Source organism: Rhipicephalus microplus, chromosome 5, assembly GCF_043290135.1.
Source record: "Rhipicephalus microplus isolate Deutch F79 chromosome 5, USDA_Rmic, whole genome shotgun sequence".
NCBI lineage: Eukaryota > Metazoa > Arthropoda > Arachnida > Ixodida > Ixodidae > Rhipicephalus > Rhipicephalus microplus.
The window spans coordinates 55445152-55516980 of NC_134704.1; the positions used below are offsets into that span (position 1 = coordinate 55445152).

General features: G+C 47.4%; 2 protein-coding genes and 2 long non-coding RNA genes across 4 annotated transcripts in view; 2 read left to right on the forward strand and 2 right to left on the reverse strand.

Moving 5' to 3' along the window:
• Positions 1-1265: 1265 nt before the first annotated feature.
• Positions 1266-34590, reverse strand: Ifrd1 (Interferon-related developmental regulator 1). The gene is made up of 12 exons (XM_037425461.2): positions 34410-34590; positions 28547-28675; positions 24626-24716; positions 24473-24553; positions 21586-21787; positions 20850-20903; positions 17997-18157; positions 6723-6831; positions 4563-4694; positions 3972-4100; positions 3040-3129; positions 1266-1752 (listed from the first exon to the last, which is right to left on the reverse strand). Exons 1-12 carry the CDS (start codon positions 34438-34440, stop codon positions 1669-1671), a joined length of 1293 nt encoding a protein of 430 aa, XP_037281358.1. The 5' UTR covers positions 34441-34590; the 3' UTR covers positions 1266-1668.
• Positions 34591-36011: 1421 nt separating this feature from the next.
• LOC119174521 (uncharacterized) lies at positions 36012-37421 on the forward strand. The gene has a single exon (XM_037425460.2). It carries the CDS (start codon positions 36224-36226, stop codon positions 37217-37219), a length of 996 nt encoding a protein of 331 aa, XP_037281357.1. The 5' UTR covers positions 36012-36223; the 3' UTR covers positions 37220-37421.
• Positions 37422-61802: 24381 nt separating this feature from the next.
• Positions 61803-61997, reverse strand: LOC142817791 (uncharacterized). Its single transcript, XR_012895360.1, has 2 exons — positions 61939-61997; positions 61803-61892 (listed from the first exon to the last, which is right to left on the reverse strand). It is a non-coding gene; the product is annotated as an uncharacterized LOC142817791 (long non-coding RNA).
• A 2991-nt stretch (positions 61998-64988) lies between these two features.
• Positions 64989-71829, forward strand: part of LOC142817792 (uncharacterized) — a 6928-nt gene continuing 87 nt past the window's right edge. The window contains exons 1-2 of the long non-coding RNA XR_012895361.1: positions 64989-69358; positions 70641-71829. The exon at positions 70641-71829 is cut by the window's right edge and continues 87 nt beyond it. This is a non-coding gene — a long non-coding RNA (uncharacterized LOC142817792). The remainder of the gene's footprint in view (positions 69359-70640) is intronic.

Sequence of the window (71829 nt, forward strand, 5' to 3'; positions counted from 1 at the left end):
AAATGGTTTTTACTTTTTTTTTTCATGATTGGAAACATGCAAGTGCCTTGCATAGAACTGCATTATTTTTTTTTATTTCAAAATAGACGGCTTTTCTGAAGACTAGATGCGTACCAACAAATAATAAAAAGATATCTACACACCATAGCATAAGAACGCGTCCACTCGCTAAAAGACCCGAAGGTCAATTTACAAGCCAGAGCACACGCGACATTGCCCATTTGCGCAATCCAATGCCTATCGATTGTGAGTCACATGGTCACCTCCTTGAGCTCATGAAAGCAGCTTTGAATTTTCTGGCCCGGCGATATGTGTTGGAAGAGTTGCGCTACGCAAGTCACGCTGTCAACCTGTACCATCAGTACCGTATAAATGAACAGCCACATACTTTTTAAAGCGAAGATTTGCCACCGGCATGGAACATTATTTTAAAAGTGCCTTACTACTGTGCATAACCCAAAACAAAATCATTCTGGGTTGCTGAGCAACAAATAAATCGTTTGAACAGTAAAAAAATATGAACGAACAAAAAGGCCACTGTTTATCAAGCGGGCTATACAATGCAGGGTCTCTGGTTTGTACCCGTAACTACGAAACTTTTTCAGGGCATTGGACTTGGAAAAAAAAATCATCGAAGTTCAGTACATTGGATGGCCAGAACAATGTTAGAATTGCAAACAGCTCTGCATGCATCTCCACAAAGCCAACACTGGGCAACAAGTTGACAGTTTAGTGACGTGTCTTGTCTCATCTTCAATTACTCCGGCTGTTAACCGGAACCATTTTTCAAATTTTCGCATTCCAAAAAAAAAACATTGCTGCTCCCACGCAAGCACGAAGAACTGCACCTAACAAGCAAGCTAGCACATCTATTTTGCTGTACAGGCAACAAACTTTTTTTTTTATTCTTCACCAAAGCGCACACGACGTGCACCTATTTGTGGCAGTGCCCAGTCGAGTTTACAACTCCACGTCACCGAAAACAAGTATCACAGATCCACTGACCGCATTCCCGCCAGGCCAGTTTTGCTGCACCGGCCAATGCTCGAGGTTACTTTCTGGAAAAACCACGACAGCACATTCAACAGCCAGTCTTCAACCGCCGCATCTACTGCTAAAAAGCACTTGCACTGCATTGTAACCGAGCAAATCGATACAAAATTGGGGACTCTAGACTCAATGCACATACTTTAACTGCATCAGCGGTTTGTATATACTAGTTGAATACATGCAAAAGAAAGCGTTATAAATACGTCGAGTGACAGTTAAATACTCGGACCAGAACTAGTATTTGACCTTGACTCGCTTACACGCTACAGCCTCGTATTTTTTTTTTTCTTTTTCTTCTAACAGCGTGTGTGGTGGCTTTCAACGCTGGCTCTCTCGATTTGCGACGCCGAGCCCGTTTCCCAGGAATGCAAGAAAGCATGCAAGCACCGATGGTGGTTCGAAGAGGGTCGCAGGATGGGGAAGCGACGACTGCTACGACCGGATGTCCTGCGACGGTCTGGCAAGCCTGATTGCGCCGTAAAAAGGACCATGCGCCCGAGACCGATTTTCAAAGTGCCCTCGATAAGTGGGTGTTAGCATCTCCCAGAAAAAGAGAAAAATTTTGAGACGCTGCCAGGAAGGAAGACGAGGTCGCCCTCTTGAAATCCGTAGCTGCCGTCAGGCGTACACGTCGGCCCTCTTGTCACGCAGCCTGTTACGGGTCTTCGTGCGGGCCCGACAGCTGGCAAGGTTCACCATGTGCTGCAGAGAAAACGATACACAGGAGGAATTCACAACGTTGGACGTGTAGATTTACAGTCGTGCGTGACACGAAATGGAGCGCCGGGATGAGGTTTATAAAGAAACGATTGCTCAAGATGTGAGGATACAAATTTGGTGCATTGATGTGTCCCCTACATTAAAACATTTAGTGTGATGAAGACATGCATACTTGCAAACTGAGTTTAGAGACTGATTTTCCTGGAGGTCACTTGAGTGTTCACTTTTACGTCGTTCACGACTGTACAATGATCACCGAATGAAGCATGTTGACTTAGGGCTAGGTAATGCACATGTTTACGATTCCATCATCTCGAGTTTGTGTCATAACGGTCACAACAGTGGACCATACATCAGAGCCAAAATTTACTATGAGTTAGTCGGAATGATAATGTCAGCGAAACAATATTCGTTATTTCAATCCAGAACGAAACCAAAATGTATTTCCTGCTGGCTATCGGTTAGAACAAGCAAGGTCATGCAATGAGCAGGGATACCTAAGTAAAGGTGTGTTAAATTTGCAAAAGATGAAGACAGTGGCGAATGGCTTCCCTGTCATTTCTACCACAAAGGCAATCATGAAGAGGGCATTCTCGGTGCCAAAGTTTGTTTAGTAAGACCAGTGGTCTCGCATATCGCTGGGTGGTGTACATTTTCTGAGATTACGTTTGTTCCCTTGAAGCAAAGCATTCATTGTGCTCGGAAAATTTGTAATTAATCGTACAAGAACAACTATGTTTTTATTGCAACCTTAGTTTCAAATTCTCACATGCAAATAAAACCGTAACTGAACGAGTGACAAGAAAACCTTGTCTCAAGCAACTGTTGCACTCTGTTTTGGTGTCGTGCTTCATTTTACGAGGAGAACTACACACGAAACTCGCCCACAATAATAGGACCTGCAAAAGATCTAACACAGCGCCATTTCAAGTCGTCAACTGCAGTAAGCGCTTCCAGCACAATATTCCTGCCTTTTAAGACTAAGTGGCAGATTCAAAACACACTATATATTGAGCTAACTGGCAAAACAGTGCACTCAATTTTTCTTACCTGCATCGAATGAAAAAAAAAAAATCTTCACTGATAGAGAAAGGAATCACAATTAGCAGACGTTACTAGTGAGCCTCCAAATGTTGCCGCCCACAGTATACATGTCAATTCTCTCGGTACAAGTATTTTTGCAGTCGCCAGCAAGCACCAATAAGAGAGAAACATTACGGCGCTTCACGATCACTACATGGTGACAATGCATTCAACAAGAGCACTTACCCTCTCAAATTTTGTTATTTTTGAAATGATGTGGTCTTCAGCCGCAATTACAGGACCTAATTCGAAAATGTCCCTCAAGAGCTCGTTCGCCTAGAAGAAAAAAAAAAGAAAAGAGGAGGGCTTAGCAGATATAAAAGCAACCGTACGGACATGTCTTAATGGCGACACAACACAAGTCTCAATTATACATTTCCTTTAAATTGGCATACCGGCTACGCTACTGGAGTTAATAGAAAGATCCCTATACAATAAACGGCAAATTCGGTAACTTCGCACTTCACTGCATGAATATCACAGCATAGGCAAGGTTGCAGGGGAAAAACAGGCATACACACAAAAAAGCACGAACGCACACTTTCAGATGTTGTACGGCCGTGCAAACATTCCACCATGGAAGACAATAAAATTACTTATCTAAGGCAAGTTTCCGTCTCACAGATAACAATTCATTTCCCATGTCTTTTGTTGTGCTACCCCATTCAGCTATCACAAATGGTGCTCCTGGTGCCAGCATGACGCAGAATTCTAGATATTAAAGTTTGAAATGCATGATTTTTGAGAAAGGACATACAATCAAGTCAGATGAATAAAATCCTTGTACACCACAGAGGTACTTTAGGCACCCCCCCTCCCTAGACTGAGAAGAGCATTTGTATTGTACAAGGCACGTAGTTGGAACTTCACTACGTAAAGTAGCTCAAAGAAAGAACTCTCCAGCAACTTTTCACCGTCAGAAGACTTCCAATAGAAGATTCAGAGACAGAAGAGCTTAATTTTCTTGCAATATCAACTTTGTGCCAGACGAAGCATCATATGTATCTGATGTCATATAACGAGCCCAGATACTTTAAATTTGCAAGAGCGTTACAGCTATGTTTGCACAAACAAAAACAAAAGCTACACCGAAGACAGCAAGTACCAAGTCCACTCACAGCTAGGTGGAGGTTCATGCCTGATCCCAGCAGTTGGCAGAAGGCATCGTACTGCAGCTTACGGCTCCAGGTGTCCAGCTCGAGAACTTCGCGGCCAAATTTCACGCTGATGTCTGGTGAGGAGCCTTCCTGAATTAGTGAGAGACAAAAGATGCAACTCACCGAAGTGGCCTGTAAAACTACGCACATATCAAACACTCACATTATTACACATGCTTGCTAGAGGACACATTCATACATCGTACACTATAGTGTGTGATACTATAGCATTCTTTCTAGGAATTGAGAGACCATTGAATTTTTAAGAAAGGAAATGCAAGCGAGCCAGATGATGACTGCTGTTGTGTGACCAACACATACCCGATAGATTGAATCTATATTAACAAGAATAATCTTCAGATCTGCACTATCTTCCTCTTTACAGTGATGTACAACTTCTACCTCAGCAAACCCTGACTGAAACTAACTGAAACAGTCTTAACACTTTTTTAAAACAAATCTGTTAAGTGCACCAATCTCTTCTGTTCCAAAGCTCCTGAAAGGCTTCAGAACTGAAGTAAAATGTAGCCAGAGACAGTGCCAGAGACTCACACGGACTGCCCGGTAGACATCGCGGAAAGTGGAGCGTTGTTGACGACGCTCCTTTTTCGCTCTGAACTTTTGGCTGTCGGTGGCAAGCTGCCGTAGTTGGTTGCAAAGGTCGTCTGATGGTTCCTCAAAATTCTAGTAATAAAAATTGAGGAAAAGAAGAAACAAAACAGTACAATATTATGACAAGGCAAATCTTAACAAGATGAAAGAAAGCGGGCCGTAAACATACCAAGTGCGTCGCGAGAAATGCAACTGCACAGTCATGTTTAGAACATGATAAAGTGAGCATGAATGCTACTTTCCACAAATTCAGCACAGTGATCAGTGAAGCAAGAACAGTAAAACCTCATTAATTCAAACAATTTCTGAAGTCCCGTATATTGCAATGTAAGCTTGAGTGGATAATTTGAAGCGGCGGCCGGCACCAGTCTGGTTAATTCGAAAACTTTGGGTGCCATGTGCCAGTTCCACATCCCGATTTCGCCGCGAAGCCGCAGGAACGACGACCGCTAATAGCCACAACGCAATGCAACGTATCGATACTAATGTGGCAGCTGAAGCACCCCAGTCTCGCTACTGCCAATGCAAAAAAAAAAAAAGAAAAAAAAAAGAAACGGTCTTGTGATCAACCAAAACATGCGCCTGCGCAATATGAGCTATGCTTCACTGCAACACAGTGGTGACACGTGGGCAGGTTATCGCGTGTTTTTCGCAGCGGGCCATGGTTTACACATTCTTTCTGGGATTGTAAAGAAATTAATAAAGGACAGTTTAGCGGAAATCACGATGTATGCAAACCTTCGATTGCCGGTTGCACCAGCAATTTGCACCTTTGCACTGCTGGCGGACTTCTTGCCAGCAACACCTACTTCAAAAACCAAGTTTGAAAGTTTCAAAGATAATTTTTTTCCAGCCAAAACACATCGTGAGCTTCCTCGTACAGGCCATTATTAAATTCATAATTATAATAGACAGAATGTGCGAATGGTCGCATCATGACGTGCTGGCGCAGCGAGGAGCAGGTGACATGCTGCTCGCGTGTCACTACTGTGTTGCAGTTAACATGTCTTGTTTTCTGCAGGCGCACATTTCAGTCACGACGGCGTTTTTTTAGATGCGGAGCATCTTATACTCGCGCCTTGTAGTGCGCCGTCCGCGCCGTCCGCACCGCTTGTCGAACATTCGACAGCTGACGCGCGCGCATGCGCCGTCGCCCACTCTTCCACCATCTGTGCATCCCTTCCTCCTCTACACACCGCGCGCGCTTCACTCCTCCACCATCTGTGCACCCTTCCTCCTCTACACACCGCGTTCGACATCTACAATTCTCCCGATTCTCCAGTGGACGCGCATGTGGCGTCGCGCTTCGAGAACATTCAACAGCTGACAGTGCATGCGCCGTCGTGCTGTATATATACTCAAGGTCGGCGCTCGCTCGCTCAGTTGCCGCTCGTCGGTTGGTTTGTACGGCGCGTCGACGTCCAAGGTCGCGGTGAAATGAATTCCAACGAATCCACAAACACAATGATCGACGTCCCTTCGACCAGCGCCGCTCTTTCGCATACGTGTGTACGTGTTCACTCATTTAACACCCCCTCCTACAACCACGTTAACCAATTTAGCCATCGACCCAAGTAAGTCGCAATTTAACACCCCATTTCACAACCACGTTAACCAATTTAGCCATCGACCCAAGTAAGTCGCACTTTAACACCCCGTTAACCAATTATATGGTCCGCATCCTCCTCAGTGTTCCCCCGAAGGAAGCTGCGGGCAATTTTTTTTTCTTTTTTTTTTTTTCGATGGCAGCAGCGAGGCCCACCGTTCTTCTATGTTCGCGGCAAAATAAAGACCAGGTATTGCTAAAGAACATTAGCTTTGGAGCCGCAAGCTAGCTGGCACAGTAAACGACGAGCACCGATTACTTTGAACAGTATACTAAGTTCCTTGCATCCCACTTTTTGTATGTTCTGTTAATTCGAAAACCCGCTTAATTTGAAGCTTTCTCGCGGCCCCAGTGACTTCGAATTAACGTGGTTTTACTGTAATTTATCTTAGCTCAAACAACTAACCAACGGAGGCAGAGTTCCACTCCTTTCCTGAAGAAAGAGTTATGAAACATTTCATGTAAAAAGAAGACCGCGGTGCAGAGAAACGTACGTCATCATAATCCCTGGCCACTTCATAGATGATGGCAATGACTTCGCCGGCCGCGATTCGCAAGTCCAGATCCGAGCTCTCCAACAGTTCCTGAAGGCGGCCCATGTTGCTGCACGAAAAAGTTCACATGCGAGTCCACTCGACGCCTCCACGGCAAATAAGGGGAGGGTGAAAGAAAGAATCGATTGAGGAAATGCACGAAATAAGTCAAGTGCAATAATAGAACGAGCGCAGCTAGAACATTTTTTTAGCAGCGATGCTTGAAGCAAAGCCGGTGAAGCTTGGCATGTTTGCCTGACCTACTGCTTTTCCTTCTATTTGTCACATTGTGCAATGCTCCCTTTGTATCCCTCCTCTAAGCCGAGAGTAGGACTGTCATCCAAATATTTAGCAGTGCGACACAGTTACGGTATGTTGAACCAATGGCTCTTCTAGTTCATCAATACAAGCCAGATGCACTCAATTCAGCCGTTCACCACGCTCTCCTTTAGCACTTTCCTGCTCTCGCCCATTGCCTAGCCTTCGTGAGAGCTTTGCATTCATGGGGAAGAGATCACACCATGCAGTGTCTCACGATGGAAATCATACAAAGTAATTTTTTTGTTCAGTTGCGCACAGATCTGTGGGGCGGCGTCCTAAATTCCTTGTGTTTACTATGTTGGCGATCACGCTGGCTCTGTAAAAGATATGGTGTTTCGAGATAGCGTGTCTCCGTTCATGGCGCGATGCGACAACCAAAGGGGAAGTGTCACTGAAACGCGACTACATGTGCTGCACCGCGATGATACGGCAGCGTTGCTTCAAGCCACGATAAAGAAGAACTAAGGAACAAATCTGACAGATGTAAGATATTGGAGTGGGAAACACACCTATCCCATGTCCCGCGGAAAGTGCCCGAAAGCACATGCGACGCGAGCAGTACGGGCCCTCATATAGTGCCGCATAACGACCACTCCCTGAACTAAGGCACACAGACGGCTTTCGTTGATAAGCGAGCATTTGAAATGGCATTGAAAGATATTAAGGAGGGGTTGGTTGAACAAGTGAAATCCAAGCTTGAAATTGACCCACTCGCAATTCTTCAACATACCATAACTTTTCTTTTAATAGGTTTAGAACATGCATTTTTGTTGCAGAGCACACAGTCATGATTCCTGATTATTGCTATACTCTGATTTACTCCGTAGCTCGCTCAGTTCAGAAAAAAAAAAAGAAATCTTGCTAGCAAAGAGCCTCATGAAATATTTTGTATTTTAAAAACAACGCATCACACTTGAAAGACAATTGCACATTTAGGTAAGCGCATAAATGCACATAAACTCACCACATTTCATCAAAATCAATCAAGAAATAAAAAAGTATTTCTTTAAGAGCAGTGTCTCCCCTTGACTTCACCATACAATTCATTTCACAGAACTGCCCCATGAGTGCCCAGATGTATGAAAATCTTAGGGCAGAAGTGTTTCCAGTGACATAGTAAGATTGCAACTAAGGGCAAAGCGCAAAGCAATCATAAAACTTGCATGGACAAAGAAAGACAATATTCGGCTGATTGGTAATAACCATCATCTACAATCAATAGACACAGGCAGCTATCGACAGATACGATAATCATGTGTGACTTACAGATGATGCAATTGTTACTTGAATCAATAGAATAGGCAAATTATTGTTAATCGTAAGACGTGATCTGGCTGAGTGTGATGACGCGGTACAATGCCAAATGCACGCAATCTTTCTTTCGGGGGTGGAACAGGGTGCATGGCTTTGGGAGCAGTTGTCGGAGCAAACAAAAGTGCTTTTTGTAGCAGGCTTGGAGCACCCAGAAGGGCCTTTTTGAGCAAGTTTAGAGCAGTGAGAACATTCAGAGGAAATTTAGTCCAGTTCAAAGCACTTGTGAAGTGACATTTGTTTAATGCTGCATTTTTCCAACACTCAGTGAAATTTCAACTGTACAATAACCTCATTGTTGCAATAGAAATTATATAGACACTCCCAATGTGACGTGTTTCTGCTGTTGCCATCATGTCTCGATAAATTTCAAATTGTTAACATACCCACGCACATCCTATGTTCTATCTACAGTGAAAGTGCGCAAGCGAGCCAACGAATGCAGTTGAAGCAGAGATCAAATGATCCGGCCCATCGAGTTTGAAGGATGCATGCGATAACATGCGATACCCAGGCCCGGGAGGTCTGTAGTCGAAGCAGAGAGGCAGCGCTCCGCCTGTCTTGAAATAGCACCTAAAGAAAACAACGAAGGTGTGTGTGTGTGTGTGGCGCACACTTTAGCTCTGCAGCCATCAGCGGGCGACCAGTATATACTTTAACGCGCTGCACTCTCATCAGGAAGAGACTGTGCGAGAAGTGTTGCTCTTTGTGAAGTGGCCGTGTTCTCGTAAACCAGTGCTTTGTACTGTTATATGAGATTGAATCTAAAAGGATTAAGTGCCAGCCTCAATTTGTATAACATTGCAATTTGCTATCGCATTCATTGCTTCACCCTTGCTGTGCAACTGCGACTTTCTTTAATTATGTGCAGATGCCCATGGTGTTTTCGCGGGGCGAAGCTCCTTAAGGTGTGGGTCTGTCCATCCTCCGTCGTTGTTGTACATAGCTACCAGGATGCAAGATGGGAGATGGCGGTACTTGGAGTGTTCACTAGATGGACGCATGGATGGGACGCATGAACCGATGGACAGACAGACTAGCAGGCTAATGGACGGACGCGCGCAGCAGGTATGTGCCACAGGGGATGCGAGATGATAGTACTTGGAGTGTTGACTAGATGGATGCATGGACGAATGGACACACAGACTAGAAGACGAACGGACAGATGGACGGACGCACGGACGGCCGTGCGGACGGACAGAAGCATGCACAGGCTGACGAACGCTTTGTCCCACTCATCATCATTCACTACGTGGATATGCTGTGATTTTTTTTTTATCTGAACGCACGGGAGTCAAGTGTCAATTTGATGAGCAGTCATGTTCACCTGTCTTTGCTAGGCTGTTCCAGAAACTGGACCCTTCTTTTTAGCACAGTTACTGCCATCTTCTATTTTTTTTTCCTGAATGCTGCCATCAAGCTATTAAAAAAAAAAGTTACACCAGAATTGCTAAGCAATGAATGCGATAGCAACAAACGGTAAGGCTGGCAGCCACTATTTGAGATCCAATATAGCGTAACTTTACAAAATGCCGGTGTGAGAGAGTACAGCCATGGCAGGAAGGGATGCTCTTCTAGCAGTCTCTTCGCATTGAGAGCACTGCACATAGAAGAGTTCACAAGCTATTCGCGCTGATGCCTGCAATGATCGCGTGTGCATAGTGTTGTAGCGGAATAGCAGGGAGGCAGACTTTTTCTAGTGAGACGACGACAGAGAAAAAACACGTCCTTTCAGTTTGAACGCATCACGAAGACTGGTTTATTCGTTCGCTATGTACCGCTGTCGTAGAGAGGGGAAGAAAAAAAGGAAAAGCAAACAGAGAAGTACAAGTATTGTCAAAGAGTTTCCTCCGCACCCCGCACGTGCGACGGTCTTCAAGGACAGATGGACAAAACGCTTTCCGCGTGTTCGAGAAGGGTCATTGTGGCCCTCACCCCCCCTTTCCCTTCACGGCTGGGCTTGTAGGTAAAACAGATGTCAAGGACGCCCTTCGCTCCTTTCGCATTGCCCGTCACGCGAACCACCCGAAAACGAGTCCCTCCGAGTTGCCCCTCCTCCCCCTCTTCGCCGCGGAGTCTTTCAATTAACGCTCCCCCGAAGCGGGGGCTGCTTCCCAGTATGCGACAAATACAACAACCTCCCCCGGATGAGCGAACTCTTGAGCTCATTGTCGGTCGACTTCTAGCGGATAAAGCAGCTGTATTGGTCGTTTCACCACCGTTCCCCCGCTTAGTTTCAAACTGCAGGCCCGCACCCTGCCGTCCCTGCCCTTGAACGTTTCCTTGATTCTGGCGATCTTCCACATGTGTCGTTTGAGATGATCTTCCTTTAAAAGAACTAAATCGTCTATCTTTAGGTCACTCGATGTCGTTGGCCGGGACAGATGCGCCGATCGAAGCTCCAATAAGTACTCTCTCCGCCACCGTCTCCAGAATCCTTCAGCCATGGCAGACCGGTACTTCCAGCGTCGTGAGATATGCGCGTCACCGCCCGGAATTTCGGCTGGCAGGTGGTGTGGAGGAAGGGTTGTCAGCTTTCTTCCGACGAGGAAGTGCGCCGGCGACAGTGGTTCTGGCTCTTGAGCATCATCGTAGGTGAAAGTCAATGGGCGTGAGTTTATTACGGCCTCGACTTCGTACAAGACAGTTGTGAGTTCTTCAAAGCTTAAACTGCTCCGACCTAACACCTTGCGCAACGCTACCTTCACCGATCGCACCAACCGTTCCCAGAATCCGCCCCACCAAGCTGCCCTTTCAACAATAAACTTCCACCTGATCTGGTTTCCGGCGAAGTATGACTGCATTTCCTCTGATTTTAGTAGCGTGAACATTGCATTCAGATCTTTTGCTGCTCTCTTGAAGGTTAGCGCGTTGTCCGAATAAATAGTCGAGCAGATTCCCCTGCGAGCCACGAAGCGCTTGAAAGCCAGGAGAAAGGCTGTAGTCGACATGTCGCTAACGAGCTCAAGATGGACGGCACGTGTCACAGCGCAGGTTAAAATTGCGATGTAACATTTTCGGGCACCGCGCGACTCTTGACAAATCAAAGGTCCTGCGAAATCGATGCCGACAGTGTCGAACGGATTTCCTTCTGTTACTCTGTCAGCTGGAAGTGGTGCCACTGGTTCCGTGGCTTGAGGGCAACTTTGTTTGCGACAGATGAGGCACTGCTTGATAACCTTTTTTACGGCCTGGCGCCCTCGGATGATCCAATACGACTCTCGCAATGACGCCAAGGTGTCGCGCACCCCTGAGTGTAGCATTCTCACGTGCTCTTTCCTTATGAGCAGTAGCGTGAAGGGATGAGTGCTAGGTAGAATGATGGGATGTTTAGTCTCTTCGTGGTTGTCGGTGAATTGCAAGCGTCCACCAACTCGCATGAGACCTTCCCCGTCAAGGTACGGACTGAGTGGCAGAACAGGAGAGCCTTTGTGCAGTGGTCTTTGGGCTTTCAAGTTGGAAATGTCGTCACTGAATGCTTCTCCTTGAGTTGTTGTCAACCAGTACCTCTCAGCATCGATCACCTCTTCAGCTCGTAGCGGACCACCTTTCCTTCCTTTCCCGCGGCGGCAATTGTTGACAAAGCGGCGGACCCACGCAGTTAAGCGCACGACTCTGCTGCATGAGCTGAACTCCTCTACTTTCAGCACTGCCTCGAACGGCGATGATATTACGGGCATCACCGTCACTTTTCGCTCTTCCAGGTGACATTCTACTGCCCCTGGGCTCTGCTCACCGGTCGTTGGCCAATGCGTCTTATCCTTGTGAAGCCAGTGTGGTCCTCTCCACCACAATTCGCTTTCTAACAAGGCTGATGGGAGGATACCGCGAGTGATTAGGTCAGCGGGGTTGTCTAGTCCTGGGCAGTGCCTCCAATCCTCGGGATCAGTCAGCGCCTGAACCTCTGATACTCGGTTTGCCACGAAGGGCTTCCATCTGGCAGCGTTTCCTTTAATCCAGTGCATAGCCACTGTGGAATCGGTCCAAAGGATGGCAGCAGCATTCTGGAGGTTCAAGGCCTTGGCAACGTAGTGGCACAGTCGAGCACCAATGAGGGCCCCCATCAGCTCTAGTCGGGGTAACGAGAGGCGCTTCAAAGGGGCAACTCTTGATTTGGCCATAATTAGGCTTATATTGATTATTCCTTGAGCAGACTTGCATGCAACGTATCCGACAGCACCGTAGGCCTTTGGGCTGGCATCGCAGAAAATGTGCAACACCTTCTCTGTCTTTTCATCTCGGAAATCCCTTGCGATGATCCTCGGAATGGACACCGCCTTGATGCATTGAAGCTCTTCACACCAGCACTTCCACTCCGCTTGCATCAATTCTGGCAAGGGGTCGTCCCAACCCGCTCCCAACTCCCACAACCTTTGGAACATTGTCTTTACGTACAGTGTTGTAGGAGCGATAAACCCAAAGGGGTCGAAAATTCTGGCTGAGACTTGCAATACGAATCTCTTGCTGTCGGCTCTGGTGGTGAGGAATTCAAGAAGTGAGGTCAGATTGTACTCGAAGTTATCTGTATGAGCATTCCAACCTACTCCCAATACCTTGGTGGCTGCAGGAAGTTCGGCATTTGCATTCCTCTTCGCCACGTTCCCATCCTCTATGAAGTTGACTAAATCGTGGTCGTTAGACATCCACTTGTGGAGCCGCATTCCTGCTTGAGATAATATATCGCTTGATTCCTGGCATAGCACTTTACCCTGTTCGAGGGTGTCGACCCCTGTCACAAGGTCGTCAACATAGAGATGGCTGCGCAGGATGTTCGCAGTCTCAGCATACTGCTCTGGGAGTCCTTCAAGATGGTGTCGTAATGTTGCGGCTAATAGGAATGGGCTGGATGTAACACCGAACGGAACGCGCGTCATCCGGTAGGCCGCCACCGCTGGAAGTTCTTCACCTTTCTTCGGAGTGGCAGCATACCAGAGAAACCGCACAGCGTTCCGGTCACCCTCTGACAGAGATATTTGAAGGAATGCCTTTTCAATATCCGCGACGATGCCGATGTTGTAAGTGCGGAAGTTGATCAACAAATCAATGAGCTCTGGATTAAGTTTTGGACCACTTTCCAAAACATCATTCAGTGAGAGGCGATCTTTGGCACTTGATGATGCGTCGAACACCACCCTCACTTTTGTTGTCAGGCTTTCTTGTCGAACAACTGCTTGATGTGGCATGTAATACACCGGACCTTCCGAAGCGCTGCAATGCTTGTTGGCTGGCTCTGCATAGCCCTTTTCGATGTATTCTCGGATGCAGGCGTCATATTCCACGATCAAGGAATCTCCCTTCAAAAGGCGCGTCGTGTTGGCTCTAAGACGCTTCGCGGCGCACTCGTAGTTGTCGTCGAGCTCATCAACCATAGGCTTCCAGGGGAAAGACACTGTGTACCGCCCATGCTCAAATTTGACGGTTTCCTTGTAGTGCTGTTGGATTGCGTCTTGGTGGCGAGCTGGTTCGTGTTCCTTGATACCAATGTGTTCGAGCTCCCAGAATGACCTCAACTGTGCTGATATTTCTTTGTTAGTTTGTTCGCTCACTGCTACTCGCATTACGCCAGCAACAGATGGACAGACTCCTGGTGACCTTTTTGCGCCTACCTGGCCCTGGACTGTCCACCCAAATGCAGTTTCTACTGCCATCAGCTTGGAGGTTAGGCGCTTAGTGGATCCCGTGACAATTTCCCAATAATGATCAGCGCCGATCAGAAGATCAATGTTTTCACTTCCGTCACCCTGCGCGACGTCCGCGACTGGCAAGCCAAATTTCGAAAGTTCCAGAAGAACTGACTTTAAAGGCGCAGCCATTATATCTGCGCAGATGCAGGGAACCTCGAGGGCCTCCACTCGCGCCCTTTTCCCGTCGTACTGGCTTTGCAGCCACAGCTCGACCAGACGCGCTTTAGTGCGGGTTATAGCGGACTTGTCGCCGAAGGCATAGATTTTAAGTTCCTCTTCCCCAAGCACGTTCAACTGCAGTCTTTCAGACAACTTGCGATGGATGAACGTCCTTTGACTGCCACCATCTAGGAGAAGCCTGACAAGCGTACTTTTGTGCGGTCCCACTGTCCAAGCTCGTGCTGTTTGCAGAAGAAACTGATGCCCCTCCATGCACATAAATTTCTCCTCTGAGCCTAGAGAAGACTTTAGCACTGTGGCTTGTCCTGTCGCTGGTGGAGAGGATGCATTCTGTTCACCACTGCCACGGTATTCTCTGAAATCAGGATCACACATAGCCGTGAGGTGTTTTCCGCTACAGTTGGCACACCTGAGCCATTTGGCCTTACGGCACTCTCTTGACGTGTGCCCCTTTACTGTGCAGCGGAAACATCTATTCTCCCGCTTCAGCATTTCTCTTTTATCAGCTGCCGACATCTCTGCATCGCAGTCACCGCTTTCGTGGCACCCTGACGAACAAAACAGACACCCTTTTCTCTCCTTGGTCATGGTATGCAGTGCAGCGGCTGAAGACATTCTCGCCGCTTTAAAGGTGCTGTTACGGTTTTCGACAGACGATTCTACACACATGCCCCTTGGTGTTTCGGCCCGCTGTATAATCTCCCGTGCCTCTACCTCGACTCTCAAAAAATGCGCAAATGCCTCCAGTTCACTGCCTCCTGTAGTAGCGCCCTTTCGTCGACAGTATTCGAGATGAAGGTCCGCAGGCACCGCCTTCTTTACTACTGTCAGGAGCAGAGCTCCGTACGTGCTGACACCGACGCCAAGAGAAGTGAGGCTCCGTACACCTCTCTCTACTTCGTCAACGAGGCTCCGAAGTTGGCTGAGGTTCCGCGAGTCACGCACTGACTTGATATTGAGCAGTCTGGACATGTGATCCTCGATTATGGCTTCTTTACGACCGAACCTTTCCTTTAACAGCGAGAGAGCAACTTCGTAGTTTCCGTCGGACAAATCAAGACCCGCAACGGCAGCCGCTGCTTTTCCTGTTAAGTAACTGTTCAGGTACTTGAACTTGTCCACGTTTGACAGGTGGTGGTTAGCGTTTATTGTCGTGTCGAACTGACTCCAAAAGCCTTGCCACTGTCGAAGCTCGCCGTTGAACTTTGCTATCTCTAGTTTTGGCAGCTTTACTGTGGGGGTTACTTGCGGGATGTTACGGCTAGATTCTCTTTGATCTGAGGGACTTGAGGTGCGATCTAGCGAAGCGCTCACTGATGCGGCGTTAGTGCAGCTAAGCTCACGTAGCATGAGCTGTACTTTAGTCCTTGCTACGTTGATCTTTTCTTTGTAGTTCTCGGAGCATGCAATTTCCTCTTCTAATGCATCATCTTCTACGCCAATCTCAATTTCCCGATCTAGCTCTTTGAGTGAGTCTTCCTTAAGGGTGAGAAGGTTGATCTTTTCTTCAAGCTCACCGAGTGACGCGTCGTCCTCCATGGTAGCGATGTCATTGAGCAGCTTTGTTGTTGACGTTCGCACCACGGCCCTTTTGCGCTTCATCCTGTCGATGTCCATCTTTGGGTCCCTAATTCCCGGGTTTCGGCACCAAAAAATGTTGTAGCGGAATAGCAGGGAGGCAGACTTTTTCTAGTGAGACGACGACAGAGAAAAAAACACGTCCTTTCAGTTTGAACGCATCACGAAGACTGGTTTATTCGTTCGCTATGTACCGCTGTCGTAGAGAGGGGAAGAAAAAAAGGAAAAGCAAACAGAGAAGTACAAGTATTGTCAAAGAGTTTCCTCCGCACCCCGCACGTGCGACGGTCTTCAAGGACAGATGGACAAAACGCTTTCCGCGTGTTCGAGAAGGGTCATTGTGGCCCTCACCCCCCCTTTCCCTTCACGGCTGGGCTTGTAGGTAAAACAGATGTCAAGGACGCCCTTCGCTCCTTTCGCATTGCCCGTCACGCGAACCACCCGAAAACGAGTCCCTCCGAGTTGCCCCTCCTCCCCCTCTTCGCCGCGGAGTCTTTCAATTAACGCTCCCCCGAAGCGGGGGCTGCTTCCCAGTATGCGACAAATACAACACATAGCCTTTAAAAGTTCACGGCTGCTCCTAGAGCGATCACAGCCTTTACAAAGTCGAAACTATAATCGTTTCAATGAAACCAAAAAGTAAATGTTTCAAACACGTTTCTGGGCACGGCGCTTGCTGGCTTTAGCACTTTGCAGCTAAATTATGGTGCTGAGGTGCCCTGGGAGCCTCAGCACCATGGTGGCGCCCAGGGAGCCTTCGTTGACAAGGTGTTTATACACTCAAACCTCATTATAAGTTGCACCTGCCATAAAACTTCTTCGTTAGTTTGAAAAATTCATTATAAACATATATTTGTAGCACTGTATTTATGACAGCTATTCTTCACTTACTATATTCGTAACAGCGAACCTGTGCGTTATATAAAACAGTGTAGCCCCAGAAAAAAAGAGACTTTATAAGCTTTGACCAAATGTAAAGATCGTTTTCAGGACAGCTGCACGGACTGCGACCCAGTTACATATTTTCTGACAATTCTCCGACTTTTTCCCGATATGTTTAAAGGGGTACCGACACCTTTTTTTCAAAGGCAAGTTTACTCTGCCATACAAATGCCCTGTATACAGAGATGGCTATGAGCAAGTGTGACACACAGAAAATGCTGATATCTTTGATTATAAAGTCAATTTTCTTGGGGCACACCTACCGACCTATACACTAACTTGACGTCAGGCTACAGTACTAATCCTGGTGACATCACACAGCAGTTTGACAAGTTATGATGACGTCAAGCACCAAAACACAAAAAATGGCAGCTTGCACGTCGCCTTCTTGATCATCTCCTTGCGCCGTGCGATGGTGCGGTCACTGTCATCCAGCGTACCTATGAAGCGAGCTAGCAGAATCAGGAATAGTGTACGTGCCCGCAAATACAATGTGCCCGCTGACCAGAGGGCAGAGGAATCATTTGATTTTGAATTTGCCGTCGCAGCAGCAAAATCTGCCACGCCAAATCTCATGTCTGTAAAACTGGAAAATCAGGTGCAAGTTCCCACCAATTCCCTTCCGATCCAGCGTCGACACATGCATGGATTGACTTCGTTGTGCCACGGTCAAGGCTGGACGCCAACCAAGCGGACTTTGCTCAGTTCACTGCAGTTCACTCCGGACGTGTACGCGCACAACATGCAGTTGCTGACCGACTTCGGATTGTCGACAAAGATGATGTCATCCCAACGTTGTGCGACCTCCCTGCCGTGACAGTTGCCACACGTGCGGCGCGCAGCTGATGATCAAAGAAGCGACATGTGGATGAGGATACGCCAGGAAAACTTTTGCGTGCACATACTACCTCCTTGTGGCGCTGCTCATGCCATGTTACAACGTCGCATACAGTAAGAACCGAAATTAGCTTTTAAAAGCATGCGGTAATTAATTTTACACGACGCACTCATGCTTACCAGCATGTTCCCTACGCTCCCGAGGACTTGGCCCATAATTTGACGCAACAAAACGATAAGTGAAAATTTTTGTGTCAGTACCCCTTTAAATTCCTCAACAATTCAGGTTTTTCAAGTTCGTAGAAACCTTGAGTGATGGTTCACAATAAGGCTGCTATTATTGCGAGATGAGAGCTGTAGGTTTAGCCACTGCAGCCCATACCTCTTGGCCTGTGCCAACAGCCTGTCCAGAGGTGCCACGGTGAGCAGGAGACCCCAAGCCAAGAGAGCCGCACTGTGCACCACAGTGGTGGGACTGTTGCCGGTCGATGGTTTGGCCCCTGACAGTGCCTGCCACAGAGATTCCATGCACCTCTGCACCTCCTGTGAACAATCACATTGCCGCAGAAATCTACCAGTTGTTTCGGTTAAAATTTCCAATTATTTCGAATAGAGTGAGTGTTCATGTACAATGTCCACTTCCACTCTATGTCTGTGTCTTCGCGCTGTTAGTCACAACGAATCTGCACCGACTCGCCCAAATTTCGGTCTTCCTTAAATTGTACCACACTGCCATCGGCTTTATGACTACTGCGTGCCACTATGAAGCTGCAGCAATCAATCAATCAATTAGTTCGCTCACATTAAAAGGTCAAGAGTTTCGCCATCTCTGCATCAACAGACCATTCAGTGAGTCACTTAGTCAGCGGGTCAACCTTACTATTGAAGAGAGAACCCCCAAAGCTAACTGGCAAATGTAAATATCCATTGAAAGTAGAGCCCAGTCGTGTGCTGAAGTTCATGAGCACTAAAAAGGCTATAAAAGTACAAAGTGCATCAACTCCTAGCAAACATTTCAACTCCTGATGTTCTTTTTTAATCCTGAATGTGTGATCAAAATTGTACAATAGACCCTTTAGGAAATGCAGTCTGACAACATGGCTCTTCCACCATATCTTGTTCACTCGTGTGAGCTGGCGGGCTGTGTGTCCCAGCGACGCCGATGAGTGTTCCTTGCAGCGCACACGCACACTGCTTGCATTCCTGCAGGATGTGTACTGCGTTCAGATGGCACGCCAATGAGTGTCCCTTGGGTGAACAAGACATGACGGAAAAAAGGGGTTTTCGGTTTTGTTCGATAGGTGGCACTGAATTTCGAAAAGGGTCTATTCATCCTGTTCAAGCAGAAAAGTATATGGTGCCCCATCTAAAAAGAAAGATCTGTAGTTAGGTGCAAAAGCTTTACTTTATGTTGTGATTATGGACAAACAAATTCATATCATTGTCGCAGACGAAGTGCCTATTGTGACGACTACTACAGAAAAGTGAAGGAACGATGCAAGTCACAAACACCCACATCATACTCCTCTTGCGACGGCTGCGCTTTGCGCACAAGTTGAGTTGCCTGAAGTTCAATGCTAATCTCCCCCGCCTTTGGCATGCTCTAGAGCAGGATACTGCAACATTTTATCTCGGCTTTTATGTGCAGTTGCTCCCAATAAAATGCACAAAAAAGAATCAACATTAGCCACATCTATTCATCAACATCACCGTCACTACCAGTAGAAGCAGCAGCATGATTCTGCTGCTACAACCAGATACTATCTCAAATTGCCCATTTTCGGTCAGCTGATTTCCAAGTTTCCAGTTCTCACCACTTTCATCACACCACTGACATGCTGTCCTTGAGTGGATTTATCTACCTTTGATAAGCACTCTGCTGCTTAGAGGGTTCATTCACACAGTGGGTGGGGGGACTTTCAGCGTAGCAGGGAAAAGTTTGGTATGAAATAAAGCACTTACTGCAAGGTTGAAGAGCCACATTATCTGTAATAGCAACTAAATCTGACCACTGGGCGGCCAAGAAGAAAAATTGCTGAATAAAAAAAAAAATGATGCAAGCTCTGTACCCCATGCGACTTAGCGTTTTGGGTGTGCTGGTACATCATAATGTAGCTTCAGGGCCTGTCCCGCCTTTCTCTGTACGTTTTTTTTGTGCGGTAGAAAACTACAGTACCCTGTGTGAATACTAGTATTCGTTCAGGGAATACTCAGTTTTCCAGCCTTCTCTGCATTTACACTCAGACTTGCCTTCTGAACATGCATGGATTTTGGTCGACGTTCTTCACTCCATATCCTACAGCGTCTGGTGAGCTAGGGAAACTCGGTGTGAGTAAGCCCAGAAGAATGTTGGTGACGTGTGCTGTCTTACCGAACACAGCATAGTGAATGTTAGAGCAGAGGGGAGATAAAAGCGTGACTTAGGGAGAGGGTATGCCAGTGACAGTACAATAGGATGGGAGATAGTGCAACAAGTGTCTTATCTTGCAGCTAATCTGCTATGAGTGAGAATGTTCGAGCGCCAATTTAGATGGCAGAGCCAATTTAGATAGCTACACATTTCGGAAACATTGCTGCAGGTAAAAGAAGTCAGCAGGTTTGTTGCTATTATTAGCAAAGTATAGTCAAGAGAGGGCCACGTTTTGTATTAAGTGAGCCAGCGTAAACCACTGTAGAGGAAGGGCGCAGCCGAATTGGCACGACAGGAACGACAAGTCTTGCAGCCCCTTCCACTTCCTGCCCTCTTTAATATGTTTCATCTTTATGCGATCCAATTATAGCAGTTAGCAGTTACGACAATGAAGTTTTCAAGGCATTTATGTATTGGAGTCGGTAAGTTCAACTGTCAAATTAGTGCTTTGGTTGAGAAGAAACTTCTGGGTAAGTCGCTTGCTTGTTTGACGCATGTCATGTGACAGCATTTGCAAAGCTTGCGATCCAATCAGATGCACGGAAACAGGATGTCTGCTTATTTTATGAGGCGGCGACGCAAGCAGAAAGGAACAGCATAGCACTTTGGTACGGCAACAAGCCGGTCATAACTGCCGGCGTGAGCTAGTCTCAATTGGTCATACAGCTTCTGCCAATCACAAGCATGAGCAAACCCCAAGAGCACTACCAGTAACATCACTGCTTCATACATTACGTGCCCCCCCCCCCCCCCACTCAAGTAAACGCACTCAGCCAAAAAATGGCATTGTGCCAAGCCATTACGGAAAGATCAATGCACACTCACTGTATAGTTGTCCGACTCTGCCACAAAGCAGCAAAGGCCAAGGGCTGTTGCACACTGAAAGAAAAGTGACGGAAAGGAGAAATCGGGACTCCGTTGGCCTGAGGACTGGCCTGTCAATAATACCTATGCCACATAGGCACAAGGATCGCGGATCGCTATCAACCTCTAACAACTGCCAAGCCTGCATCCCGAAATTTTGGCCAAGAGAGGTTCCATTTAGCAAATTTAATGCCCCCCGATTTTGTATTGTTGTGACTTTGCAGAGTTAAAACCAAATTTGGCCTTATTGTATATCTATGGCATTATTTGTAGATTTTAATTGAAGCTTAGTAGTTACAAGACAACGGGACATGAAAGTGGGAGAAAAAAGATTTCTCCACCGACGGGAGTTGACCCCAGAACTTTTCGGACGTGCATGCAATGCACTGCAAGTCGAGCTGAGTAAGACTATCCCGACAGGAGGTGGTCTTTTCATTCACTTTTGTTTTTCTTTGTTTCGTAATTTTCTACTACCGAGTTCAAAACTACAATAGATACTGCATCTACATCACTTTGTTCGTACGGTTGCATTCATGAGGCTCCTTTGCCTCGTTCCCTTCAGTAAAAAAGGGGGGGAAAGGAGGGCGCTTTCGCTCTAACTAATCTAATCTATCCCTCAACATGAGAAATGAACGTCAAGACAAAACTCATTCAGCGTTCAGCTTTAGGGGTCTCTTTTGAACAATGTCATGCACACCTTTGCTCGCACTGATGGAGGTTGCGCTGTGTCTAAGAGCAGAGTGGTCAACGGCTGAAGCAATGTCTGAAACAGGCTAGCCGCCTCTTCGCCGGCCCCGTAGTGAACACAGGCCAGAGCGGCCAGGGTGGCTGACACACCCTGCTCCTCGCCTCGACCTTTGCGCAGGCCACGCTCCACGAAGTCGCAAACAGTTGTTGGCCTGCATCCAAGAGAGCACCAGACTTGCGGAGTGTAAAAAATATTTATGCAGGTTCAACAAGTGCAGTCGAGTGAAACGATTTACAATTATACAAATTGTGGGGTAGATTTGTCTCACATGAACACTTCAGTCTTACATCTGTGACTTCACAGTAAGTGATGCAAACAAGTGCGCTTTAGCATGTACTTCCCAATGCAATCAATGCACGTGTCACAAGATTGGGTCGGAGCAAAGGGCTGTAGACGATAAAATTTGTCCCATCATTGGCCACGTATTTTGTTTTCGATGCATGAGCAAACGAGACAACTAAAGCAGTAGAGCTACAGACCACAACAAGGGTGTCAGAAAATATCACTACAGTAAAACCCCGTTAATACGTACATGCCGGGGATGGCAGCATAACTACCTGCTAAATTTACTACGCATAACCACCACCTACAAATTTGCTACTCCTGACATGCACCATCACCGACAACAAAGAAATAAATTCAGCGTCCCATGAAATACTGCCAAAACTGCTTACTGCAAAGCCTTTTCTTTCTTTTTGCCAAAGTGCGGAATAGATTCTGACCCTCGCACAACTGCCTGATAGCATGCGGTGGTGACGCCAAGAAGCATTTCGAAACTATACTGCAGGGCCCAGGATTCGGAAGGTGGTACAGCTACAGAACGGACACAATCGGCTGTCCGCGATACAGTTGTTCCACAGTCTGCTCCTGGGCAAAAACTGATGCAGTTTTTTTTTTTTTTAAACGCGGTACAGTGTACAGTCGCAAAGGGCCAAATCGTTTGCTGCATTGCTAGTTGCATCTAGTACTTCGCTTACTCGGCGCACACCGTGACTGCCGATCCGCTTGCTGTAGAGTACGCCCACTCCCTTTAAGTAGTACGCCCACTCCTTTACGGCTACTAACGCAGTGACGCCTAGCTTTCTGTAAGCAATGCGCTCTCTGCGATTCTCTAGAAGTCCTGGCAGCGGACGAAGGCGCGTTTGGGCTGTCGCTGAATAAAAGCCTGCAGCATAGTCACCACAGCTCTACGCTTGCTCTACGGTGCGTGCATGTTGGCGTAACACCGGACCAATTCTGCGAACCTCAACACTAAACTTCGCGACAGCGAGCTGCTTTCGTTTCTGTAAAGCGGCAGCTACCGGCGACCCAGCGCGTTCAGATAGTCGCCTACTTAAAGGGCCACTCACCAGGCCCCATACCGAATTTCAGTTAGACAGTGGAAGTTGTTGGGTGTCCAATGAAAAACATTTTGCCACAAAATTTTTTTTTTAATCAGTTCATCACGAACGGAGAAAACGGGTTTTTTGAAGCGGCGTGAAATGAGGATGAGAGGAGGCGAGCTCGAAACCCTTGTCGCTCCTCCGCGTAGCATTCGCAAGCCAAATCTCTGCCCCACCTTCTCCAGCATCCAACCATGAGGTGAAGTGCGCAAGACGTGCCCAAACAAGTCCAAACTCGGAGCATGCGAGCAGTGTTGCTTTATTGACCAGCGTTATTTTGTGGTCTTCTGCCTGTTTCTGTGGGATGGCTTGGAAATGTTGGCTTAGATGCGGTAGAGTAGATGAGCACAATGAGTGTGCGAACGCGTAGGAGCGTTCCACGATAGTCGTCTGCTCAATGCGCTGACCATGGGGACATGAACGCATGCGAAACGCTGGCGCATTAGCCCCGAACCTCGTAGTATTTCACGGGAAACAATGAAAGAAAAACAGGGACAACTTTTTATTGGATCTCATTATTTATTTCAAGTTTTATACTCTTAAAGCAACAAATACATAAACTACGCGTGTTGTGTTAAATCATTTTTGCCATGTCACATGGTATACTGTTGACAACGTCAGAGCAGAGTAGACTACGTAGAGGACCAACGTCACTGCATTGCCGTGTACATAGCGCCATTCATATGCCCACGTGATGCTCTCATTCTCTAGGCGTGCGCCGGCAGAAGAGAAGGGGAGTAGCATTCATCTTGAAATTTAACCAATTTCCACGCCGCGTAGCGTTAAAAATTTTGGCAGCCGTGATCATGAACGACTCGTCTCAATTGCCCTTGTCAGCTCAAAATTGTCAAACCTGGTGAGTGGCCATTTAAAGTGTGCAGTAAGTTTAAAGTGACACGATGCCACATGCATGCCCGAACAGATAACCAGGTATGCTTACTGTGATAAAGCTTTTCGCGGCGATAACTTATACCGGCGTGCTTGTCAGTGGTCGCCACATTGCCTTCATTTTTTTTAATGATTGCTGCCAATGTGATCGCCGCGCAATCTCGCAGGAGTCGAAACAACTTACCAACTGATCTCCGTGCTTCTCAACATGATAGAAAACCATTCATGGCACATTGTGCCATCTGCAAGTTCAGCGGCGCAGTAATATTGTCTGTTTCAACATGTTATGGCGGTATGCAGTTAGTATGCTCTAAGTGATAGGCATAAACCGAACACTACAACTTAAGCAGTACGCAAATGATCTAGTCTCTATATACGTATGAGACTCAGTTGGGGATTTGTCTCGACTACATTTTAACCGTTCACATGCTTAACGCAGGTACGTAGTAACGAGGTTTGACAGCACCGCTGATAAAAAAATCGAAGGTTAGCTGCAAGATTAGTGTCAGATTTACTACCATTTCTGTGACAATAAAAAAAAAATTTCTTTACGAGAGGATACTGACCGTTCAATGAGAAAATCGTACAGGTATCTGTTGGACAGAGCTCTGCGAATGGCTTCCAGGCATGAGAGGCGACCTTTGGCACTGTAACGATGTGCGCAGAGAAAGGGCTTCAGTGATTTCGCACAAGTGACTCAAATGCAGGTGCGGGCGTACCTTTTTTGAGATGTTCCTTCAATTGCTTCTTTAAGTTTGTCTTCAAAGTCGTCGTGAAGCACACCGCCATCCTCAACATCTGCCTCACCAACTGTGGGATAAATGAGGAAAAAAGAAAAACGGATACACAGGTGACAAAAGGTACAAGTACACACTGTGCAATCACTAAAAACAGCTCCAAAAGAAATATTTTTTGAGAGCGGTAAATGAAACTTGCTAAGTCACTGGAGAACAAGTTAGGAGGACACTAGCCTTAGACTGCCAAATGGTCATGACTAGCCGCTAGCAACCATCCAGCAAAAACAATAGAGGAGGGGGTCGCATAGATTTACTTGCCCCTCCCCGTTTGCATCAAAAGAAAAAAGAAACATCGTGAAAAATACCGCAAGAGGGAGAGGGGTCGTAAACATCGTCATTGTCAAGCGTACGAGTGTAGGATTTACCAATTACAGTAGAAGGGGCGAGTTTCAAAAGGGGTGTGGAAATATTCGTATCTCAGAAAATTTCACGTCATCAAAACAAGCAAAATCTATCACTGTCATAAGAACAGGCGTATGTCTTCCTGGGATACACGTGAACGGACGGGACAGCGCAACCAGCACTGACCTCCATTAAAAAGGCTGGACGACTCTCCCATGCGGGCACTTGTGCAGCCACCAGAAGTTCCCTTCGCTGCCCCAGAAGCTGGCGTCTTCTAGGCGTTTTAGGCATGTAAATCAAATATCTGGTAGAAGTTGTTATGATCCCATTTTTTGTTTTTTAACATAAAATTCTCAAGGTCTCCCAACGCTACACAAAAAAAATCACGGACGTTGTAACAAACCCTATGCTAAGGCATCACTTGAAACGCCAATTGACGCAACAAGAAAAATTACAGACGACGTAGCGACGCCGTCAGAATACGACGGAATGCTGCAATGTACAACTTTGCAATTACTTATAAGTCAGGTAACAGAAAAAAAATTTGTCCCGGAATATCATAGTAGTCAGGAGCGCAACAGTTTTTTTCGTTTGTAAATGATCCGGGAAAGAAAACCGCGTTGGGATGGCATTGTTTCGAAGATGACTCTTTGGAACTGAGCGCTCAAAACATTACTGCAAAATGGTCACTGCAAAGTCTGATTTTTAGAGACGGCATTCAGTTGTGTCTCTTTGAGTTACTGTTCCACTTCTCGTATATTTGAGGTCTTGAGCTTGGGAAATTGCATATCAAGAAAACTAAGGACCTTCAACACACCTCGTCAAAAAAAAAAAAAAAGGCAATTAACTACCAAAATTTTCTCGCAGAATACGTAAAACTAATATAATTTTGAGGTACTTCGGTGTGATTGCACCTGCTGACATTTCCGGTAGATTCATACAGTTTACTGCGCTACAGGCTGGCATTTCATTACAAAGAAGAGAAAAGCCCCAGCATCAGCATCAACCGACTGTTCATGGCGGTGGCTTCCTGGACAACAATGGTGGCTTCCGGCGGCTTTAACTGCGCACGCTCGTTGCACCACCCAGCTCCCCTTAGTAGATATCAGTGGCAGCCAGCTGCGGCGAAAGCGCAAGTCGAAGCTTAGCTTGAGACCAACTGAAAACTGAATGCTAAAGTACACAGGTGGATAGGAACAACGTTACTCGATTCTTTGGACAGAGATGCCACAGCGCTTCTATAGCTTTATTTACGTTTTTAGTGCCCCTATTCTAAGGCTGAGTTAACCGCGTGCCCACGGCTAGTAGTCTGCTAGTAGACCGCGGTTTCAGACAATGGTAGTTCTGTTTTCAATCCGCATTGCTGGCTGCGCACGTGCCTACAAGGCTAAGTCATTTTTTGCTATCCATAATCGCGTCCGCCACAGTTGCGTCCATGGCGTTTTTGGAAAGCAGTGCTGCTTGGACTGGTCGAGCGTTGGATGCTCCTGCACTTTCGTAGTTCTGCCAGTTACATTGTCGCCATAGGGACCCAAAGCTCAAGTTTGCGGAGCGGCGAGTTTGCAAGCTGAAGGAAATTGGGGATATGCGGAGCGGAGGGCACAAGCTGTTCAGTGTGTTTCACAGCAGCAGGAGCATGTGCGGCACGCATTCTAAAGTCGGTGCGGGGAACAAGACGTTCGCTCTTTGACGCTGCTTTTTCGCAATGGCAGAAGAGGCCACACGGAAGCGTCAGCGAGGTCCGAAGTACTGTTCTCTGCACGAGAGTGCAGACAGTACCTATCGGTTGTTGGACAAGTTGCACAATAGGGAAAGAAAACAAGCATGGATCAGCGCAGTTAAAAAAATAAAGTAAGCTCTAGCTCTGTTTCCTACTCCATTTTGATTGTCTGAATTCGCTTGAAATTATTTGTTTCGGCTACATGAACCAGTACGCAACACGAACTGAAACAACTTTGTGTTTTCATTTCTGGTGTGTGTGAGACGTAGGTGTTGTCGTTGGATGTTCACACTTACATAAGCCATATTGCGGTTAGCGTTGCGTTATTGGTTACCTTCAACCAAACTGCGCACATTGTTAACGGTTAGCCACCAGCAATTTACGCATTGGGAAGGCTGCCTCACAGCGCTGGAACGAACGTCTGTGCATTTTCAGAAAACTTTGACATCGCCTTGCTGGTGTGTTCTATTTTTGTCGCTTCATTAGGGTGGCATATATTCAAACCGCTCAATCGAAATGGTGCTTAATACATTAGCAGATGTGCGGCTTTTTTTTCACGTGCGCCGCAAGTATGCGTGTTACGCTCCACAGAGTGCTTCCAGTGTGCGTTTACGTGTGTGCTAATAGCGTGAGCTCGTCGCGCACCCGATATCATATCTTACCTACTATTCGGCACCTCTCACGCTGAGCCGCGTTCACGTTGCGGGCCTGATACACCTGTACAGTCGATATTCTTATAATAGGAGCGCAAACACCATGCGAGAATTAAAAAAAAAAGTAGAAGTTCAACTTATTTCGCAACGGTTAAGGCTAAGCTAGCTGTCTCGCAGCTTAGTCAGTGGGTGATGCTCCAGTGGTACAGAGGACAGAACTCGAAGCTTATCAGGCTTTTTAATGCTATGACTGTCTGATCTTTGTTTCTTTTTTTGCATGCCGTGAGGTACATCCCCGATTTCCATTTTTCTGTCAGAGAAGGCGCTGCCTGTCTAGAGTCGCAACGCCATCAAAATGATTTGGGTCCCTATACATGATTGTGTCAAGAGCGACCGCGGTTTCGTCCACAGCGGTTGTGGCAAACGATAACCACAGTTGTGACAATGCCTGCACTAGCCGCATGCATCCATACGAAGCTTCGCGCAAGTTGCTCTCAACGTTCGTTTGACGGTTTCGATACTAAACTCATACGGCCCGCCCCGATGAGAAAAAAATGTTCGGAACATCCCGAATCTGTCGACATAGTGAAATTCAGCTGGATAATTTCATGGTGAATTTTGTATATACTGGTTTTACTGTACGATTTTACTCTACGCTTAGATGAACGTCTTTTCAAATTCGTTTAAACTAAAATATGATGACTTCGCAAAAAACCTGAATCGGATTGGGCTGCATTTTTATCAATGCAGTCAGATCACGCACAGATATTTCGATTTCCGGGAGATTTTCCTCACAACTGTACAAACGTAAGAATTGCTCAAAATCCGGGAGTCTCCCAGAAAATCTGGGACACTTGGTAGGTATGAGCTTGTACCCCCAGCTTTGAGCAGAGGGAAGAGGAGAGAAAAAAAGATCAAGAGGACTGGCCACCTTTGACGAGGCTACCAGTTTGTGAAAGTTTGTGGCAGTGTAACTGTAGGCAGGTTTCCTTGGTACTCGTACAAGCACAAATGAACTTGCCGCGCTATCAGACCCTTCTCTCCTAGGCTACAATTTTACTGCCACTTTACTAATAATCAGCACCAGTGTGCATTATTTGGCAAAAAAAAGATTGTTGCCACAGTTACCAGTGCTGTCACTGCCGCATCGAGATTCTGACGCACAGCTGAGCACGCTGGCTGTGTCAGCGTTGGACTCGTCGTCGCTGCTCGAGGGTGCCAGTCCGGCCTCAAGCCGGGATCCCCGAAGGGTGCCACCTGAAATGGCCAAAGAAGGGGCAACATCATCAGCTGCCTTGCCGCATTAACTTTTACGACATGCTCAGTTGCTATAAACGCGCGATTCCTGCGAATGTGTAGCCTTCGTCCGCAGCAGCTCCAGTAATCAGGCTGACAACTTTCCTCGTGAGAGCTTATAGAAAAAATAATCTGTCATGACAGCCAAGCGCATACAGTGATGTTTGGCTGGCCTTCTTGTCTCTCAGAGCTACATGCAATCACAATAATTTTCTGATCTATCACAGCTGATCTGTTAGAAAGATTGAGCAAATGCCAAGGGTTGGCAAAAATTAGGGTCACTACAAAATGAGATGAAAAGGCCAGCAGTATCCAGATATGAGTGGCAGCCAGCTGAAAGAACAGGGGACGCTTACGAAAGCGGCAAGATGTCTACATCCTAGCAATGACTAGCTTAGGGTTTGGCAACACTGATGACAAAGATGATGGCAACAAAAATGGCCACTGAACTAGAGAAGGTAACAAGCAAAGCAGACAAATGCAACGTGGAGCAGAAAGTAGCACAAATGATGATGATTCGCAAGTTTGTCATGGCCCAAAGGCCAAGTATGGAATGAGAGCAGTGGAACAGTGTTATGGTTTGTGATGTAAAGCCCAACCAATTATTGCAATTGTTATCATAGTGTTATTGAATGAGAATATAGCACCCAATCACTAAAGAATGTGAGATGTCGCACATTCATCAATGTCTGTGCCTTCATCTCGCCGAAAGTACGGACGGCTTTCAACACTGTTTTCCCACTTTTCGCCAGCTTACAACTGTAAGATGAGGCTGTATTATCTTCGCAAGACTTGTAGACATTCATAAAACCCATCGATGAGACTGTATCATCTTCGCAACACTTGTAGAAATTCATAAAACCCATCCTAAGGAGCTCCCAACTAGCACCGTGCTGAATCTCAAAGCACACTGAGGGTGCACAGCAGCAGCCGTCACTGGGCCGCTGTGACAAAGTGTGGTTCCTTTCTAGCACCTAGTAGGTCTTTAATATAGCCCACATACTAATATTTTTTCCAGCAACATGCATTTTGGCCACTGCTACAATATCCAAATTGCTGAAACAAGCTAATAAAGCATGATTTATTCTAAAATGTGTGTGCAAGGACAAATAGGCAGTCAGTAACGATGAATTTTCCAGAAAGTAATCTTAGACAGCAAAGCACAGAGCTTGGGTTATTTGGCGTGGTATTACAGTACAAGCAAAAGCTACATCAGCAGGAATTAAAACCAGTCCTAGAATATTGACATGGGAGCGGAAATAACCAAATGGGTTTTCTTCACCACTTTTTTTCAGTATTTGTATTAACTTACACAAGCCCATCTAAAAACTCCGCCCGCAATGAGTTGCAGAGTTCACATGCAGAAGCGTCACGTCCTTTATGCAAAAGTGAGCTTGACTCTGACATAGACCACAAACAAGCAAGGCACAAAGAATCCACGAACAAGAAGCATTTGTTTGCTCGTCCAGATGCACGGTTCTGCTGTTGCTGCATTCGAGCTACTCCAGCTGTGCCATTGTCAAAGGCGTAACAAATTGGCCATTCTAAATTCGCTGGCACACTGCGCGCCGTATTTACTGCACAACAGCATCTCAGCTGATAGCAAGACTGAGATGAGTATTACAGACGCTTGCACACTGTTATGATTTGTGCTTTTATTTTAACCTTCGGTCAGTCACAGTCTACAAATTAGTCGACACTACTAGTGCCTTTCTCCGAAACAACACATGTATTCAAGCTCGTTACTTGGTCTTGTCCGCGTGTTCCTATTTCTTAACGGGTAACGAAAGATTGTTGTAGATTAGCGAAATAGCCTCCGTAATGCCGGAATGCTTAAAAAAAAAAAACCTTGTGTTATTGGTGTGCATTCACTAGAATTAGGAGTGAAAAGCACAAGGCTACAAGGAAAAGCTTATTCAGTGCAATCGACAATTTGCAAAAATCAGAAAGTCATCGTTCTTGCAAGGCTTTCTTTTTTTCTTTTTCTTTACTGAATACCTTAGGAGTCCTGGGCAACGCCTCCTCAAATGCAGATCCACACAACCCTGCACCAATGGATGGCCCGGCCTTCAGAGAAGTTTGCAGTGAATGGACGGGACTAAAGAATGGAGTATTATAGTGAACTGTAGTAATATGCCAGGAAAACCTTGTAAGGATTGAAATACTCCTTTCTTGCTCGTTGTGCTCTATGGCCTCCCAGTCCTTAATGCTTGCCCCTAATGACAAGCTCCTTTAGTAAGCTGAACCTCGCAACCTCACAGTAAGTTTTGAAAAATGCATTTGAGTACGTTCACCAGTACTTCCGGTAATTGTTGAAACACTACAATATTTCTTTAGTCATACATTGACGAGCTGGTTCTGATGACTTCTTAAATGCGTACGACTACAGTTCATGGACCGCTACTACTCCGAGGCAACTCGCGATTCCAGTCAAAGTGGCTCCTTGGTGCCAAGTGTAGTCTGATGGCCGTTTCACACGATGCAAAAAGTACCGATTTTCAGGCTGCAAATCCACTTGCAGTGGAAAAAAAGGGGGGGGAGGGGGGTCCACTTTCGCCGCAGTGGTCTGCGGTGAGCAGCCAACATGTAAATTTTCCGTTCTGACCGCAGCAGCGGAGCTATTGTTTGGTTGGGCCAGGCAGGCCAGCCATGCTGTCAAAACTGTGTTAACGTGTTTGTTTTGATAATGGCAGATTTTGCACATTTGAAAGTGGATTTAGATTGGAAAATGTTCTTAAATGATGAAACACACATGCTTTTCATTTTGTTCACGAAAACTTGATAATATTATAAAACACAGATTATTTCATTACATTTGAGAAATTCTGTAGTGTCTGCCGCAAAGAACGGTGGCAAAAAACATTGCTTGTCGCTCCAGTCCCAGAGCATTTGCAGCCCATGTGAAAACAAACCGCTATTATGTGGTTGTGAACAGAGCGAACAATGAAGCGAATGAAACGATTTTTTTCCCCTCTGAAATCGCAATGTGTGAAACAGCCTTGAGGGCCAGCAATCAGGCGGCAATTCTATAGTAATTTTTTCATAAGCTTTTGTAGTGTTAGGGCACTTTCACTGGAATGGGGTGGGAAAAAGTCACATAGATGGAGAAAGGGGGGCCCCTTGAATAAAAATGTTTCTGGTGTTTCCTAAATCCTCAACTGAATACCTTGCAAAAACCTGGTGAATGCTTTTCAGGCAGAGCAATTGTTGGCCCCTCCACATACCAGTGAAGGTGCTAGAGCAGCACAAAGGCTTTACAGAAATCACTGCTGGAATCTCACACACTAAACCCTGTGGTGTGGGAAGAAAAGGGGAGACAGACACACTCATATACACACACACAAAAAGCCAGGGACCAGTGCTGAATGAAAAGAATAGTTTAAAAAGGGTTATCCACAGCTGTGAACACACAGCAGCAGACCCATGATTTTTTTTTTTCAACACCCCTGCATGCTTTTCCTTTCTGCCTTGTTCATCTGTGCAAAGAGGTTACTATCCCATACAAAAAAAAAATGGATTTAGACAGACTAAAGAGGCTTTCTGGGACTCCCTCAAAATGCACTGTCAAGGCTGTGTGGTCAGCCTTGGTACTCCTAGGCACAGGTTCTTATCTCTCAATCCTGCAGAAGAAACAATATGGGCACAGGAGTACAAAAGGGGACCCCACAGCCTAACAGGTGGGTGGGGGAGTCACACCTTTTTGCCCAGCCTGGAGAGGGTATGGATGCATGGGAGAAAAATGCCTATAGACTGTCTGTATTTGTATAAAGAATCAAGAATACTAACCAAGATATCAAGACAAACCCTATCTCCTATGCTTTGTCTGGATTATTCCTGTCTAACAAAAAGTGGGAGCCCCTTGAAAGAATTATCCCTTCTTTTTTTTTACCAAGTCTGCAGACATGTGAAACATTGAGAACCCTTTGTAGTGCTGACACATTGCTTTTTTTTTTTTTTAACTGGAGGCATGAACACAGAGTTGGAGGGGTGAAAGTACTTGGAGACCAAATACTTCTGTGGAAGAGTTCTGGATCAGCAAATATTCTTGCAGGAAAGCCCACTTTGAGATTTTAGCAAGGCCTCTATTCACCAACACTAGTGGTGTATGGCGTATTCGAATTTATTTACACTCTATTTATACAGTCTATCACGAACTTTTCCCGAAGGGTCTTTAGAGCACAAGACCTTTTACAACAGGAGCCCCAGGCAGTTTTACTGGCTGCACGGAAACACAGCACATTCCCAATACGTTGTGACGAATTACGTCCCATGTGTTACGGCTGCATTTCATCCCAACCATCTCTACAGTCACTGTTGGAAAAGCAGTATCTACACTTAACATTTCGTTAACTAATGTAAAGATCAATAAAACGGCCACTTACGAGTCACGCGTAAAATTTAGGAAGGTCAAAGGAAACATGCGCACGACTTTGAATCAAAACAAAATATTCTGGACTGTCGCAACATACAAATCCAGACAATTCATACGCATAACTCATAGCTGCTCACTCAAGAATATCGAAATAGACAAGTTATTACCTGCGGTACCGCGTTCAATGTGTGCGCCACGTGAACAGCACGTGATCACCGCCAGCAGAACGAGCGTACCTCGGTGGCCTCGTAGTGTCGGTTAGTGGCTCACCGAGGTAATTTCGGCACAACGATTGATGGCAGAGAAAACGACGGGCTCCTAAAATGCCCCTCAAACTACGAATACGCTTCAATGGACAATAAAAGGGCGATTGTCCGCGGCTCCCGTTTGGAGAGCGATTTATTGCGAGGAACAATCTAGCTGATTGAAACCATGAGATTCTTCACGTTTGATTCCGGCGGTCTGAAGCTTACCGCGTGAACATAGTTCACAACAACAGAGCCTGGCAAGGTTTTTTTTTTTTTTTTTTTTTCAGGCGACACAAGGTTTTAACCCACAAAACCTGCAAGACTGCTCTTACCTGAGTTATTTGACTTTTTTTCAGTACCTTGAAAAGCCAGTCAATGCCATATTTTCAATACCATGCCGTAAGCATCGCGCACAAACATCTTTTACGTCTACGCTTTAGCTTTCCGCACAATTGAGTACTGGAATGTTTTTTTGCTGGGTAATGAACGCGAATGCATATATACACCATTTAACTCCCGCAATAGTGTATACAATTTACTTTTGTCTCATTCAAGTACACTGCTGCAATATGAGCAAGTAAGCGATGTGGTAACGCCACGAGCTACGAGGAAAAAAAGCGCACTAGTGAAACCAGTGGAATGGCGACCTTGAAGAAGGACCTGGCAGAGCTTTAAACAAACCCTGTCACTCGACTCAATTTAATTTAGAGCTTTTAAACACAAGCCTCCCTACAGGCAGCGCCACTTCGAGTACGTGTAAGGCGATTTAAAACACGACAGTCTGACCGTCGCGTCAGAAGTCGCCAACATATGGGAGCTGACATTTTCATTCAAACTCGGAAGGGGGAAGGGGGGGACGTGCAAGGTCGGTCCGATGCCTGCGAAAACTCGTCCGCTCGGTCTCGTTGCGGAGTGGAATTTCACGCCGAACGTTAGCTCAAAGTCACTTTCGATCTCGGATCAAGTTAACCACGGCAAAGCGAGTTAACAAATGTCAGTTTAGCAGCGTGGACGACGAAAGTTGACACAACACTCGCATGACTAGCACTGATTTTAGGCCTCGATCGCCACTCACCCGACTTGGATTTCTTCTTCCCTTTCGGCATCGCGTCCAAATAGGTCTAGCCTTAAAAACCTAGGAAGCCCTTTAATCAAGAAGGGCAACAGGCGAATATCGATCTAAATATGAAATCCTTCTCAAAGACGCAATATTTGTTTAGAGATGCGAGAGGCTGTATCCACATGTTGAGATGGACGTCTGATGTAACGAAAAGCGCGGAAAAGAACCCCCGCGCTCAACCTTCTATAGGCGCTGCTGTTAATACAAAATAAAATTTTCACAAAACTAAGTATACGTTATTTTCACTTCAATAAAACGCTTTTAACATAAAAATAAGTAATATTATAAAACAACACTAGTTGAAAATAACAAATCTTATTTTAAATTTTATTTGCCGCTAGGGGGCTTTTAGTAATCAACTTGCGTGACAAATGTATTCAACCCTGTCGCCCTTGTCTCCGCTGCGTACAAAATGTGTGCGCCTATACCTTTTGTGTCGTTCGTAGTGCTTTCTACTACCTTTTGTGGAACTCGCACTGAAGACGCGGCGCCTCTATTATCGTCGATATCGTTTCCGCGAGCTAAGGTTCTCGGAAGAAACAAGCTTCGACCCGCTCGGTAAAAAAAAAAAAAAAAATGCAAACAGGGGGCAAGGCTTGGGCGTGTCAGTTTACCACCGGAGATGCCATGGCTGGAGGCTTTTAAGCGAAAATCCACGCTTGGACGTTGTACATAGGAAAGCCCAAGCCATGCGCTTATCCACACTTTCGCAACACAGCTCGATTGATCGAGCGATGCTTACATTTGAGTGCCTGTTGAAAGAGTGGGAGTCGCGTAACACTTCGTAAAATTGCCTCTCCTTTCTGCGCGCGTTGCTAACAATAGCCCTCCGCATTTCCACTGCAGATCGAGGCTTCTTGAGTGGGTGAAGAAGAAGCACTCCGCGTTAAGCTCTGATCCCTCTTTTGAGTTGTACGGTACAGCGCGGCACGAAGGATTAAAAAATATATATAACGGTACAAAACGAACTGTGAACGAATGTTTCAGCCACGCCAAAACCTCTCGTTTGGAAACGCCAAATTCGAAGCGCCGGACGTATTTACAACGTTCGCGTTGGCTTCGTGGCATGCGCGAGCCTACAAGAAAAAAAACAGGGATAAAAATGAAAACGTCTGCAACAACGAGCTTCTGCGCCCTTCCCCTTTATTATACCGCCCTCTCATACCTCCCAATATATCCAGCGCGCCACCATTGGTCGAACAAACAACCGTAGCCGTGACGTCACGAACCTTATATATACGACGTCACTTCTCCTGAGAGCGTCAGTTGAGCGATTCGTTCTGGCCTGGTAATGTCGCAGCAGCGATCGGCGACACGTTGTGCGTTTCTTGTGACTTTTCTCTCAACGGACTGCTTCAAAGACAATTCACGGTGGCAGGAAGGCTGATCTTGGGGCCAGAGGGAGTGCCGCGTGCTATTGGGATTGAACCAACTGGCTTTCAGAAGGCATCACCGAACGTGGGCCGCGTCTGCGAGTTTGTCGTCTGCTGAAGCCTCGAAAGGAGAACACGGGGAGTGTGATCGGCCCGGCCTTCAACTACCAACTCTTCAAGTCACATCAAGGTGATACGCCTTTCTCTCTCGCGTTGCCTTTGCAGGTTTAGTCGCGTGACTTTTATCAGGGATTCGCGTGTCCGCTGCTAAAAGCGGCTCGCATCTCTCCTGCCTGAATACCGTGTTTGTGTGCGCACGTTATAAGTGAGCCGTAACTAGCGCTTTGTGCGATCAACCCCTGGATCTAGAAAAAAAAAAAAAATATTTAGCGCCGAATGATCGCTAGTGTTGCGACCGTTCATCCATCCCTGCCTCTGAACGGAACTGCGGCGGCAGATCGGCCGATGACTTTAACCGACGAAGATATGACGGTCGTTACTACCGCGCCCGCCGGAGCTGAAGTGCTCGTGTTCGATACCGCGGGCAAGCATCATCGCAAGAGGCGTCGCGGTAAGAAGCGCCGTCAAGGCCGGGACGAGCCGGATGCCGCGTTGTCATCGTCGGATGCCTCTAGTCCCGTCAAGTGCAGCCCAACCAAGCAACGCAAGAAACAGGTCATGATTCGTCCCTGCGTAGTGCCCAAGGCTCCGGCTAATTTCACGCAGTTCATCATAGACGATCACGAAAACTGTGCGCTTTACCAAAGCTTCGAGGCCTACCCGAATGACAACGGTGACCGCGCAGCGGAGGATGCGCGCGTAGCAGACGACGCTCAGCCGTCGTCTGGTGGCCACTACCATCACCACTATGGCACTCACGTTGATGACTCCGGCGAAGAAGGGCAGCCGCAGTCGGGCTTCCCCACCGGTGAGGACTACGAGTACCTCGACTACGGCAACATGATGCAGTTCTACGAGAAGGACTTCGAGGCTGTGTACAGGAGCGCGAGGTTCGAGGAACTGATGCAGTTGACGCGGGCAGAAGTGATCGACAGGTACACGGCGCTAGAGTGCCGCGCCGCCGAATTGTACGACGAGCTGCACAAGTTGGACCCGCAGAATTGCCTCGAGGAGTTGCAGCGGCAGCTTCTGCGACTGCAGGACGAGAACCAGGCGCTGATGAAGCTTAACGTAACGTTACGCTCGGCGGCAACTTCCAGTATGACCACCACGACGTCGTCATCGTCTGGCCACGAAGACGACAGCGACCACTGTGACGGTCATCGGGACGAGGAAGGGAGTTGTGGCAATGAGTACGAGTCTGAGGACAGTGGTCACGAGGACAGCTTTGAGGACGCTCAAGGTGCGCAAGAGGATAGCTGCCAACCCTAGTTGGCGTTTTGAGGTTCGCGAACGACCGCTTTAGATAAGCATCGCCTTCCACAAGATGGGGAGAGCTCTCTTTCTTTTTGTACATTATGTAAGCATTTTTTTTTTCTGTTTTGACTGTCACTGTTCTTTTTTGACAGTCGGCGGCAGGCGTTAACCGCTATCCTGGTCTAGTCTCTGTACATACGGTTTTTTTTTTTTTTTTTCGGCAGCTCGTCGGAAAAGCTGCATCGCTCATTAAAGAGAGAGAAAAATGAAGAGAAAAAAAAATGCGGTGAAAAAAAAGAGAGAAAAAAAAAACGTGGACCAAATCGCCACCAAAACAGCATTTTGACCTTGTCTGATTTTGTTTCCAAAATTTATTTCTTCGAGACGGTGCGAATTAATGCCCGTTTCTGAAGCTTTTACACTCAGTATACTCAACCGTTCATAACGTATCTCGGCAGTGTGTCCATACCATAGCAATCACTGTGGGAGCCTTCTTAATGGACCAATGCGGAGCCCTAGGTGAGTTAGAAAGTTACAAAATCGGAGGCTCCCCTTCAGTGACATGTGATTGCAGTCCAAGGTATTCCAGGACGATCCCAAAGAATGCATCTTTAGTGAGGAGTCTCACCTCGGCAGCCTGGTTCTGCTTTGGGTCAGACTGCCATGCTAGTCGTAGCTAGGACAGTGCAGCATGTTTTTTAGCAGTGTGCAGTACACGAAACAAAAGAAAAACTATTCTGTCTGGCACAAACAAAGGTTTAAAGTGTGCTTGCCACTACGTGTGAGAAAACCCACGACTGAAAGCAGCAAACTACGTGACGAATGATGGAGCGCTTACATTTAGGGTGTGTACTATCTCTAAAGGGGATTGCTTACGTACCCTGGGCTTGTGTGAACGTGCCCGAGGGCTGGACACACTGTTCGCCTTCGTGTACTTTACGGCCGCTGCCACACTCAAACGGGACATAACTTTTTCTCCTTTCAATGAGGGATGTTATTTGGACCTATGTGTGTGCATCGCACACAAAGAGGTTGGGTATAAGTGACGCTTTTCTGTAAAGCATCGGGGGCTGCCGACTTCTCCCTTAATTCTTAAACGGGTGACTTGGGCAGCTTGGGGGATCGGTTGACGTAACTTGTTTCAAGTTTATGACAAGTGAATCACGCTTACGTCTGTCTGGGTCTCGCAGCTCTACCTCCTTTTCACAATGTCGACGTCGGATCAGAAACAAGTGCGAACGACAAGTAGCACTGTCTGGGCTCCTCGGTGTGTACCGCGCGGTTTCTCGACCGAAACTGCGTCAACAACGAAGACGACGCAAGAAGCACACACAGGACTTGGTCTTGTGTGTGTTTCAGTCTTGATTCTCGACCTCTCATTATAAAAGTATAGCGTGGGGCCCGTTCCGATTATTTCTTACGAATAGCATAAACTCTCCAGCCAGCTTATGTTCAAAAGCCAGACAGATCTTCGTCGAATATGTTCACCTTTAAGTCGTTCTGATTAAGTGTGGCGGCGGCTGTAGGTAAAGGGAGAAAAGAGTGAAAAATAGAGACGTAAGTTTAGAAAAAAACATAGGGCAGCACTGACGCCCTTGTGTCCACTGTCTTTGCTGCTGCCAGGTGCGGGGCGAGAGTGGCGTTCGAGCCGTGGTGGGGGCCTCTTCTTCGCGGTGGTGGTGCTGGCGACGGAGCTCCCCTCCCTCTTCCCCCCAGGGGCAGCCTGCAGAGCCTCCTCTACGCTCGGCCGTGGTGGGGGGCAGCAGTTCGTACCGATGGTCGCATTCCATCTCGCCTTGCGTGGCCTGGCACCCGAAAAAAAGAAAAAAAGGGTGTTCTCGCATCTGGGCGACTGCTTGCGTGGAGCAACACTCGGTGGGCATTTGTTGGGGTGGGAGAGGGTGATGATGATAACCTCCATGATGATAACCTCCACAAAGCCTGTGTCGTAGCCAGAGATTTCGCTAGAAAGGAAGGGGGGAGGGGTATCCGACACCCCTTTCTGTGTGGCCGTGCTTGTGATGGTGTGCGTATATACATACTAAGTGGGGGGGGGGGGGAAGGAGAATAAACCTGAAGAAATGACTCCCGCCCCCCCCCTTCTCCCATATCTCTGGCTACGCCACTTCCCGGGGTGCTTGGAGGGAACTGAATGCAAGAACAGCGCAACCTAGAAGTAGTTACTTCGTAACTACGGAAGCGAAAAAAAAAAAACAAGGACAGAAAAGAGCGCTGACTTTCAGCAAAGATTTAATATCGGAGTGGTGTACATATATAGGCGAAAAATATATGTAAATATATGTTATATATGTAAATATATATATGTAAAAAATATATGTTACGAAGTAACTACTTCAAGGTTGCGCTGTTCCTGCATTCAGTTATGTCCTAACAACTTGCCCAAGCTTCATAGCTTGGAGGGAAGGAAGCCCATTCAAAACAGTTTTTTGTAACGAATAAGCTTCATGCGGCTTGCGCCCCCCGTAACGCGGGCCTGTCACAGAAAACGTAAGACCATCCTGGATGCAGTACATCGCGGAGCCAACTTGGGTATTTTATTCTTTTATATAGAAACAAACGTCTACGCAACGAGATTCACTGAATGGTGTCGAGTAATGCTGTACAATGTGCAACAACTAAAAAATAAACTATCTACTAGCCAGGCGACTGCAAAAAACGAACGGCGCGAACTAGTACATCAGCTGTATAGCATATGGTGCGTAAGCATGTTTTTGTGTGCGCACTGCAGCAGAACGCTGTGATCGACTAAAAATCTTCTGATGCACTTGCTTAGCGAAAGGCGCGATAGACTAATAGGCAACATCTATAGGGCAATCGAGCATTTGCGGAAACTGCTTAGCACATGATCATTATTACACTGGTTTCCAAGCAGCCCAAGTTGAAGCTTTACTAAATCGGCAAACCAAAAATCCACGCAAGAGCAGCGTAGTTTTTTTTTATTATTTTGTATTATATCTTCTTCAAATCACTTCAGGGATGAAACCAAAACAAGAGAGAAGGAGAAAAACGGAAGGACAAGAAGTCTAGCCAGCTCTCGGACCGTAACATGGGCACGGAGATAAGAATGATCAACCGTAGTTTAAAAAATATTACATTAATGCAAGTTGACTATCGGAACTGCCCTGAGCACCATCCTCGCAGGGGTTTGGAAAGCTAAGCAATGAGGATTTGCCTCAACTAAACGCTGGGTTCAGAGCGCACAACTTTCGTACGTACGCTGTTATTTTGTCTTCCCGAGTTATACATGCAGCCAAGACCGATTCCTTGCTATCCACTCAATAGCATGACAAGAAAAGAAAGAAAAACACTTCGTACAAATCGTTAACTAGCGACGCTGAAACGTGCTGCCTTCGTTTCTATCGGCCGCTGACATCTATCAAAGCGGCGTTTTAATGTAGCCCTTGCGTGCTTCAAACTATGAGATTGGCGACATTAGCTTAAAAGATATCGGGCAAACATAATATATTTTGAAGATAGCGATATATGCTGCTTTGGGTGTCATGCCGTGTCATAGTATATGCTGACAAAACTTGGTGAGAAACTGGTGCAAACGCGTAGGCCCATCGCGGTAGCGTACGCTGGCTAGGCATGGGCAACATGTGATCTGTTCACCCGTTGCTTGATTGGTTGTGACATCCTCGGGGCGGCTTTAAGCTCTCCCATAGTAGAGTACCCTGTGCTCTAAATCGTTACCCCCTTATTTCTAACCCCCCCCCCCCCCAATCCGCTGAATGATAGCACGGAAATTTCGGGACGGCTTTTAGCTCTTCCACAGTAGAGTACCGAGTACTCTAAATCGTTAACTTTTAAGTTCGAAGCATTTATTAGCGAACTTTGGCGACTTTGAACGTATCTATCTATTTATCTATCTCTCTAGCCGCCTACAACTTTAAGCTCTCCTGGCCGTTTCGATTATGGTATCAATCAATACCAAACTAAGTATGGCATAACATCACTGTATTGCGATTGATTGATTGATATGTGGGGTTTAACGTCCCAAAACAACCATATGATTATGAGAGACGCCGTAGTGGAGGGCTCCGGAAATTTCGACCACCTGGGGTTCTTTAACGTGCACCCAAATCTGAGCACACGGGCCTACAATATTTCCGCCTCCATCGGAAATGCAGCCGCCGCTGTATTGCGAGCATATTTGATTAGTCATAACATGAAAATTATGACCTGTATGTCATGATTTACATTTCATGGTCCTGCTGCTTTTGCGGTGGTTTAGTTCACATTACACGTTTCGGAACTGCTATGGTATGACATGATTTCATTACGACACAAGCAACAGCGTTAACATGAAAATCATGACATGCGTGTCGTTGTAACAAAATGACTACATGCACAACGCTCATGATGCGCTCACGGCCGTTTCTCTAGCGTCACATATACCAACTTTGCCCCGCCGCGGTGGTCTAGTGGCTAAGGTACTCGGCTGCTGACCCGCAGGTCGCGGGTTCGAATCCCGGCTGCGGCGGCTGCATTTCCGATGGAGGCGGAAATGCTGTAGGCCCGTGTGCTCAGATTTGGGTGCACGTTAAAGAACCCCAGGTGGTCTAAATTTCCGGAGCCCTCCACTACAGCGTCTCTCATAATCATATGGTGGTTTTGGGACGTTAAACCCCACATATCAATCATCAACATATACCAACTTTGGTACTACGGTGCGTGAATGGATGACGAGGATATGTGACTGGTGCAAACATGATAATCATGAGAGGTGTATCATGCAACAACGTGACTACAGGCTATACGCTCATGATGCACTCGCGGCCGTTTCGCTATAGCTTTAAATGTACCAAATTCGGTATTACGTGACGTCAATAGATGACGAAGGTATGTGTGACTGGTGCAAACATGGTAATCACGAGATGCGTGTCAAGTGAGAACATGACTATACTTGCCGCAGCAGGGGCTCGAATACATTTCGACGTGGACCCGGCGCACGTGCGCACCGGCGTTCGTTTCGTCGCGTCACACCGGCGTTATCAGCCAGGTGCCGGTTCTGCCATATATACTCGCAGGCGAGCGCCGCGCTGCGTTGCTTCGACGCATGCGCGTTTCAGCGCGTCCGGCCTTCTCCGTCACAAAAAGAGGCAGACGCAGTGCGGTCTGGGTAAGTGAAGTGAAATGAACTTTATTTGGTCCTGGAGAACTGGTCAGGCACTCCTCTAAGAGGGGTCCGCCGCAGTTGCCATGGCCGCGTCCACGCCGGGACTGGAAGACCGTGGCCCTCCGCCCGTTCGCAGGCCTCCTGGACTGCAGAGTGTTGGACTGAGAGTCCGGGGCTTTTAAGAGCCCTCTCCCAGTCTTCTTCTGCGCTGAACTTTGCGCCATGTAACGCCGGGCACTGCCAGAGCATGTGAGCGAGTTTGCAGTTGTGTGCCTCACAACTATAGGGCATCCTGGAAGTCATGCCACCAGCAAAGTGACTGAACGTGCTACGAGATGGGAATGAACCTGCCTGTATAGCATCCGAAGAACCGGCGACTGCGACCGAGCGAGCTTAGAATGCGGAAGCGGGCACCTCCGTCTAGACAACTGATAATGGTAGGTCACTTCGTTAAAGGTGCCAAGTGGATCTTCAAAGCTATCTGCGAACCCACCTCCGGCCCGGACCGCCGCGGCACATGATTTTTCGCGCACGGTTACCGGCAACTTTGTCTGTGGTAACGCATCGGCATAGAGTAATGTTATCCTATGGCATCAGCGCGAAATGCAGCATGTCTCATTTCGCGCCGGTTGCCATCTTGCCGCGCTTTAGTGATGCCGCGCCGACGGACGCCGGCGGCGCCTTGCGTCAGACTGTAGAATCCTCCATTTTTGCTAACGTAGCGTCGCTGTCCTCGGCGTCCGCGCGCGTCAACGTTACGTTGGAGTATATTGGGCCCTTCATGATGCGCTCACGGCCGCTACACGTATACCGAATTTGGAGTTACGTGACGTCTATAAATGACGAAGTAGCTCCACACATACTAAATTTGGCGTCACGTGAAAAAGATGACGAAGGTAAACCACGCATCCAAACATGATAATCATGACACGGAAGTCGTGTACGGCATAATTACCTCCACTTTGTAACGTTGTGCTGATTTTCAAGTGACATATCAACCTTCCTTATTCGTGCTTCGCATATCATCGATTCCCACTGTATATACGTGGGATCTGCCCATTTTGTTTATACACACACACACATTCGCTGACAAATCGGTTAATTGTAAGTCGGCATATCCAATGTAGACAGTCAACAGGGCCTTCCAGTAGAGTACCTGGAACTCTGAATCGGTACCCACATTTTCCAAAAAAGAATTTCATCATGGCCTCCTCAAGTGTGAAGCCCACTGGTGGGCCTAGTGCTCTCTCATAGTAGAGTACCAAGTACCGCAATTCGTTCACCACTTTTTCTGAAAACACGGACCATATAAACTGACAGGGGTGACTCGAGAGGCCATAAAACTGGCCTCGGCAAGTGTGATGCCCCCGCGACGCCTTTATGAAACCTGCAGTTTGCTCTGACAGCCTATCTTTTGTCGACTAACATCCAGAAGTATTGTCGATGCAACTACATCAAGTGCGAGGTCGACGGGACGGTGTTATGCTCTCCCATAGTAGAAGTACTCTACATCGTTAACCACTTTTTCTAAACACATTTTATTTTAAAGACGTCGAGCGCTCTTTGCAGGGGCAGCAGGTTGTTGCTCTCCCATCGCAGAGTACGTCGCACTCTAAATCGTCGAACATTTGTTCTAAACACACGTGTTCAGCCGCCTCGATGTGGAAAAATCGATCGGCAATGTAGTGCACGGGTAACTCGGGGTCTGGAGGGGATTTTAACTTCAAGAAAGGGGATTCCGGGCTGGTGTTGGTTGTTGCGTAATGCTATTATAGGCACTATATGCAATGCGGTCGACGCTTGTTGACTGCTTGGTGCAACGTTACTAGGTCGCGTGGCAGCTTGGGCTAGTTGGTATGGCATGACGATAGTTATAGCGCGAGAACAAAACGACGACACAGAGACAAGAAGGACACGAAAGACACGAGCGCTAACTTCCAACTGAGTTTATTGCGCAGAGCACGAAAATATATAGAGGAGACAGTGACCATGTGATAAAAACCATATGGCACAAGAGCAGAACATGAGTAAGAAAACAAAAAAAAAACCCAAAAACTCGAAGGATTCGGTACGGGCAGGTAGCTTTACCTTTCTGTTTCGGTTTCTTCTAGGTTTTTTCTTTGCTGTTTTTCAGTGCCTTTGTTTTTGGTTTTCTTACTCATGTTCTGCTCTTGTGCCATATGGTTTTTATCACATGGTCACTGTCTCCTCTATATATTTTCGTGCTCTGCGCAATAAACTCAGTTGGAAGTTAGCGCTCGTGTCTTTCGTGTCCTTCTTGTCTCTGTGTCGTCGTTTTGTTCTCGCGCTATAACTATCGTCGTTACTAGGTCGATTTGACTTGGTGAGCGTGTATATATATATATATATATATATATATATATATATATATATATATATATATATATATATATATATATATATATATATATATATATATATATATATATATATATATATAATGAGATATATAGTATACCAAATTGTAATGTAAATATGAAGAAAAAGTGGGTGAAAAGACACCTTGCTGTGGGCAGGACCCGAACCTGCGATTTTCGAATGACGCGTTCGATGCTCTACCACTGAGCCACCACGACAGCTATCCCCCCAGCCACTTTATAGGGTTTATATCTGAATTAAACGTGGGAGTGTCAGTCAGCGCCACCAGTAGCCATGGCGGCGAGTGTGGAACACTCTTCTGAGCCTGTTTGGCGTCACGTAGCACGTGAACTTGTTACGAGTGGGCAGCTGACCAATAGTCCCTCGTAGACAACCTAAAGGCAATAAGTCTGCCAGTACGAGACCCTCGTTAATGAATAAGGAAAGAAGTGTATGCCTAAGGGCTCGTTTTTCCGTGTTTTTGCACAATAATAATGAGATCTAACAGACAATTATGCCTATATATATATATATATATATATATATATATATATATATATTGTAATGACGAAAACCGAAACTGGAACTCTCTCTGGCACAGACTCGCATGCTAGGAGGAAGAGGACGAAGACGAAGCAGAATAAGAACAGCCGGCCTGCAGCAAAGGCGTTGTGTCTTATTTCTCTCGTCGTTACAATGGCGCAGTCGACGAAGAAGACGTCATACGTCCCGGCTTCGTCATCCAGGACGCCCGCCGACATGCAGATGCGGTAAGCGTCGCTCGGGGACGGCGTCAAGGCCTCCTCAGCAGCTGTTCACCTGCCGCCACTGCCACCACCGTTCGGGGATGGCGCCAAGGCCTCCTCGGCGGCTCTAGTATACCCATCACCGGTATTTCTTCATGAAAAGGGACACCGTCTACGCGTCCTTCGCCACGGATTGTGCCGTGAGCACAGGTCGACAAGTGAACCCTGCGGCACAAGCCACCTGTCCGTACCCTCGTGGATCATCGGCAGCGTGGTTCTCTCATCGTAAAAACGCTGTTCACGCTTCCTCGATCATGGAGCCGACAGCCCTCCTGCAGCCGGGAGCACCTGTGCCGCCATTCGGGGACGGCGTCCAGGCCTTCTCGATGGCTCCTGGGCAGGCTTGCCCCGGCCCCACCACGACAGTACATGGCCTGTCGTTGACCGGGAATGCCGTTCACGCTTCCCACTGCGACAACGTCCTGCTCAGTGCTTCATCGGCACCTCAGCCGCTCAGGGGTGCTGTTCAAGCTCCCTCGGCCGAGGGTACCACAGCAGTGAGTACGCTGATCGGGGAACACGTCCCCACTGGCTCCGCATGTGGGCCGCCCGAGAGTGCCACCGAGCTTTCGCGCACCATTGCGCGACTCCGCCTCGAGGTCGGCGCCCTGACAGCGTCGAGTTCTGCGATATTCCCTGCTGCCTTGCCGGGACTTCACATTATCGATGAGGCGTTGGCCGCGGCCGCCTCGCAAGACCATTCAACAACTTCCCCCGAGAGCCGCAGCAAGCTCCAGTATACTCTCGCGGCTCTTTCACACCAACTTGGCTGTGTGGCGTCGCTATTTTCTGGAGCTTCGCCTGCCGTGACACCACCACCGGCTGCCTCCGAGCTACCCGAGTTTCGCGGCTTCCAGGACGATGCCGTCGATTGGGTGGCTACCATCAATGCTCTCGGAGCTCGCAAGGGATGGAGCGACAATCAGAAGTGGTGCGTGGCCTTAGACCGCCTTCAAAATCCTGCTGCTGCGTGGCACAGGTACGAAGGCGTGCGGCAGCAGTCCTGGGCGGACTGGAGCGCCAAGCTCATTGCTGCGTTTGGAAGAAATGAGTCTGACCTCACTGCTACCTCTCATTCTACCCTCGCCACTACCGAGCAAGGGGCTATTGAGAAGCACAACGACGAGGCAGCTGCACCCTCTGCCAACCTGCCCTACCTCGGAGATCAACCTCACGAGGCGCCGCGCCCCCCTACAGCTGTGCCGCGTGCCCCCTCCCCGGACAGCTTCCCAGAGTACCCTGCGGCAATCATCGAGACAAGCTGGACGGTGTACTCCTCCGGGCAAATCTCTGACTCCGCGTCGACACCTGACACACAATTACCCTTGACCCAACTTAGGACCGCCTATAAAGCACAGAAGCCAGTGAGCCAGCCTCCAAGCTGGTCAGCCCCAAATGGCCTGGATCCATTGACCTGCTGCGTGACGACGGCGGCTCTTTCACAACCAGCCGGAGACCAAGCACACGTCACAACGGCCAGTTTGACCCATAGTAAGGAGCCGCACCATCCCCTGCCACCTTTGCCGTCATTGGCCGAGTGCGTGGACGCTCGTAACTTGCCAAATGCCGTCTCCCCTAACGAGCCACAAGTGCCTACTCCACCTGAGGAGGATGCCATCGAAGTCATTCCGGTGCAGTTCACGGTTGCTCCGGATGGCGAGGCAACTGGCCATGTCGACATGAACGCACGTGACGGATTGGCAAAAACCTCCACTTCGACCAGCAGTGCATCAGCGAAGACGCTAGAGCACGACTTGCGTCGCAAGTCTACGCGCAAAGTCTACACAGCGATGTCGCTGATATCTATCGATATAGCCCATCGTACCTTCCCTCGCTCTGAACAACGCAGGCGTCCCCGCTCAGTGTGGGCCGCAGTACTGCATACTGGTGTCCCTGCAATGTCATCCAAGCAGCGAAGGGGTAGTCATCGCGATGGTCCGCCACCAATGCGATCACTCCGCACCAGCCAGTATCACCTGCTGGGTTTACATTCTCCAGGTGACTACATTAACTTGCCGCGCGGACGCGACCTGCAACGACCACCTCGACACAGCCAGGGTCGTCCACCAGAGTACAGGACAGTTCCACAGGACAGCTCGAGGCGTGCACATGACAGACTACCACGGCACTCCCAGTGCCGCCCTCCAGAGAAAATTGCCCTTTGCGCGCTAGCAGTCATGGCCGAGTGTAATGACGAAAACCGAAACTGGAACTCTCTCTGGCACAGACTCGCATGCTAGGAGGAAGAGGACGAAGACGAAGCAGAATAAGAACAGCCGGCCTGCAGCAAAGGCGTTGTGTCTTATTTCTCTCGTCGTTACAATATATATATATATATATATATATATATATATATATATATATATATATATATATATATATATACCGCATTTCTCGCACGTGAGTGTCGACTCTCTTTTATTTTAATAATAAAGCTTAACATAGCTGCCTGTATATCCCGGCTGTGGCGGCCGCATTTCCTTGGAAATGAAATGCTTGAGTCCCGTGTACTCAAATTTCGAAATTTCGGGAGCCCGCTGAGGCCCGTTGCCCGGGGAATTTTTTCGTGGGAAGGGGTTGCACTTTCTGAAGAACTTTGCTCCTGTAGAAAGACACCTCATTTTCGGTAAAGCACCCTCCCAACCCGCCCTCCATCGTAAATTTCAAGGGGTGGGGGGGGGGGTCAGGGTGCCCTCTTCCCAGGGTTACGGGCCTGAGTACTCCACTACGGCGCACTTCGTAATCACACTGTGGTTTTTGGCGCGTAAAACACCGACAATTATTCTTCTTTGAATTGCCCGTACTCGAATATAACGTGTAATCGCGAGTCGTGACGAACGCCCAACGTTGCTCTTTTCTCTCTTTTAGACACGCCGTGGTGCGTGACTATACACGCATGAGCGAAAGCGACGGTGGTTCGACGAGAAAGCTAGTAGGTCCGCTTGTGTAAAGTGCCAGAGACTTTCGTTATTAAGTATAGATCCCAGGCGAAGGCCGTCTCGCGTCGTGACCTGCATGCGTTTCATTTGAGCTGATACAAGGGCACTCTTAACATGTTTTTATTGCTTGAACTTTCTTTTATTTAAGTTACATTGTGAATCACTTTTATTATGCCCCCCTGCTTGGTCTTTCGACCGCAGTATTCTGTAAATAAAAAAAAATAAAATACAGACTTTCTGAAAGAGTATACAGCAGTGGACTCTACGAAACCAGAACCACTGTACTGTACTGGGTCGTCCCCGTGAAAGATTAACTCATCGTTAGTATTCCATAGTCATCATTTAGAAGCCAATGTCTAATACGTAACCCTGAAGAGTATAATTGTGCTGGTGGATACGTTATGATTACACGTGTTATAACCGATGTTTTACTCGTGAAATAGAACAAGTTCGAGGCCCTACCGGATGCGATACTTACTAGCCGTTCGCCTTAGGTGGGGTCGACCCGGTAAATACGCATTGCTTCGTCCCGTCCCAATCTTTATCACTCCTTTGTTTCTTCTTTCCTTGTGCAGAGTAGCAGGCCAGAGCGCACAGGCTTCCGACCTCTGAGCTGAATTCTCTCTGCAAGCGACTTCCATTACGCCCTCTACGTAACACACTTGAGCGTCTACAAAAACTGTCCGACGCATATACTTCGGACTCGTTCTGTATAATGCCAGCTTGTGCGATGGGGTACCATCACGCCTTCGGTGAGGTCAGTGTTCAGTCGCCTTCAGAAGTTTAAGGGACAACTAAGCCTGAGAGAACTTTGCATTCTGCAGTCATTTGTCGTGACTGTACTTGGTGTGGCTACTCAGTACACGTCATAAGCGTGTTATTGAACAGGCCGGAAATATATAAATCCAGGGTGGCCTGCTGAGACAGCCTAATCAAGCTTTTTATTGCGTTGCGTGGTCCCGATAAAATTTTCACGCTGGTTGTATTTATACACTGTGATTATTACGCCGTGTGAGCTGCGGTAAGGAATATTTGTGAATATAATGGTACGGTGCAACTGCACACGGTGCGGGAGCTCTCGCCCGAAAAAAAAGAAAAGGAAACGCTGCAGTGATATTGAGATGTTGACAAAGCCTAGGAAATTTCATACAGATGACTGTCAGCTCCAGATGGTACAGGAGTAAATGTTCAATACAGGCATCTGTATGCCAAGGAGAACGAAGCCACTGTGGCTTAATGCACAGCGATATAGCATTGTAGCAAAAAAAAAAAAAGTCCAAAGCAGTACTTCGTGGGCACTAAACAATGACAGATAATATGGCGATAACACTTCGTCCTTCCACTCTTTTCTTTCTTTTCTCGTTTTTGTTCCCGTTCTAATGGGACGCGTAAGATACTCGTTGCAACAATCCGTGCATACACTTAGAAATATAGCAACATATACGATGATTTGATTGATTGATATGTGGGATTTATTGTCCCAAAACCACCATACGATTACGAGAGACGCCGTAGTGGAGGGCTCCGGAAATTTCGGCCACCTGGGGTTCTTTAACGTGTAGCAACATAATCGAAGCGCCTGCATGGTATGCAATGAATAAGAAATCCGAAGTTTCTCGTGGCCTCGTGCAGTGAGTACGTGTAGATCTCTGGAACTTAGCTTCCCTATAATAATAAAATTTATGTGTATCTTTGAAGAATATAATATTAAAAAGTACAGATAATGGTGCCAATGAAAGTATAGGGGATGCTATGAATAGATAACTTGCCGGCGGCATGGCACCGAACCTGCGACCTTTGAACAATGCGTCCGATGTTCCCAACTGAGCCATGGCGGCGGTCGCCCCTCGGTCCCCATTATATGTTTGCATTTTAAATGCGGGAGTGTCAGTCAGCGCCGCCATAAGCCATTACGGTGAGTGTGGAACACTCCGATTCGTCCGTTGGCGTCACGTGACCTTATAACTAGCTGACAGCTGACCAATATAATCCCTGGTATATTTTACCTGAAGGCATCGAGTCTGCCAGAACGGGACCCTCGTTGTAATATATAGTATTTGTGAATATATCGGCAGATAATGTGTTTGTTCAGGCGTCGCTGTTGAGGTGCAGCTGCATTAAGCAAGTAATTTACTCTTTACAGCACATCCGGTGAAACCGAAATTCGTCCTTCCTATGCACGTAAAAACTGCTAGCGCCTATGTCTGTTGCACTAAAAATGAATAAGCGAGCACACGGGTGACGTACACTTGATGAGATTTCTAGACAAACGTAAACACTAATTGAGAGCGACTTTACTGAACCTTGCTCCGCGACTTAACCGTCGTGATTGACCGAGTGATGAACACCCGATTAGCACGTTAGAGATTTGGTGGTTTAAAATATCTATTTTGGTCATGTTTTTATGGCTGCACTAATCGGATCACCGTCGTGCAGCGTGTAGCTGAACGGCAGCGTTCATGGGGCTAATCATTGCATCGACGTAAATAATATTCTAAAAGAAAACAAAACGAACGTTGTCTATTTCGCAGTCCTTGGCGCTAAAACGGCAAGGACAGGAAAATTGGGAACGCACTAGAAACATACGCGAGGCAGGCAGCCAGTGTAATTTACGGCAGAAACTCGAGTCCGTGCTGGTATCGCTCGTTTTCCTGTTTCGTGATTTGCTTCGCAGGGCCGACGTGCTATAGCAGTGCCGCCTGCATCGCCGTTCTAGCAGATTCGTTAAAGGAAGCTTTTATCAAAGAACTTCGGCAATTCCTATCGCACTTAATTAGCGCGAACATTGTATTAGGATTCAGTCCCCGGATTACTTTATAAGGATAACTTGACAAGTGGACTATAGTGAGTGTGACGTATGTTCGCTGTATAGCCTCGGAAAAGCTTGCACGCACCACTATAAAGCGTTAGGACGTGGGATTATTATGTCTTAACGGCTTAAGTTCAGTGGGCTTATTTAATTTATTTTACCCTCTATCGCGCAACTGTATAATGAGGGGAGTTGGGTAAATGAAAAATAACAAAAGCGAACAAAAATTACGTCGAAATAATGACATGTGTAATGCGATGTTTGTCTGTAGTACAACTTAATTCTAATGCAGGTACTATGATAAATACAGGGCACACAAAATTGGAACAAAAAAGTATACAATATGCCCTTTACGAGTTATCAAGAAAATTTTGTAAGGTGGAACCAAACAAGCCAGGATCTGATATGGAAACCATGTCGGAGGGAATGTGGTTCCAGTCTTGGGACGTGTGTGAGACGTTCTGTGGGATAGAGGACTATAAAAAAAGTTTTATTGCGGCAGTTAGTACCGTGCACCGTATAGTGATGGTATAAACTATGGCTGGGCGATAAGGTGCACTCGTAACGAACAGAGCTTGCAAAGCTGGCTGATTGAGTATGCCAAGAAAGAAGCATCAGACCACAACCTCCTCGTGCATCAGATGAGATGTCTTGCGACGTGATGCAAGTGACTGTAAAAGGAGACTGCGTTTCATCGACGTGGTATAGTTTGTCTACGAAGCGGTATACGGTGCGAAGAAACACCGAAGTCACTCCACTAAGCCGGAACGAGATGATTGAAAGAGCCGTAGATTGACCAGCGGTGTTCCAACGCAGGGGGCTTCATCAGACAACGCGATTAAACCGAGTAGAGAACAGCAGCGCCCCCTGGACCATCGTAAACCTCTTTATTGTTGAGGAAATAGGACTACTATACTCTGTGTCGATGGTCGGGTGTCTCTCCTCTTGCTACACGTCCCCTTATTCGCAAATGCGGCTCTTCAAGCTCGTTAGACGAGAGACTTCAATGACGCCACAGGTTTCCTGTGAACCTTCCTCCATAAGCCCGACTTTCGTGGCGGTGAATCGTCGTTCAGTTAAGACAATGGCGTCCACCGACGGCCGCGCATGCGGCGGAAAACACTGCGCTGAAGAAAACGGGCCGTCAAACAAAATAACAATAGAAATATCAGTGGGGCTCTAGACGCGAATGTATGTATACACGCAGTGGAGCGCGCTACAATACTGCTGTTCCCGGATGAAGCGCAGGGTTCAGGAATGAAGCTGTACCGACTATTTGTCGTACGTACGCTACGCACGTCGCACTGGTTGTGTAAAGGAAAAGACGGAAGGAAGAGCCACGAAAAAAAAAAATGTAAATGATAAATAAATGTAGGCAGCTGGCAGCTTCGGTCGTTTTGCGTTTGGAGTCGGCGCACACTCTGTAGTGCGCAACTGGTTTTTTTCGTTCTCCCGCTTCCCCGCCGCTCACGGTGTTCCGTGACACAAAACGGAGGCGTACCGTATAGAACCGTGTAAGGGCCGTGCCTTCTTTTCTTCTGGCAAGCCAAAGTGCGGATCCTAGGCGGAATGCGCTGCTGTGCTATTTTTCTCCCTTGACACTATGAGAGTGTAAAAGTCCGCTAAAATCCTACATGCTGTTTCAGCGCTACAAAAGCGAATGATATCTGTTTCACAACGAACTCTTTCGTTCGTTCGTCCATGTGAGCTGCGCAGTCATCTTAATCGCTGTTTTTATTGCATAACATACACTCATTGCGTCAGCACATTTGTGTGTTGTCATTTTTGCTGCCATTCATGGCTTCAGATCGAGATCTCCCCGACATTAATGCTCCTAACAAGTACTCGAAACTTGGTGGTATTAAGGCTTCCTTTCTCTTTCTCAATCTTAGTTGTCTGTCGGATAAGGAAATTTATCGAGCCAAATTTATAACAAATTGCTGTCCAGTTTACTACGGGCATGCGGCTTTTACGCCGGTCTATACGGCACGTATAATAGCTTCACGATACACCTCATTCTCTCGGGTGGCGGCCCGACGCTATTTCGCAATGCTGTTCTGGAAGGGTGAGGTGAAGTTTTTTTTTTTTTTTTTTCGCAACCGACGTATGCGTGGGGTAGGATGTGAATACGGCGCACCTATATTTGATGACGTCACTGAGCGTCACGGTGGGGAGGAGGGTTGAAGGAGTTATCACGTAGCCCTACCCGCTTTGGCAAAAAAAAAAAAAACGTTACGGTGCGTGTGATTAGTACTTGCCTTTGTCTTTTTTCCGTGTTACTTTCCGCCGTGTTTCGCTACGCGAAAAGAAATTGGGTACGGTATTTGCCTGGAGCCAAATTAATTATGGCAATAATGATGATAAAATAACTACTTCTACGGTTCCATTGTTCTTGATTATGCGGGGATCAGCGCATCAAATTGCATTAAAGAATAGGTGCAGCTAGCGGTGAAGCCATCTTGAGCGAGGAAGTAGTAATTAGATTTGCGATCTCGCGCAGATGAGTTTTCTCTTTTTTTGCCTCACGCAACTCACCGCACGTGACTGCTGATAATCCTGTTTCAAACCTGACTTGACTGAAAGTGCATACAAGATAAATAGCCTTAGTACGCTAATCCTATTTTGAACTAAAAAGGAACGCTACCTAAGCATGTCATGGCGCAGCGGACGAGTGGCTAATTCCACATGGCTTTTTTTTTTCTTCTGACCTTTACGTAAACACTGGTGCGATTGTGAGCCATAACAGTTGAGGTTAGACGCCGTGGATGGATGTACGTCGTGCGGCGTTAGCTACGAGCTGAGCTCTCCGGAGTTTCAAGGTATGTCGGCAAGATTGCCATCCGTTCGAAACGATCGACTGGAATTCGGCGTACTAGCGTGACGCTACTCGATAAGCCGCGACCGTTAGAGCTCTTACACGCGGAGAACACCCACAGAACACCTACCTTCTGGAACACCTCACACGTGCCTAGTACGACACTATGGCGGCGCGGCTGAAACCTAATGTTGTAACGCGGCTCTCGTCACGTCGTTCCAGTCCTAAGAAGTGTGTTTTTAAACGTTGAATAAATAATAAAAAAAACTATTGTAATTGGTATACAATCAGTTTGAGAAGTTAAAGTATGATAAAAAAAGTGTTACAACATTCTCCGGCACTGAGGCGTGCACGACTTGACAATAACAGAAACAGGAAATGATGTCAAATAGCGGGCTCTTTGAAACATGCTTTGAAAACGATTGCGTGCATCAAGCGCGGATGTCGTTTTCGAGCAGGCTTCCTGTAATCGTTTGCGCACTTTTTTTTTTCTTTTTCTGTAGGTGGAGTGGGTCGATAGCGATTTTTATATAATGTATTCCGCGAAAAATTAGAGGTAAGTGTACGATAGAACGAGGTAAAGCGCAATGATATAGGGCTTTGGACAGTCGTCTGCCTGCCTGGTCAAACGACGGTACAATCAATTCGTGCATATGTTTTTGTCTGTGTGTAGGTGGCTTGAGGGGGCATTTCGAACTGTTCCGAAACTTGTCCAGCATCATAGCCAGACTGGTGGCGCCATTCTGGTTGCATTGCACTGCCCAGCGAGCCACATAATTTATAAAGTCAAACGACGTCTCTCTCTCTCGTTAAAATTCAGCTACGCGGCAGATTAGAAAGAAAGAAGAATGCGCCCTCGAATGCAAATTGTCCCTTTCCGCGTCTATCTGAAATCCAAACTCGTACGTTCTCCAAGCACTGTAAGTGCATTTGTGTCTCGAATTCTAATCTAGGCCGAGGGCGCGTCGAAAAGAGAGGGGGGAGGGAGCTTGGGAGCGGGAGCGGGTGCGTTCTAGGCAAAACTAACACCAGCTGCTCCAAAAGCTGCTGCTATTACCGAACCGGAGGCAGCAGAGGAGAAGGAAAAATAAAAGGCCAAGTGGATCTCGAGGTCTATCTACTCTGTGCTTGTTTGTTTCTGTCGGCTTGTTTCGCTTTGGGAAGCCGTTAAGCCTTATGGTATGAAATTCTATATCCGTTAAACTCTGCCCTTTCCGAGCACCGAACGTCAACGGGAAAGCAAGTATACGTTTAGTCGTGTGCGGACGAAAGGCGTGATCGACTGAAAAGAAAGCGGCACATGCACTGGAAATGAATTTACCTATGGCAGCAGCTAGTTACGAGTTGAGTGCAGGCGACTGCTTTGGCCATAAGCTTTGCACTGATGCCTCGTCTTCATGCTTTATGCAGCGTGTAATGTCTGGCCGAATTCGATTACTCCATTTGTCGGTATACTGTAGGTGAGGGTTCGCATTCGATGATGCTGTACAGTGGTGGTTTGCTAGCGTTGGTTAATGTCGACATGAGTTGCCGTGATGTTGCTTAAATTATGGAAATGGTTGATAACGTTGGCTATCCGTTTGCCTTCATCTGGCCGCAAACCAATGATTGAGCATTCACCATGCAATATGATACGCTGTTGCAATCCATAGTTCATATTCGTTTTGTACTTTCGCTGCACATTTTTTTTGCCTTCACAATAGCGGGAAATTAGGCGCATGCTGAACACAGACATTACAAATTTTTTTTATGTGTGCGCATTATTATGTGTGTGCACGTAACATACCCTCTGGCGTGTACATATACAACATTCTGAGTTGATTCTGCCTACCATGACAAAAGTGACGTGGTGATGCGTCCTGGAGAACAAACGAAATACATTCGCAGCAGTTATAATTTCATTTCTCCTGCCAAAATTCAGTGACTGACTTTCGATTGATGCGGCGCAGTCTCTTTGGCGAGAGCTTCGTCGAAGCGTCGTGCTTTTTGTGCGCGTCGGGTAGTCGGCAGGATGCGAACTGCTGCGTAGTTTAGTGTGAGAGCGCGAACTTTCTTATCTTTCGCAATTTCTCGTAGTGCAGCCGGACGCGCAGGTGTTGGGGGAGGGGGGGGGGGGTAGGATCAGGAGTCGGCGGGTCGTTTTCTTCTGGGAGGAGGCTGGGTAGCGTTAGTGACGGTGACCTCCTTCGCCTCTACCGTAGGACCCGTTGATTCCGAGATGAGCGCTGCCGCTAACCGCCGCGCGAGATGGGCGCTGGGGTCGCGCGTGGCCGCGCCGAGCAAAAAGGCGCTGCCGTCGGTGACTTGATCGCGGCTCGTCTGGTTGCAAGTTGGAAGTAACAAGCGGTGCGCTCCGCCTATCTCGCCTCGGCTTTCGTTGCCTGGTTGTGTTTGTCGGTTGTAATTAGTAGCGCTGTGCTTGTAAGCTGTAGTTAGTGATCGCTGTGCAAGATTATTAGATACTAACTAGCTCTGTTTCCCGCTACTCTTCGAGCTCCCTCACCAATATTTAGGTGACGCTGTAGTGGACTAAGACAGTATTAGGAATCATTTGAACAAGTCAATCGTCTATGGTGTAAGATGATAGTGAGTACGAGGTTTCAATTTGGTCTGGAATTATTCATCGTGTAACCCCGTTGCAGATTATGGATGGACGAATTCCCCGAAAAATCCCTCGTTCAAATGAAAAAAAAAAATCCAAAGTAGTCAGATGAGAAAGAATATCTCATTACAGACGAGCTTTGATTATTGTTCGTCATACGCATGACTCCGTGTTTTCGGATTGACCCGAAAAATATTCGATCAACATTCGCCGGTAAAACATTTGAGAATTCAGCTATTTAAAAGAACATTTTTGAACGTCCAAAGAGCATTTTCAAAGCTGAGATTCATCATTTTTGATGGCGCGAACATCTATCAGTGGCAGCACCCTTGTAGAGTGTGCTTGCGTCTATTAAAATAAGCTTAAAGGTTGTAACACTAACAAACGTAGTGGTTTTCTATTCAATTTTTTTTCTTTTTCCTTGTCTGCATGTACGAGTTTGTGCCTTTAAACCTTCGAGCCATTCATTTAGCTTGCTTACGGGTTTTCGTGTTCAGATGTACTATCATATCAGGTTTTGTAGTATTGAGAATAATGATATTCTTAGGCCCTTTATTTTTCATCAAGAATAGGACGTAAGACAAGCAGCTTGCCTATATAACTCTGCCCCCCACCCCCCCTCCCAAGTACACTTTGACGAAATTGCAGCAGGGCAGCAATGCATTGCAGTGCAGCCTTACTAACTGGATAAGTAAATAGCAAGTGAAAAAAAAAGAGGGGGGTGTAAAAGAAGTTTATGAACTACAATGCAACACATGTTCATTGGAAATAAATTTAATAAGAATACACAGGAGAACTTAAAATGCAAAATCGAATTTTGGAGAATCGAGTATCTACGAGAAATGAAGTCTGATAAATGCAGAATTTCCTTGAAAACAATAATAATTAAACACCCACGTGCAGTATCCGTGCAAATGTTTCTTTGATGAACAGTGTATATAGTAGTTAACGTTGGTTTAGGTTGACTTTCGATATCGACCTTCTTCATAACCCACAAGTTCGCTTCCCTGCGCTGCATATTTGCCCAACTAATGAGAGAATATGCAGCGTAGGGCTTCAAGTGTAGACGAGGTCCTATATATATTTGCACGCGCTGTAAGGTTTGTCCATTACGCCTGTTGATACCAAGAGAGCAGAGTACACTTTCCGCGTCATATCTCAAGCGAGCTGTGCTTGAACAAGTCGTTTGCATAAGGCGTACTTAGTCGCCATTAGTTAGGGAAACTGCATCGCGAGAGAGCTTTACAGTTGAGGAAAAAAAGGGCCTGTTCTGTGTGTATGTGTAGTCTGTACAAATCGAACTGGCTCCGCGACTGGCTTCTGCGGTTGAAAGTTTCGTGTGTATACACCGTTCGGAAGTTGGGGCCGCGGTGAGATTGATTATTATTCCGCTGCAACGACCGCCCAAGCCTGGCGCCATCCAACGTGCAGACCAAGCTCGAAAATGACGCTGACCGCTCGATTCGTATGCAAGGTTATGCTACGCACGATATATATATATATATATATATATATATATATATATATATATATATATATATATATATATATATATATATATATATATATATAGGTATGGGATATGGCACAACGGGAGCGTTGTCAACAAGAATAAATATATTTATTTCCCAACGGTTTCGGGAGGGTCCTCCCTTTATCAGGGGATGAGTTATCCCCTGATAAAGGGAGGACCCTCCCGAAACTGTTGGGAAATAAATATATTTATCCTTGTTGACCACGCTCCCGTTGTGCCATATCCCATACCTTCACGAAGACTAACTGGCCCATTGAATTATTACTCCCACTATATATATATATATATATATATATATATATATATATATATATATATATATATATATATATATATATATATATATATATATATATATATATATATATATATATGTGTGTGTGTGTGTGTGTGTGTGTGTGTGTGTGTGTGTGTGTGTGTATGTGTGTGGCACGTTTGTTGTTCGGTGGTTAATACTACGGAAAAACGTAGTGATGGCTAACTATTAATTTCGGCTACACGAGAAACTCGTATACGCGCTGGTTAGCCCCACGCTCTTGAAACAAAGCGATAGTCGGTAAGGCGTAATGTCAAGAGAAGCGTTTTGTGATGCGCGAAGGCTTGTATTTGAACTGCTCGCCCGCGCTGATCTAAGCCGTAGACGTTGACCATTATATAGTCGATCAAAACGATTGAAGCGTTGATAATGACGGTTTTATAGCCGATCTGAGAGCCTATGGCGTAGACGCTGACCATTGTATAGTCGATATAAGCCCTCGCAGTGTTGATGTTGGCCATGTTGCAGTAAAGACACGTCCAATTGAGCGCTCGCACGTTGTAAAACGTCGACGTTAAGCGCTCGTAACTTTATATATCATACGTGATCACCTAAGCCCTGTTCGTTTACTTTGAATTATGTTCGGTTACGTCACTTGTTCTAGCTCGGGACGTAGCCGGAAATTATTCTCAGAGGGGAAGGGCCTTTAACGACCCTGTATTCGTGCGTGAGTTCATACGTACTCGCACTAAAATTAAAAGGCGAGGGTGACACCCCCCTCCCTCCTTCCCAATTTGGCTATAGTAGAGTGACCTAGCTATGGACTCACGGTACGTGTGGTTTCGATAACGATAAGTTTCTTGGACAATCGAAAGCTTACTCTGTATATAGATAACGACCGCGGTATCACCATGGTGATACGTTGTAGCTGACAGGTAACGTTCGTTTCAGCGGTGAATTGACGCTCCTGCCGTAGAAGAACGGTTTGTTTCGCTTAATTACTGCAAAGTCGTACGTATATGCGGAAAAAAATGCTGAGCCAAAGCACGCACACCGACACCGTGCTGAAGTCATTAGCGCAATCTGCACCGTGACGTCATTTGTTTCGACAGCTGCTTTGCTCGAGTTCAGTCAACGCTTTTGTTAGGCAATGAACTTTTGAGGAAAATCAAGGACCGATGCAGACAGTGTTCGGGAACTGACGCAAATGTCAAGGAGCTACATCGAAAGGCATGACGTCACACTTATAGGAAGTTTAGTCCTAATTTATCTCCAGTACCAACAAGCTTTCCTCCTCTCTCTGTCCTCAAGTAAATTATCATCTAACTTGGCATAGAACTCATTCGTTCTGCCGAGATTAAGTGAAGACGACGTCGCGCTTGTGAGATTGTGTAGTCAGCAATATCCGGCATTAACAGCTGTTCATAATTGCCCATCATGTGACCGGCACCAGCTAGCACAGTCGAGTGATACACTCTGGAAAAATGAAAGAGTGTTTTGACCCTTTTGAGGTATTCCCGGCTTGCCACGACACCCATACGCCTCTCCTTAAAAAATCAAGTGAACTCCCTTTGGAGATACATTATACTTTCTTCGGATAGTGTTGGGACCCAAAAGGGAGCGAGCGTATATGGGAAGGCGGGAGAAACCGAGAGGAGTAACTCATACTTTATTTTTTATTTTCGAGCTTGTGGTGCGCGAATAAATATTGCGATTGAATTCGGTCAAAAGTTACCTTCATGCTACCGTCATGCTACGTCTCGGAAGCAATAGAAGAGGCCGAGAAACACGTTCTGAAATTTTCACAAGGTCACTTTACTAAAACTGATTCAAATTTCGCTACTGCCGTTCGCCACTCCCTAAACGAATTAGTGACGCAGCGCGCGTGTGTATGCGGTTCCCTCTCTGCGACGTCCGAAAGTGGTCCGGCTGGGTAAAAACGATCGCGTTTATTGTATTATAAAAGAGACGACGGACAGACGGGGCCCGACAAAGCGCTATGTGGCAGCGGCGGGCCATGATGACCTGCACCGCTCGAAACGATGTCTGCAGCGGTGGCGGCGCCAGTTGAACGAGGAACCCGGTCGCTTTTCCGCGCGATGATTGGGGCAGGTCACTGGCGAAGGAAGGAGCGCGCAGATCGACCGAGCGGCCGCTCTTGCTTGTCGGCGGCGGTTCTGCGGGCGTGTGTTTTCCTTCTCAGCTGGCTGCGGTGCAGTCTCTGCTGCTCTCTTCTCAAGTGCGGCCCGTGTGTGCGTGCAAGGAGCAGTAGCAGCAAAAACAGTCGAGCAGGAAAACGGGCGCCATCACCGTGTGTTGCCGTGTTGTCGAGGCGTTCCGCTAGACGGCGCCGATGACAGTTGGGTCGTTTCTCCGAGCGAATAAAGGGACAAGGAGGAAATAATGACTGTAACCTTAATGAAAAGCCGTGTGAAAACCGTCAGATAATGAACATATGGAATGTATAGGGAACGTTAATAGCCAGTATTTACTGTAGAGAGGACGCCAGCATATTTAGTCGAGAGCTAGGGGCAAGTATAGGATGCGAACGTTCACGTAATGTCAGATAACCGACGCTTCTTTGTAGATAGGACTCTGTGCCGAGGATACTAAATAGTAGTCGAGAAGGATGCAGAGAAAGATTACGCGTTGCGATCGGAGCTTTAGGGAACGTATCGCAGACCGCACAACCTTCCTGCAAGCGTGCCTGTTCGCTGGCTTAATTCGCGAAATGACGTGGACTTAGAGCTGAAAAAAAAAAAAAAAATCTTGTGTGGATCCTCGTAAGAAAGCGCACGCTTCCATGACTTTGTAATGGAGGAGGTAACTCTTTCTCCCTCACCCCCTTTCCCTGTGCAGGGTAGCCTACCGGGCTCCGCCTTGGTTAATCTCCCCGCCTCTCTTTTTGTCTTCTTTCTCGAGTGGTCGAGGTAGATCATGCGTGGGGTCAGTCCGTCGATGACCATGTGTGCACCACACGAGTTGCTTTGCAAAGGTGAATCCACAAACTTGACTGCTGAAGATCGCGTCGTCTCAAATGGGTACGGGTGGGCCGAGTTTCTATGGATAAGGGAGGGGGCAGTTTTTCGTGGTCGCTCTAGATCGGCTAGCTCGCGAGGTCGTTCGAGATAGCGGTTGACGAACAACACAACAAGCCAGCACCAGGACACTCGCTCGCTCACAGACGCACACGAAAAGGAAATGGCGCTTTGTCCGCTGTCGTGATCCCACCGCTGATCACCAGTTGTTGTGGCTCGGGGTGCTGTGGTAGCGTGGTGTAGCTTCGGGTTGAGGAAACGAGCGCTTACAAGATGGGGATACGAAAAACAAACAAGGTTTATGGCACTATTTACAAATATTTACAGCATGAGGTTAAGAGTTCACAAACCACGAGCGTGGTGGTTAAACCTTTTTGGTCCAGAGCCTTCACAAACTACGAACGTGGTGGTTGAACCTTTTCTTGGTTCAGAGCGACGTCCTGCACTCTGCGGCGCCGTTATAAGTCCTCTCGGGCTCCTCCTTTGCCGTATAAGTCCTCTCGGGCTCCTCCTTTGATTGGTGTTCCACTTCTTCAGTGGAACACCAATCACATACACACACAACAGGTGAGGGGTACGAGCAGGCACGGCGCACGTGAACAGCCAATTTCGAGTCAAGATCACTGCACTTAAAGGTGGCGCCAGAGGGGCTCTTGCTCGTCGTGTGTGTCACTGGTCGAGGGGTCCCAAGCTTCGGACAGCAGACATCAAACGGTCCGCCAAACGGTCCGCTCAATTAGCCGGGCACTTTGTGGCGGCGGTCGCCGTTTCTTCAAAGGAATACGCTCTTTGTTGTCCCCTCCGGAACGGCTTACAGCTTCGTGGCGACAGGACGTCTCATCCGCCGGCTAGCAGGGACAATAGCTGGCGAGCATAGACATTCGGCGAGTCGGCTTGTTTGGGGATTAAAAGAGTGCCGCTCCCCCGTCATCTCTGGACGCTGGTTCCGAGAATACTGGAGTTCCAGGCGTGGGAACGCGGCCCGGCTACGCTTCTCAGCGACAGCATGGCGCCTGCTGACGACGGTCATAACAGCTTCCCCCTCGCCAGATGAGTCACGGAGGGCAGCGGTCAACACTGCTGCTCGCAGGGACGACGAAAGGGTCTGTAGTCGAATCCCAAGAACTCGCCTTCGCTTGTGGCATGGTCTGAGTAAATGCCGAATCTTCGACACCGTTTCTGCAACTGGACCACATGCACAAGCAAGCACTCGGCCCCCCCTCGAACAAACCAAGCCAAAAGAGGGATGACAAACCAATTTTAATTTCCTAGCTTTAACAAAAGCTCACACTCAAAACTCTCAGGACTCACTTGAGCTGAAAAACCAGACGTGCTACCTTACAAATTTCCATAAGATGCACGAAAAAACTAAAATATCAATTTCGATACATCAAGAGCACTCCAGAATGGTTTAGAAAGAGCGACGGAGCACGCCAGCGTTTTCATTCAATTTGCCCTTTTCCTAATGCCAAAATGATATTTTCGAAGAATCAAGCTCCGCCTCCCAAGGCGACTGTTCTTCGATGTCATGGTTTGCAGCCAAGGGGACAATGGCCTGTATCTACTTTAAATTTAGCCCTCCCCTGAGATAACACTGCCACTGATGAATGCTCCACACAATGCAGGCGCACTCCTTTCCTGAAGCGCAGTATGTTATCTCACGAGAGCCCAAACTCTGGCTCAAGTAGAACGCATCATACTCGTTGCCACTGTCGTCGAGACATATAACGGCAGACTCTTTCTTTTTTTTTGGCTAACAGAAGTTCCGAATCTTCTGATTAGCTCTGATTTAACAACTTCGTAGTTGTTCGCGTGCTGCTCACTGAGTCGCGCAACAACATCCGCTGCCTCGCAGGGCAGAACCGTGCGTAGCTTCTGAGACCAGGTGTCTCGCTCACACTTAAGTTGACTACACTTTCGTTCAAAGAGTCTAAGATACAGGCCCATATCCCATGATACCTCATATGGCTGCATGTACCTAGACATCCCGAACTCTGCCTCATTTTCGAGTACTCCTTGCTGGCGTCCCAACCTCATACTCAACTCATAGTCTTGTTTGAAAAACTTTAGCTTGAGGCTTTCTCTTTCGTCTTCACTCTTTCCTTCCATCTGAGCTGCTCTTAGTTTTCTTTCGATGATGAGGTCCCATTCTTCACTTAGTTCCTCATCATCAGCCCCCAAATCATTAATCGCTTGAATGATTATGGGTTTTCGTGCCAAACCCTTTGTATCGATCCCCAATTCCTCACACAACAGCAACAAGTCTGACATCTGCAGCTCCCGTAAGTCCATGATCGTACTGAGTGCTCGCTACTTCCAAAACAACTTTCCGAAACGGCGAAACTGAGTCTTTCGGCAAAGTTAACTACCAGTTCTAAAATTTACCCTCTTTTAGAACCTGGTTCACTCAAAGGAAAAGCCAAGCACTCACCCATACGTGATCCATGTCTCGAGCCAGCTGCATCTCCTGGGCCGACTGTTGTTGTCACTTGTAGCTTCGAATCCCACCGCTGCCACCAGTTGTTGCGGCTCGGGGTGCTGAGTCGTATCCCACCGCTGCCACCAGTTGTCGTGATCCCACCGCTGATCACCAGTTGTTGTGGCTCGGGGTGCTGTGGTAGCGTGGTGTAGCTTCGGGTTGAGGAAACGAGCGCTTACAAGATGGGGATACGAAAAACAAACAAGGTTTATGGCACTATTTACAAATATTTACAGCATGAGGTTAAGAGTTCACAAACCACGAGCGTGGTGGTTAAACCTTTTTGGTCCAGAGCCTTCACAAACTACGAACGTGGTGGTTGAACCTTTTCTTGGTTCAGAGCGACGTCCTGCACTCTGCGGCGCCGTTATAAGTCCTCTCGGGCTCCTCCTTCTTCAGTGGAACACCAATCACATACACACACAACAGGTGAGGGGTACGAGCAGGCACGGCGCACGTGAACAGCCAATTTCGAGTCAAGATCACTGCACTTAAAGGTGGCGCCAGAGGGGCTCTTGCTCGTCGTGTGTGTCACTGGTCGAGGGGTCCCAAGCTTCGGACAGCAGACATCAAACGGTCCGCCAAACGGTCCGCTCAATTAGCCGGGCACTTTGTGGCGGCGGTCGCCGTTTCTTCAAAGGAATACGCTCTTTGTTGTCCCCTCCGGAACGGCTTACAGCTTCGTGGCGACAGGACGTCTCATCCGCCGGCTAGCAGGGACAATAGCTGGCGAGCATAGACATTCGGCGAGTCGGCTACTTGTTTGGGGATTAAAAGAGTGCCGCTCCCCCGTCATCTCTGGACGCTGGTTCCGAGAATACTGGAGTTCCAGGCGTGGGAACGCGGCCCGGCTACGCTTCTCAGCGACAGCATGGCGCCTGCTGACGCCGGTCATAACACCGCGCAATAAAAGCGCAGAGCCCAAGAAAAGAAGCCCTCGTGTGTGTGCGTTGCCGAATTATTACGGGACCCGAGGTGCGTTGTATACGCGCAAGGTTGTCGCGGTGAAAGAACCGGACTGCGGGCTCGTTGCCAGCTTGGCTTGGTTGCAAGAAGGCGGCTCGTGTGCCGGGAAAACATTTTGAGAGTGTGTGGTTTCTCTTTCCCCCCTACTCTTGTTGTCTCCTCTCAGCTCCAAGAGCGGCCGCAGTCGACCGAGAAAGGACCTGATCGTCGTTTGTGGACTATTTTAGCTCCTTAGTGGCATAATGTTAATGTCCTCGACCGATTAGGGCGAGCGGACGCCTTATAGCCACCATTCGCTGGACGTCAAATTAGTCCTCTTTCGCGCACTCGGCGTTCCAGGGAGGCGCTTCGTCGAAGCGCCGCTTAGTTACGGCGGTGAGAAAGTGTTTCTAATAGAACCCGCAGTGCTTTAGATGTGACTGCAATCATCGATCGAAAGCTCGCAAGCAGTATACAGATCATGTTCTTGGGGCTTTTCACGGGACGAGGAAAGAGCTTCGATCAGCAACTCAATCACGCTGTAGCCCAAATAAATGTACCCCAGTAGCTTCGCTACTGTTTCTAAACGACCTAATTCGTCTGATGCCGTCTCCTGGCGATCGGAAAGTGCGACGAAGTGGTAATGTGCTATATGTGACACTCAGTCAGGCACTTGTGCCTTTTTGTCACACCTCCTATAGACAGGACACGCTGTAGCCCAAATAAATGTACCACTTTGCTACTGTTTCTAAATGGCCTAATTCGTCTGATGTCGTCTCCTGGTGATCGGAAAGTGCGAAGAAGTGGTAATGTGCTATATGTGACACTCAGTCAGACACTTGTGCCTTTTTGTCACACCTCCTATACAGGACAAATGTACGCATTATTTGTCTTTGTCTGAAATAAAGTTGTAATGGAAGTGCTTACAGAATGGGGGAGGGGAGAGGCAGGGTGCGACACCTCCCGAACTACCTAAAGAGGGCGCTGAGTCTGCCTCATACCTTTGCTCATCCATATCTTTACTGTGATTGCTGAAAGTGCAGGATGACTGTCACACATATGTTTGCCGCATACGACGGCTAAGGACTGCTGACGTAGCATTCCCAAAAATGTTTACTGTCAAAGCCGGAGACTAAAGGCAAGCTTTTGTTGGAAGCACTTCATTCACCCCCACCCCCCTCACAACTAATGAAGCAACTGAAAATACGTAAGTTCCGTTCATACGTTTTGCGACACCCAAAGATCACAGCGACGACTGGTATACTTACGTTCGCTCATCTCCTAGACAGCATGCGCTAAGGAACTGTCTTTAGGGTAAAGCCTGGGCTTCCTCACTATAGTTGTACATTCTGATCAGAGTTGTGTGAAAGAGGTAGTGAGCCGTGATATGACGTTCCAGTGTTGGTGTAATGATTTTATCATTTTATAAGCCAACAACGACGGTATTCTACTTCCAATAAACCTAGCGTTTACATTGTTAGTGCATGGAGTTCAAGCGCTGTGAATGCTTGGGCTGTCTTCGAGAGTAAATTTAGCGGTATAACTCCTAGCGCCGAAAATAATAATAAAAAAAAGCTTTTGGCTGGACCCGACTTGTGCAGAGGAGACCATGGTATGCAGCGTGCAACAGACCCGAAGTATGATATTCGCCGAAATACGCGCACTTATTCCTTACCCCACGGCAACAGGGGAGCTATGCGCAATCAGCCTGTGGCGGGCACGGGAAAGTTTTTTCTTTCTTCTTCACGTTTTTTTTTTCTGTTTGTTTTCTGATACGCATTTCCTCAGTAGTTGGCCAAGCGTTGAAGTGCGCGCGGGAGCATTTTGTTCCGACGCTGCATGCCATGCTCGCGGCTAGGATCGAAGTCCGTTGGTCGTTGCCGTATTACCGTGCGCGGCTTCCCACGTTTCGCGACCGCGTCAGAGACAGCTGGCTTTTCTCTCGCCAACTGCGCGTTTCTTTCTTTCTTTCATCTCGCCTCTGACGTGTCGCCGGTGTGAGCAAATCGCTCAGGTCGCAGCAAACAGTGTCGACGACGTCCGGAGCTAAAGAACAAAAACAAAACAAAAAACAAAAGAGGAAATGCATTCGGAGCTCGTCTTCGCAACGATCCCAGCCGGGAATCCTCCTCCTATTGCCGCGCACCGTCGATGCGTTGCGGTGGCGCCAACAGGATGATCCCCCGGCAACGATTGTGTGTCTGGCGACCACTGTAAGATGAGATGTATACGGTCGTGCACATTGCGTGCTGTTCATCGCACAGAGAGCTTTATCTTTAGGCGGTGTCTCAGGCCCCTTAGGCTGCCTCACGCAAAAAAAAAAAAAAAAGGTGGCCGATTCAATTTCTATTTACATGTTTGGGTAGTATACGTTCACTGGACCAACTTTAGTAGTACCTTACATGTACGTAATTAAAAACTCTAACAACGCACGTTTCCGCCCGAGAGGTATTTAAAAGCATCTTGAGGGTAAGTTCGTGCATTCCTAGTAAACGATGGCGCATCAGTCGCTTACTAGAATCGAGGGTATCGCACTCTATCCGTCTTGTGCGTCCTCTTAGGTCTTTTCCGTTTCACAATTTTGCGCAGTTCATTAACGTTTGAGTGACAACTGGACAAGTTGGTATGAATCCATACTACTTGAGAGGATGAATAAACATTATTGAATGTGCTGTACAGTGCTGGAGAATTCGCTTAACTGCTCCCGCGTAGGAACCGGGAGGTCAAGCCTCATGACCCTATCGCTGGCTTATTGGACAGCTAGGACTTGCTGCTGCTTGTGGTCTTGCGATCCTGATCATGCTTGAGAACCTATATGCCCGTATTCACAAACCAACGTCATCCCTACCTCAACTTTACCTTATCGGTTCCAAGCCCTCAATTGCCCTTGATGAACAACTTAGGCCGGTATTCGTGAACCAATCTTTTACCCTGTTGCCATATTTGTGTCCTACAGGATATAGAGAATGCAGAAACACGAGGAAGACGTTAGGTAAGTTCAATGCCGGTTTGTGTATACGGGCCTTTTGTAGTCACGAGCAATATAAAGTCCAAGCGACTGTCACTTCCCGAGGATATGTGGAATCATCTACTTCGCGTGCTTTGCGTATGGTATTTGTGTCTGGAAAGCTATGCCACTCCTTGTGTCGGTTTGAAGAGGTCTGAGAACTCTTCACTGCTGCATGCTGCTGCTTGCGTGGTTGCCTCCAGTGAACGCGGCCTTTTCAGAGAGCGGACAGGCGGCCGCCCGACCTTCCCCTTTCACGCTCGCTTTTCGGCAAAGTTCTTTTCTTTGTTGCCCCTCTCGTAATTTTATATGTTTATGTAGTCACCACTCCTTCTTCATCCTCTTCGTGCGCTCTTGTTTTCCCTCTCCCTCTCAAACGGACGGGCTTTCAGCGAGCGCGTGGTGTGGCTTGGGGGGAGGGGGGCGGATGCATGTGGCTCTCTCCGGCAGCGCCAGCGGCGGCGGTGCTCTGGAGGGAAGTTGCCCGTCGAGTCGTTCGTTCTCTCCGCGTGGGGGCCTGCACGACGTCGAGTCGAGGCCTGTGTTCCGAGTGATCCTAGCGCTCCCCTCCAGCTTTTTTTCAAACAGCCGTACCTCTGCTCTCTCTCATCCTCTCATCTTTCCATATCTCTCTTTCCCTTCCTTCTCGCAACACGGCTCTCTCTAAGCTCTATACGACCTTATGTACTGCGGCATGTGTGTGTGTGTGTTTTTATCTGTCTGTCTCCCTATCTCTCCATGTGTGTTTGTCTGTGTTCACGCAAAAACGCTGTACCGTTTCTCTCTCCTCTCTCGGCCGCCATTCTCCTCACCGGCGTTGTTTTTGCTGCACGCCCCTCCGTTGCCATGCGAGCCGAACGAGGGAGAAGGAAAAAGGATCGCTTCGCTAGCAGAGGCCAAGTCAGCTGACCGGTGCGCAGGTTTTTCTTTCTTTCTGAATGCCTTGTACCTTCCTTCATTCTTTTTCGTGTCCCCGGGGACCGGAGTCAAAACACGGCGATTCTTTCAATCTGGGAAACCCCGTAGAAGTACAACGAGGCGATCCCGTATGCTGCCGACGTACGCCATTCAATAGGTAGGTGGGAAAGGATGCAGCGATAGCGAATGAGGACAGGATGCGAAGTATGGGAGACGTATCAGACGAAAAACAATGCACGAAAGCGAGAAAGGGACTAGTCACGAAGTCCTCAATGGTCTAATGCTATGTACGATCAGCTTACATGCTATAACTGGGTCGTTCTAAATCTCTTTGCCATTCGCTCCCGTATCTTATTTATTCCTGACACCGATCGAAGGCGACCCCGCGACATCAGGGAGCGATTGACGACGCTACTAGCCGGCTTGAGTCCACGATATGTCGGTTGCCGGCGCAGTGCAAGACGTGAGCCATTGCTTTGTTAAGAAGGTAGGTTGTTTTTTTTTTCTTGGGGGGGGGGGGGGGGTTGGCGGGCGGGGGGGGGGGGGGGGGTTCCGGTTGCATCTGTGAACGCGTGCGTGATTGCCGACGACAGCTGTGTTTATGTGTCGCGATCGTCCCTCCCTCTCGCGTCTTCGACGCCCTATTTCGGGTCATTAATTTCACTCGCCGCTGCTGCCGCAGCTGCACCGTAGTACATCTCGTATCGCCAACTGCCTGCCGATCGGCGCCTTAATTCACCCATTCGTAGGAGCGCCTTGCAGCGTGACGTCATGCACGACCTACCAGGACGCGTAAAACGCGACGGGTCCACCGGCTAAGTTCGCAAGTGTTGGCATAAATGGTGGCTGATGTCAGTTTCACGACTTGTTATTGGACAGAAAGATGTCTCGAAGGGACTGCTATCAAAACAGTTCGAAACCAGGACGGTGTTGTCTGCTTCATACTCTCCGTTCCTTTTTCGATGTGTTTTTACTGGGAGCATAGTGGTATGATTGGTTAGTGTTCGGATAGTACCGATCGTATATGCTAGTCACTGTAGTGTTCTCTTACTAGTGCGATGGGTTGCCATTTGTTCACTAATATAGAGACACTGCAAAGGTTTCCAGAGAGTTCATTCTAACTGCCTCAGCTGAATTTTTTTTCTTACTGTTGGCTAATATTGGCTGATGGCTCTCGTTGGTCAATTGATTGGTGATGTCTGTGCTGTCCCACCGGATGCTATTCCGGTCAGCTTCATCCACGTTATTATATTTAGCCATTGGTCAACACTGATTGGCCCAATAGTCTGCTACGGCCTCTCTGATTCGCTCAAAGTGCCGCCGTTACGAAATACGACAATAAGGCGCAATTTGAAAGTGTCCAGAATGGCACCCATTATTGGCTAATGTTACGCCACGGGATGAGGCGTTACCTGTACCGTGACGCGTTATACTGAACACCGTTCCGTTTGCTACATGTAGGCACGCTTGGCGGCTGACACGGGGGGGGGGGGGGGGGGGCGTTCGCTAACTGTCTCATGTTCACTTGTTAAGCAGCGCACAGAGAAAAGGCACAATAGGAACGAAATGGACGCAGCGTTCAAGTTCCTGCAGAATAAACCAGTTGCGAGTGCAGCGGTGTCCTTTTCGTTCCTTTGGTGCCTCGTATCCGTGCGCTGATTCGCAAGTAAACACGAACTGTCACCAACTCGTTCAACTTTCAACGTTACTGAACTGTATCGCCTCAGTTGGTGCGGTGTTTGGCGACTATCGTATTCTCACCGCTGCAGAGCCGAAGGACGCGTCGGCGAGCAAGGAACGGCGTGAAGAGGATGAGAATGCTCGTCGGGAAGGTTTGCGAAGAGGCTTGCGGCGGAAAACGCATCGATTTTGGCAGGTCGCTGGGAATTTGCCGAGAGCGCGATGAACGGATGGCGTGTAGAGCCTGGTTGGCGCTGCTACAGTTTTCTAAGCGCTTCGCTGTCGGCTCGTTTGGCGGCCCCGAGGTTGGCCTTGCGTGCTCGCCAGTACCAATTAGTTTCGCCTGCGCCAGGCAGCTTTAAGCGATTCCGCCTTGACAATTTCAGAAGGTGAGTGACTTTCTTTTCCGTGTGTGTGTGCGCGTTGAATTAAAAGCTGCTGTCAGCGATGGCAGGTTCAAGGTTCGCTTTCGCGTTGATGGAATAGCTGGCTCCAACGTATAGGGGTATAATACCTTCGCGCGTGTGTGTGTTTAGCTCCTGTTGTTATGTCTGCAACTAAGATATGTAACTTTTTAATTATGAAAATGTGGGACGTGCTTTGCGCGTTGGAGCCGGCTGTCCCATGAACGTGATGATGACACTGAAAAAAGAAACATTGCTTGATTGTTTGGCTGAAGCTGCTCGATTACGGGTATCTGGATGAAAGCTACCCACTTTTCCTCCTTCGACGCAGGAGTATCTATTGAGACAGATGTGTACAACAGATCGATCGATGTTCGTTTTTTTTTTTTTGCTTTCTTTCTTTCCACGTTCTGAGCGGGGTTTGTGCCTTTAGCTGTTGCGATTGGGGCCATGAATCGGGTTTAGCCGGGGAATAATAAACACGATGTTTTGGTTGGGGTGTCTGTGTATTGTATCTGTTGTTGTTGGTTTACGTGTCGCGTTGACTGTCGATTGTGCCTATGCGTAGCGTGCAATTTCTCATTGTCCTTCCTCTTTCTTTTGTGTAGAATAATTGTTTTGCTATATAGTGTTTCACGCTTGATTGTTCTACCGGTGTTGTTTTGTTCGGTGCTAACTTGCTTGCGAAGAAGATTTGGACGTTTTTCTCCCCTCAGATACTCGATTTATCTACGCAGTGCAGCACAAAATAAATAAATAAATAAATGAAATAAAAGATAAGGTTATGCAAAAGTGCCTGCGCTCCAACGACAGAAAGGTAAGCAATAAAAACTTGTACACTAACGTAAACAAACACGTGCACTTTATTTTGGTT

Bases quoted from the DNA above. Each gene is read 5' to 3' on its own strand.
- Ifrd1 (XM_037425461.2), bottom strand. From the start codon at position 34,440: ATGCCGAAAGGGAAGAAGAAATCCAAGTCGG. The intron at 4,101-4,562 runs GTGAGTCTCTGG...TCACTAATTCAG, and splicing joins ATGTCTACCGGGCAGTCCGT to GAAGGCTCCTCACCAGACAT. The intron at 3,130-3,971 runs GTGAGTGGACTT...TTTTTCTTCTAG, and splicing joins GCATGAACCTCCACCTAGCT to GCGAACGAGCTCTTGAGGGA.
- LOC119174521 (XM_037425460.2), top strand. From the start codon at position 36,224: ATGATCGCTAGTGTTGCGACCGTTCATCCATCCCTGCCTCTGAACGGA.